Source organism: Salvia splendens, chromosome 1, assembly GCF_004379255.2.
Source record: "Salvia splendens isolate huo1 chromosome 1, SspV2, whole genome shotgun sequence".
NCBI classification, from domain to species: domain Eukaryota; kingdom Viridiplantae; phylum Streptophyta; class Magnoliopsida; order Lamiales; family Lamiaceae; genus Salvia; species Salvia splendens.
Genome location: NC_056032.1, coordinates 19,157,721 through 19,229,809, shown reverse-complemented (window position 1 = coordinate 19,229,809; position 72,089 = coordinate 19,157,721). Strand labels below are relative to the sequence as shown.

The 72,089-nt window shown below is 39.9% G+C and overlaps 2 protein-coding genes and 2 pseudogenes across 2 annotated transcripts; 2 read left to right on the top strand and 2 right to left on the bottom strand.

Moving 5' to 3' along the window:
• Positions 1 to 45,571: 45,571 nt before the first annotated feature.
• Positions 45,572 to 56,274, bottom strand: LOC121743764 (annotated as a pseudogene).
• Positions 56,275 to 57,981: 1,707 nt separating this feature from the next.
• LOC121743687 (glutathione S-transferase T3-like) lies at positions 57,982 to 58,476 on the top strand. The gene has a single exon (XM_042137052.1). The coding sequence runs from the start codon at positions 57,982 to 57,984 to the stop codon at positions 58,474 to 58,476; it is 495 nt and encodes a 164-aa protein (XP_041992986.1).
• Positions 58,477 to 60,155: 1,679 nt separating this feature from the next.
• On the bottom strand, positions 60,156 to 68,891 carry LOC121744914 (annotated as a pseudogene).
• A 1,964-nt stretch (positions 68,892 to 70,855) lies between these two features.
• Positions 70,856 to 71,416, top strand: LOC121743589. Its single transcript, XM_042136953.1, has one exon. It carries the CDS (start codon positions 70,856 to 70,858, stop codon positions 71,414 to 71,416), a length of 561 nt encoding a protein of 186 aa, XP_041992887.1.
• The last annotated feature ends 673 nt before the right edge of the window (positions 71,417 to 72,089 follow it).

Here is a 72,089-nt window from a genome sequence, read left to right as displayed (position 1 = left end):
ACCAAAATCAGAACCAAGGTCAAGGTCAGAACCAATACAACCCCCACCCGAACCAGAATCCCAACCGTGGCCCAGCAAATCCCGACCACCAGGCCAACTGGTCAGGAAGGAACCAACAAACCTATAACCAGAACCCACAGAACCAAAACTCATTATGTACCACCCCACCAGAGAAACTTCCTAAATTACCAGAGTCAGCATAATCAAGGTTCCCAACATCAGCAGAAAGTAAACCAGTTCCAAAGCCAGAACCATTTCCATGGCCAGAACCAGAATCAATATCATCAAGACCAGTACAACCCTCCTGACCAGTATAACCACTACCCATCTAACCAGAACCAGCAAAACTCCCAAATTACTAACCCAACCAAAACCCCCAGTATAACCATCACCAAGGACCAAATCAGTCCCAATATCCTAACAGGTCGAGGAGATCTATGGAGGACATGATGGGAGAATTGCTCGCTTCGCAGCAAAGTATCAAGGGTGAGTTGCAGTCCAATAATGAAGTAGTGCAGGGGATGCAGAATGCCCAGAAGGAGCATAAGGCGAACATAGACACGATGAATAGGCAATTGGCTCAGCTGGCGAGTTCAATGGGTGAAATGAAGGGAAATTCAGGAAAACTCCCATCTACAGTCCATGTTCCTGAAAAGGCGAACGTGAGAAAGGTCACATTGCGGTCCGGTACTGCCTATGAGGGACCCCAACCGAAGAAGTCCAACGGAGAGCCTAGTGGGACGAATATACTGAAGGATGTCGTCTCGGAGGGAGAGTTCAACAGACCTCTACCTCAGATACAGGATCCATTTTTTTTGGATAAAGCACCATTGGAAAAGAATAAAACAAGGGGCGTACTGCCCAGGAGAGACCTTCCTAAGGAAACGGAACCCACGAAGGAGGCTCCAGCCCAGAATGTACCCAAGGAAAACTCCGGGAAGGCTGTTGAAGGACCGACTGAAGAGGCGAAAGAAAAAAAACCATTCCCTTACCGGTTCGTGACCAAGAGGAAGAAAGAAAACCCAGTGGATTACATGTCAATTTTTGGGAAGCTGGATATCACCATACCATCCCTCCAAGCCGTGAAGCTACCCCCGCTTGGAAAATTTATCAAAGAATTCATAGCCGGGAAAGCCCAGAAGGATAGGAAGATAATGGTGGAAGGAATATCGTCAGCAATTGTGCAAGAAAAGCAACCGCCCAAGAGAGCAGACCCAGGTAAGTTCACTTTGCCCATAACTATAGGAGATGTAAAAATCTAGCATGCAATGTGTGATCTGGGAGCTTCTATAAATGTTATGCTATTGTCAGTTTATAATCGGCTGAAGGGAGTAACGTTATCTAACACTAGGGTATTAATCCAACTGGCTGATAGGTCATGTATAAGTCCTGAGGGTGTGTTAGAGAATGTGTTGGTGAGAGTACATGATTTTACTTATCCTGCTAACTTTTACGTGATCAAGATGGGTGGGTCTGAAACTAGGGAGTCTAGCGGTATATTGTTGGGAAGGCCATTTCTTAGGACAACCAAGACGATTGTAGATATGGCTGAGGGAACAATTTGCATTGATTTTCATGGAGAAAAGTTTACCTTCGATATCAATGAGGCCATGAAAAAACCTATCGATTCTGAAAATCTATGCTATGTGGATGTAATTGACCCCCTAGTCCAAGATTTTCTTGAGACTGAATTATTGCAGGAAAAGCTACAAGCATTGGATGTATATGGGCAGGTTGATGTAGAGGCAGCTGCATGGTGTGACCTGATCATTAGCCAAGGGTTAACTGATGAAGAGATAAAAGGAGCTATTAAGGACTTCTGCCAGAAATCAGAATTTATTGGAGCCGCAGGGGCTAAGCTACCAGTCAGTACAAATGAATTTTCAGAGGGAGAATTAGAAAAGGAAGGGGATGCTGCAAGGAACCCTCTACCAGCAGACACACTTCTCCCACAAGTTGAATTGAAGAAGTAACCAGCAACCCTGAAGTATGCCTTTCTCGGGGAGGAAAATTCATATCCGGTGATCATAAGCAGCAGCCTGACAAAGGAGCAAGATGCAAGGCTACTGACCGTCCTAGGCAGGAACAAGAAAGTAATTGGATGGAGCCTTACAGATTTGGTGGGAATAAGCCCTGACATCTGCATGCATCATACTAGGCTAGAAGAAGGGGCGAAGGAACATCGAGATTCGCAGAGAAAGGTGAATCCCAACATGCGGGAGGAAATATTGAAGGAAATCTTAAAGTTGCTGTCATTAGGGATTATCTATTCGGTGCCCGATAGCGAGTGGGTCAGCCCTGTGCACATGGTTCCCAAGAAGTCCGGGATTCAGGTGGTTCAAAATAAGAGGAATGAGCTGATACCGACAAGGCTAGTCACTGGTTGGCGGATGTGCATAGATTACCGCAAGCTGAACGCCGCGACAAGGAAAGACCACTTCCCTCTACCGTTCATCGACCAGATGTTGGAGCGACTGGCTGGGAAGAAGTACTTTTGTGTTTTGGATGGGTACAACGGGTATTTTCAAATCTACGTGAACCCTGAAGACCAGGATAAGACCACCTTCACCTGCCCGTTTGGAACCTATGCGTACTGACGCATGCCATTCGGACTTTGCAACGCTCCGGGAACATTGCAGCGATGCATGATGAGCATATTTTCCGATCTAATTGAGGAGTGTATAGAAATATTCATGGATGACTTCACAGTCTACGGAGACTCTTTCGACTCATGCCTTCATCATTTGGATGTAGTCTTGGAGAGGTGTCGAGCAAAGAGCCTAGTCTTGAATTTGTAGAAGTGTCATTTCATGGTCACAGAGGGCATCATCCTAGGGCACGTGGTGTCAGAGAGAGGTATCCAGGTGGATCAGGCCAAAGTGGACGTCATTTCCAAACTACCGTTCCCTACTGACCAGAAGGAAATAAGGGGTTTTCTGGGGGCACGCGGGGTTTTATCGTTGATTTATTAAAGACTTCGCCAAAATTGCCCAACCCCTTACCAGACTTCTCCAAAACGAGGTGGAATTCAATTTTGATGATCAATGCAAGGCTGCTTTCAACTTGCTCAGGGAGAGGTTGATATCTGCACCCATTATCCGGGCTCCTGACTGGGAGCATCCTTTCAAAGTCATGTGTGATGCCAGCGACTATGCAGTGGGAGCTGTGCTAGGTCAGAAGATCGAGGGAAGAAGGTATGTTATTTTCTATGCGTCTAAAACTTTAAATCAAGCCCAAAGGAATTATGATACCACTGAGAAGGAGATGCTGGCCGTGGTTTATTCATTCAAGAAGTTTCGGCAGTACTTGTTAGGGTCAAAGGTCATCGTTTATACTGACCATGCAGCCATTAAGTACCTGGTTACCAAGAAAGAATCCAAACTCCGCTTAATCCGATGGGTACTCTTGTTACAAGAGTTCGATTGGGAGGTGGAAGACAAGAAGGGGGTTGAGAATAAGGTTGCGGATCATTTGAGCAGGATAGTGCAGGATGGGAATAGCGAGGAGGTGCGAGATCGATTTCCTGAGGAACACTTGTGTGAAGTGATTTTCGCCGCTAGAAAAATTAACTGGGAAGGAGTGATGAAGCTTACTGGCCAGGATGTGACAGAAAAAGGAAAGGAAAAAATAGGGCAGTAGCCATGGTATGCGGACCTAGCCAACTACTTAGTTTCAGGAGTGCTTCCAGAAGTGCCAAACGTCACCAAAGCTCAAAGAATGAAGATCAAGAGTGAAGCGAAATACTACTTTTGGGACGACCCGTACCTTTGGAAAGTAGGAGCCGATCAAGTGATTAGAAGATGCGTTCCTGACTGGGAGCAGAGGGACGTATTGACGCATTGCCACTCTTTGGCATGTGAAAGACACTTCGGTCCCAGGAAAACGGCAAGAAAGATTCTGGATAGCGGATTTTATTGGCCAACCCTCAACAAAAATGCCTACGAATTCTGTAGAGGTTGTGAGCATTGTCAACTGACCGGTGGAATATCAGCACGAGATGAAATGCCACAAGTCCCGATCATTGTTTGTGAGTTATTCGACATATGGGGGATGGATTTCATGGGGCCTTTTCCCTCGTCGTATGGGAACTTGTATATCTTAGTAGCAGTTGATTACGTCTCCAAATGGGTAGAAGCCAAGGCCACAAGTACGTGTGAAGCAAGAGAGGTAGCCAAGTTTCTCAAAAGTAACATTTTCAGTCGGTTCGGAGTACCAAGGGCCATAATATCCGATCAAGGCACCCACTTCTGTAACCGCACCATCGAAGCTTTGATGAAGAAATACAGTGTGCACCACAGATTATCCAGCCCCTACCATCCACAAGCAAACGGTCAAGCCGAGATCTCTAACCGAGAGATAAAGAAGATTCTGGAAAAAAACGTCAATCCTTCTAGGAAAGACTGGAACGTGAGGTTAGAGGATGCTCTATGGGCATATCGAACAGCCTATAAAACTCCCATAGGAATGTACCATACAAAATTGTTTTCGGAAAGATGTGCCACTTACCCGTCGGGATTGAGCACCGAGCATACTGGACAGTACAGCAAGTAAATGTGGATACTACAGCCTGTGAAGAGGAAAGGAAGCTGCAGTTGCAGGAGCTAGAGGAACTTAGATTGGAGTCGTTCGACTCAGCCATGTGGTACAAAGAGAGAACCAAGTTGTGGCACGACAGGAATCTGAGGACCAAGGATCTCCATGTTGGGCAGAAAGTACTACTTTTCCAGTCGAGACTGAAGCTCATGCCTGGGAAGCTCAAGTCGAAGTGGACAAGGCCTTATATCATCACTGCACTCCGTTCTAATGGAGCAGTGGAGATTTCAGGGAGTCTTCCTAACTCTGAACCTTTTATTGTGAATGGGCATAGGCTAAAGGTATTTAGGCACAATAGTGATATGGCTGTGGTGGATGAGATTCCACTGCAACCACATACTCAGGTTTCATACTGACCGGTAGGATAGGGATTAGAATTCCACTGGGCTAGCTCCTTTTAGCGTAATTTACCTATGCTGGCAAAGTAGAATTCCAATTTTCCTAAGGGAGATGTAAATAGTGTAAATACGTAGTAGTTAATTTAATCTTTGCATGTTAGTTAATTTTAAGAAAACCCAAAAATATTTTCGGACCTCAACTATTAATTTGGAGTATATACTGACCATCATAATCCCATTTTGGTGAAACTCCTATTTTATTTAAGTGTCCTTTTTTACTTTGTTTTTAATCTAGGAAAATATAGGGGGAAATCATTAAATGGCCAAATTTGAATTGGGACTTTGTTGCAGCTTTTGCAGGGTGACAGTGGCTGGCAGGGCGCTTGAGCAGAGAAACGAGAGGCAACGTCCAATCAGAGACCGCCTGAAAACCGCCTGCAGACAGTTACAACCCACAACTGCCTATTCCAACTCCATAACCACACCGTCTCTCCCATTTCATTTCAAAACCCTCACCTGCAATTTCTCTCTGCAAAATTTCTCACCATCTCTCCACAAACACCAAACCCCCACATTACACACAGAAAATCACAGATCTAAGCCATGGGAAAGAAAGCATGGGCAAAGAAAATCAAACCCACTTCAACCCGCAGAGACGAAACTCCAGAATCACCACCGTCGCGGGAAGGACGGCCGCCGAGCCCACAACCAGAACCGCAACTACCGGAGCCGACTCCTCAGGTTCCAACAATGGTCTCCTTGGATGCAATGGCAGAATTCCTTCGACAGCAGGACCCTAATAGAGATTGGGCGGCGGCGCTGGCCGGTTTTAGTCAAACCGGGGAAAAAAGGGAGCATGACCGGAGAAACCCCATCTGAACCGATTGTGCAATCCACGGTACAACCACCCAGCTCCATTCCGACTTCCTCCAAAATTCCACCAGGAAGAGAATCTCCCTCAATTATCGCACCGCCTGAGTCTGCGGAACCCTCCCAAACTCCACAACAGAGTGATTCAATGGAAGTTGACCCCATCTCCGCCCATTACGATTCCGACGTAGAAGAACGTGAAGCGAGAAGAAGAGAGGAGGAAAAGGGCCAGAAGGGAGGCGATGAACCAGAGAAAATGCCAACAGCGGAACCCATTCCTCAAGAAGCAGTAAGGGAAGAGATAGATTTGAATGAGACGGCCAAGAAACAAGGCTTAATGACTGATGACGAATTTCAGGCAATTTTGGATGGAGTAAATCAGAGGGAAGATGATACTGCCACGATGGTTGAGGATTTGGACCTCACATCTAGGGCAGTAGGAGAGGAAGAGCCAGAGTTAGGAACTCTCCAGACAGAGGTGGGGGAGAGTGATGAGCATATTGAGGAAGAGTCAGTACCAAGAGCGGAGGTACCAGAACCAGCAGCACCTCCGGTGACGAAACCAAAGGCAGTCAAGAGGAAGTTGGTGTTGAAGCACTATCCGAGGGCAGAGAGGCCGAAGCCAGAGAGGGTATCACAAAGATGTCTCGGAAAGTGGGTATCTAGCAAGGCGAACCCAAACACAGAGGCAGATCCGGTGGAGATCTTGAGTGATGAGGAAATGGCGGAGGAGTTTTTACCTACTACTGACTTAGAGGATACTGCAAGGGAAAACGAAGCGGTCTCTCCAACACTGAGTGGCCAAGGTGAAGAGGCTGGCGGGATGGCTGAGGGTCTGGACCTCGCATCCAGGTCAGTAGGCCACAAGGAGACCAGTCCTACTGCCCAGGATCAATTTTCAACACAAGCTGAGAAGGAACCCGAAGAAGAGAAAGACGAGGATGATGGAGAGGAAGCTAGATATCAGGAAGAAAGGAAGCGAAAAGGGAAAGTCTTATGAAGAAGAAACCCAGTGTCAAGAGGCAGCGCACAACAAATACAGGCGTAGTCATAACTGAAGCCGTTCAGAGAATCCCACCAAGCCGCAGGGAACAGAGTGATAGCGAATACGCTATCGGTGAAGAGTCAGACTCAGATAACGACATATCCTTGGAGAATGAGGAGTGCAGTGAGCAACAACTCCCGCGCGATCATCGGGAGCTAGTGCACCCCCCAGTAGAGAGACTGCGGTACCGGCGCTGGTCAGTAGACCTTACTGATGATCTGGTGGAGGAAATGAAGTTATTCGACTCTAAGAAGCTACAAAAGGTCTTCGATGGCAAGGATGAAGGGAGTAAGCAGGTTAAAAGTGGAAAGGTACTTCATATTCCCTCTTTGGATGAATTGGGAGCCTGCGAGCAGTTTCTCTTTTATTTGCATGCTTTAGGATTCGAATGGTTGTTGGAGAATGGAAATCCGAACATCAGTGTTAGGTTAGCAAATGAGTTCTTTACCACATTCTGATTTAGGGTCACAACAGATTTGGATGAAGTTTCTATAAGTTTCCGGTTGTTTGGAGGGAAAATAAGTATGAATCTAATTGAGTGGACAGTAAGGTTGGGGATGTGCAGTCTGGAGGAGGCGATAGGATCGGAGTGACGGAGCAGGGAACGGGGAATTCCCCGTAGGCACGTAGATTTCGAACCCCAGGAGGCGTGGGAAGAGTTGACTCACCTAGCCTCCGGGGAATTTGCATCCACTCTCTCTCGCTCAATCCATTTCAATAACCCAATCATACGCCTAGTCCAGCTTCGCTTGGACTTCAATTTGTTGGGGCAGTCGAACTCCGCGGTAAGAACATCAATGACAGAGTTATACCTTTTGTGGTGCGCGAAGCGCGGAAGGAAATTACATCTAGGATTCTGGACAGCGTACCAATGCCATCTAATTGTCACCCACCCAGCGAGAAACCTCACTCTCTGCCATATCTTGGGAGTGTTCGTCAGAAACAACATCATCATCACAGAGGCTGAAGGCTTATCTCCCCAGATCATGGTAGACCCCCTGGGTTGTTTGACACCCCATTTTTCGTCCGGACGAATGCTGTGTACATGAGACAAGGAGTACCACGGTTTTACGTGATGGGTGAGGAGGTTATACCGACTGAGAGATCTGCAGCACATCCGGGGACACAAGATCAAGAGCAGAGACAGGAGAGGCTAGAGAAGGCAGTGGAAGAGTTGGCGAAAGAAAATCGACAAGCTAGGGCAGAGTTGGCTCGCCTGACTAACATGATGGAAGGAATCTTGAAGGAGTTGGGAACGGGGAAGCTAGTGAGAGAAGCCAGACTGAGTGGCCACGGAGGCCAAACTAATGAACCATGAGTATCAGAGGAGGTAGTACCTGAGACGGAAGAAGCAGAGCAGAAAGAAGAAGCGGAACAAGATGAATCTGAGGAAGAACCATCCGGAAACAAGGAAGAGGATTTGGAGGAACCACCTGCACCAGTCCCTGCACCGAGGAGGAGCAGGAGAAACGCGTGACCACCACCCCACCTGACAAGTTAGTTTTTCTTAAGTTATAGTTTTTCGTTTTTTGTTTTTATGTGTGTTTTTTTTAGGTAATATAATTTGTGTAGTATGTAAGCAAACCCCTTTCATAACATTTAGCCTATATAATAGTCTAAGTATGAGAAGTAAAGGGTTTGCTATTTTGACGCATGTGTTCGTGTTTTCTTTATTTTGTTTTCGTGTGCATGTAGCTCACACTTAGCCTACTGCGTAGTCTAAGTGTGAGGAGTTTGGTATATATGTGTTGTGTTTGTTGGGTTCTGTTTAGGTTTTAAATTCACCCACTTAGCCTATTATATAGTCTAAGTGTGAGAAGTTTTTAGTAGACGCATGTGTTTTGCTTGTTTGGTGTGTCTGTGTGTCAGCCATACTGGCCATTACCTTTTTTCCACTTCACAGCTCTATCTGAGGGCAGACACTTGTGAAGTGGGAGGGGGGATGCAATGGCCAGTATGACATGTGTACATATGTGTTTTCTGTGTTTAGTGTTTGTGTAGTGTCTAGGTCTAGTTTTTTTTCGTATGCGTGTGATTGGGCTTAAAACTCAACTGTCTCGAGCTGACAGCGAGGGGAATTGACGGAGATAAGACATGCTGAACAATGGAAACCGACCCCCTTAGTATCTCCTAGTCAGTATAGATGACGCGAGTATGAGAGAAAAGCCCATCCTTAGAGCCCAAACAGAAAAGCCCTCTTTAATTGTGAGATAAAAGCCTAAAGTGGAACCACTTTCCACTAATTCAGGAAAGAAAAGAGTGGCTGCCATAAGTTGCCTAGGGTGAAGTGACCGCGTGTAGCAAACACTGAAGGCAGTAGGAAACCCCCTCCCCCCCCCAAAAAAAACCACCCTGTAGAACCCCACTTTCTAGCCATATATACCCAGATATATCCCCTAGCCACTGGGACTGTTGTGTGGAAGGCATGAGGCAAGGAGGCCACTGGCCAGAAGGACATACAAGAAAGAAACCAACTGGAGCAAGAAATTGAGAGGCAAGGAGAAAATCGACCAGGAAATCATTCCAGGTCTTAAAAAAACAAGAAGGAATAAGGGTGGCGAAGCCACGAAATAAAGAAAAAAATGTGAAGAAAATGGTCGAAAATACTTGACCACAAAAAAATAAAAAAATGTGAACGAACAAGGGTGGCAAAGCCCCAAGACGCTACCGACCAGTTGGGAAACAACTTCAGAAAAGGTCCAGCCAAGCAGAAGTGACAGCCAAGAGCCTGAGCGCACACAGTTCCCCCGCATCAGAATAAAGTAATGGTTTTTGAACCTTAGAGCCTTAGGAACAACCACCCAAACACTACAAGCCAACAGCCACGTTACAAGCTTTAAACTTTCGGTAGCCGCACGTGAGATCTAAGTCCAAAGCATCTATGGTTCAGCATTATGAGAGAATACAGTCCTAACATCCCCGTGAGGAATGAGTGACTGAGCGAATCTGATGTTTGGGTGATCTTGACGAGCGGATATACTGACTAGGAAGGAAAAGGAGGGAGGCGGAAGTTCAAGGCTGTCTAAGGCCGGATTGCACCTAATCCCAAAGGGAGGGATGGTTAAAAATATAGCCCGATTGATGCGTTAATGTGTTTAAGTGTTTTTCTTTTGTTTTTTTATGTGTGGTTGTCTTTGTTTTAGTGTTTTTCTTTGCGTCATAGTTTAGGGTCTAGGTCAGGATAGAGTCGGTCAGGGGTGTAACCAGGCTAGAATTCGACTTACTTTTTTTGTTTGTTCTTCATGCTTGAGGACAAGCATGGGATAAGTGTGAGCAGTTTGATAAGTCGTATTCTAGGCCTTGGTTACTGGTCAGTATAATGTCCATAATTGGAATATATCTGCAACACAGTTGCTAAAGTGTGCAGGGAGAGTGTCTAGCCAGTATGGGAATGTTCGGATAATTCAGGTGAAAAGGCGTCAGAAGGGTGCAATACTGACCAGGATGCATGCCAAGAAGGCTCAAGATGGAGAGGAAGGATAGCTGGGAAGATCAGCCGCAAGCAAGGGGCAAAAGGGTCATTTCATGAAGAGAGTCTACCCTAAAAATCAAGGGAGGCCTCCCTATAAAAGGAAGCCACTTGGAGAGAGAAAAAAAGGAGGAAGGGATGAATGAGTTCATTAACTCCTACGCTTAGTTAGCAATCTCTTTTCGGTAGATCAACCCTTCAGCTTTATCCTTCATATTCTCATTCCTCGCCACAACCATGGTCACCTGAAGACCATCAGTTCGCCGGAGTTCCACATCTTTTCGTTCCAGTCAGCGTGATCGTAATGTTAACAGTTTCATCGCCGGAGTGGCAAAACAATCTTTATTTGCTTTCTTAGTTAATCGAACTTGTTTTCTTACGTTGGAATTGTTGCACGTTCAATATTTGCTTACTTTGAAGTCTTAGTTGCGATCCAAATGATTTTATGATACGAAGCTGTTTTTCTGCATCGGTTCTTGTTTGATTTCGTTCTTTTCTGCCTAGATAGCTTAGATCCAGTTGTTACGGTAATTTCCAGTTGTTGCGAGCATGTTTTCATTTCCGAATAGATAGATCTGAGTTTATGAGTTCAGTTTGCTGTTAGATTTTAGATCTGAAATGGTTAAGTGTGAAGGCCTAGTTTACGTAGTTTCTGCCACCTTGCATGTCACCCAGTAAGTTTAGTTGCAGTTTCGGTATTCGATCTTTTGATTTGAAGTTTTAATTGTAGATCTGTGTTCATGAAGTTGTTAATCTGTGTTTCTATGGTGATAAGTCTGGATTTGCTGATCTGAATTGATTCATGTTGAAGAAGAATACATCTCCATCCACTTTGGGACCACTTTTGCTTTTTCACCACTTTTACTTTTGTCCTTTACTTTTCAGCTGTTACTTTTCAGATCTGTAGGCCTAGTCAACTAACTATCTATTTTCCTCTGATATTCCGTTTAACCTTTTATAGTAAACTCGTACTTTCCATATGTTTCTGAAACATATTGTTCCCCACTCTCACGTACACAGCCGCCTGTCAAACATCTCTCACACCTCTTAGTCAGTAGAGTACCATCTTAAATTCCAACCTAGATTAAGTCTCAACCCAAAGCGTGATAGCTAACTAAACCTTCCAGAATATCACCACGATACCAAAACGCCTCATCTGTGTGGGATTCGACCCTTACGTCCACTATACTAGTCAGTAGAAGTGGGTTGACGAATTTTTGATACCAGGTTCAGGCTTAGCTGGGATTTCCATCCTGATCAGTAGGATACATCCTTTACTCAAAACGACACCTGACACAAACCTGCACTTTCAAATGGCGCCGTTGTCGGGGATGAATGGCGTTATTAGCTGTTATTGTGTGTGATACTTTGGCGTATATATTGTTCATAATTTTTTCTCTTTCTTTTTCTTTCAGTTTATGAGAAGCAGTTCGGCTCCTGACCATCGGAGACCGAAGATACTTCAGCGAGGATCTATACTCGTAACCACTCGATCTGGCTTGTCAACAACTCTGTCTGACATAGGCACGAGTAGTGACGAGGAGCAAGACACCATAGAAGGCGGAATGCCAGAACAGGTACTACAGTTGGAGGGTAACCCAAGGAGAATGGCAGACCACCATGATGACGATCCAGAGATCGGGACGCTGAACGCGCATACCGAAGGAGAACCACCGCAAGCTATAGTAGTCACCCCGGGGCAGAAAGCTTGTGATGTGAAGCCCCATGTTATTGCAATCCTGCCCACGTACTGTGGAAAGAGCTATGAAGGCCATTACGAATTCCTTCATGAGTTCTGTAAGATTTGTAGGGCACAGAGAAGACCAGCAGGGGGGGACCGAGGATGACTACAGATTGAAGGCTTTGCCGTTCGTTCTAAAAGGGGAGGCTAACACCTGGTTCATGCCACTGCCCCCAATTCCATTGAGAGTTGGGAAGATTTCAAGTCGGCGTTCCTAGGGGAATTCTTCCCGTCATCGAAGACGAGCACATTGAAGAGAGAGATAACTAGTGTAAAGCAAGGGTATGATGAACCCTTGAGTGATTATTGGGCGAAGTATATGAGTCTTTTGGATGCATGTCCGAATCATCGTATGGCCGATATAGAAATACATCATACCTTTTATGAGGGGATGAACAAGGCAACGAAAGACTTAGCAAACTCTTCGTCAGGAGAAAGTTTCACGCAGTTAAGGGTCAGCGAAGCTAAAAGGGTCCTAGGGAAGTTATTGAGTGCAAAGAAGGAGTACGACAATTCTAGGGATGGCTACAGCAGAGAAAGAATTGCTAGTGCCTTGTCTACTGACCAGGAGCATAAGATAGAGCAGAAGATGGATTTGAAGATGAATGAATTGAAGAAGACACTCCTGAGCGAGATCGAGAAGAACGCACCACCATCTTCCCCAACTGGGAGCTACAAAGGTGCAGGGCAGGGAATTCAAGGGCCGGGCTATGATCAGCCTAATGATTTCGTCAATATGGAGCAAGTTAATGTTGCCGGGTACTACAATTCTAGTGGGCATTGGATCCAGAGAAGGCAGCGGGACGCACCATGGAGGGACCATCCGAACTTTCGATGGGGAGACGGGAACCAAAATCAGAACCAAGGTCAAGGTCAGAACCAATACAACCCCCACCCGAACTGTAGGCCTAGTCACCTAACTACCTCTTTTACTCTGATATTCCGTTTAGTCTTTTATAGTAAACTCGCACTTTCCATATGTTTCTGAAACATCATGTTCCCCACTCTCACGTACACAGCCGCCTGTCAAACATCTCTCCCACCTCTTAGTCACTAGAGTACCATCTTAAATTTCAGCCTAGATTAAGTCTCAACCCAAAGCGTGGTAGCTAACCAAACCTTCCAGAATATCACCATGATACCAAAACGCATCATCTCTGTGGGATTCGACCCTTACGTCCACTATACTAGTCAGTAGAAGTGGGTTGAGGAATTTTTGATACCAGGTTCAGGCTTAGCTGGGATTTCCATCCTTTGCTCGAAATGACACCTGACACAAACCTGCACTTTCATTGCACATGGATGATTATATAAAGATGGTTATATATGAGTCCAAATATACTTAGATAATTTCTATTTATATATATATATATATACATATATATGTATATATATATATATAGGAAAATGATCAATACAAAACTTGATCTCAATACAAAATCCAGACCAAATCCTGACCATGAGATTTGACAATCCAATGGTCAATAATTAAACAAAAACACGGAGGGTCATTGTAAAGCAGTTTTAGGTCATATTATAAACTTTGGATTTGAGGTCATGTTAAGATCATTTCATGTCATCCTTACTATAATGACGTAAAAATAAGCTTACAATGACCTAAATATGACTTTTGTATGCTTGGTTCTGCATTTTTGTATTAAGAATGGTTTTGCATGGATCAAAACCCTATATATATATATATATATATATATATATATATATATATATATATATATATAGGGAGGTGATCAAAATAAAAATGCATTTAAATCCAGAAATGCAGCCCAAATCTTGGCCCTAGGATTAGATGATCTAATGGTTAATAATTAACCAAAAACACGAAAGGTCATAATTAAGCAATGTTAGGTCATATAATAATATTTGGGTTTAATGTCATGCTAAGATCATTTTAGGTCATGCTTTGTTAGCATGACCTAAAAATTAACTAACTATGACCTAAAAGTGCCCTACGTATGATATTGTTCTGCGTTTCTGTATTTAAATCTAGTTTTGCATCCCTATATATATATATATATAGGGTTTTGATCCATGCAAAACCATTCTTAATACAAAAATGCAGAACCAAACATACAAAAGTCATTTTTAGGTCATTGTAAGCTTATTTTTACGTCATTATAGTAAGGATGACATGAAATGATCTTAACATAACCTCAAACCCAAAGTTTATAATATGACCTAAAACTGCTTTACAATGACCCTCCGTGTTTTTGTTTAATTATTGACCATTGGATTATCAAATCTCATGGTCAGGATTTGGTCTGGATTTTGTATTGAGATCAAGTTTTGTATTGATCATTTTCCTATATATATATATATATATATATATATATATATATATGATAGTGTTAATCTCCTTTTCCTCCCTTAGATTTAAGTTCCTTCTTAATATCAACCATTAGATTGATGGAATGGATGGACTAGATGAAGCATCACAAAATCATCCCGTGTTGCATTATTAGACTCATTCTGTGCATTATATGGGTATAATTGTAAAACAACAATGAATTAAAACGGAAGGAGCGAGATTTCAGCGTGATTCTCATAGACCTTCCATCTACCCACTCTCTCTCTCTCACTCCCACCGTCTCACTCCTCAAATCCACGATTCAGCATCGTCTCCCCAAATTCCCCCCCATTTCCAAACCCTAGCAGCCACTCCAATCCACCGGAAATCAACCTTAGTGTCGATTTTCGTTGTTAATTCAACCTTCCGCCGCTGTTTCACTGTCGAAAACTCACTCCCTTCGCGCGCGACTTCTAGTTCGAGTCGACAACAAGGTAAGGTTTTAACGCTTCAAATTTTTGTAATACCCACTGTTTATCGCCGATTATCACCGCTGACACACCACCTAATCGTCGATTCAATGTTTTTCGCAGTTGTTTTGGTCGAGATTTTCGTAAATCGTAAAATCGTGTTCATTTGTGTTAGGGTTCTGTCTATTATTGAAGTTTGTAGTTAATTACTGGTTGACAATTGTGTATTGAGCGATTTTGGAGAGAATATTGTATCCGATTTGATTTTTGGTTTGTGTCACAGATCCAGGATGACGAAACGAGGCAGGCCTTTTAAAAGCCAACCAACCCAGGCTGTAGGTGAGCAATGTCAACAGCTTAATATCCATGTAATTGAGTGAATGTTGTATTTATTCGTGCATTGTTTGATGCAATGTGTACATTATTGTAGGAATTGTTGTGCATTATGTTTTTGTTTGAAGCTACAGAAATCAGTTTAATAAGAAGCCTGTAAATGAGTGAATGTTGTTATCATTTGTGCATTATTTGCTACTATTTGTTCAGTATTGTAGGGAGTTGTTTACCAAATTTGTTATTGTTTTAATATTCGTTTGAGCATTATTTGTTATGTACATTGTATGGATTGATATACATTATGGTTTTGGGTTGACTGTATGTTATATTATGTCGTGCGTTATTCGATGGAGTGTATACATTATTGTAGGAAGTGTTGTGCATTATGTTTTAGGCATTATAGGTCTGTTGTTGTACATGGGTAAATGAGTGAATGCGGTAGTTGTATGTTCATTAGTTGATTGAATCTGTACATTATGTAGCTATTTCTATGCATTATTTATCATGGTTTAGCCATTATGTGACTTGTGTTGTACATGCGTCATAGAGTGAATGCAATATTTGTATGTTCATTACTTGATCGAATCTGTACATTACGTAGCTATTTCTATGCATTATTTTTCCTATTTTATGCATCATTTGACCGTTGTTGTACATGAGTCTAAGAGTGAATGCAATATTTATATGTTCATTACTTGAGTGATTCTGTTCATTATTTGGTTATTTAAATGCATTTTTATTCTATTTTATGCATCATGTGATTGTTGTTGTACATGGGTCAAAGAGTGAATGGAATATTTGTATGTTCATTACTTGACCGGATCTGTACATTATTTAGTTATTTTATTGCATTATTTATCATGGTTTATGCTTTATGTGACTGTAGTTGGACATGGGACAATGGGTGATTGCAATATTCGTGGTGCATTTGTTGATTTATTCTGAACATTATTTGATTATTATAATGCATTATATATCAGTTTTTAGGCATTATTTTGAGGCTTCTGTACAAGGGTGTATAAGTGAATGCAGTATAACTGTCCACATTATTTATTCTGTCTGTACATTATGTAACTAATTGTATGTTATTATTGTGTATGTTGTACACCATCAAAGCAACTAAGATTGGACATCGACAAGGCAGTCGATGATATACTGCCAGTAGGAATTACCCAGAAATTCCGGGAGCAATTATCGGAGGCCGGGACTAGTATAGCTCCGGAAGAGGCGGAGGATAGGAAACCAAGGGGTAGGCACGTCGACCATCTGTATTGTCGACGAACCCCTACAGAGTTTCTGAATTGTATAAAGAGTTTAACTCCACGGTAGAAGAAAGTCGTCACGAAACTCGTACATGAGTCTAAGAGTTAATGCAATATTTGTACATTATTTAGCTATTTGTATGCATTATTTATCCTGTTTTACGCATCATTAGACTGATGTTGTACATGAGTCTAAGAATGAATGAAATATTTGTATGTTAATTACTTGAGTTATTCTGTACATTATTTGGCTATTTGAATGCATTATTTATCCTATTTTATGCATCACGTGGTTGTTGTTGTACATACTACACCCTAGCCCCTAGTCTTGTTAAACCCTTAAGGAAAATAAGAAACGTGCGCCAAACATCGAAACACGGTACAACTTAAATGAAACGGGGCAAGATAAATGTTCATTACATATCACAAATAATGCATTACAGAAGCTAAAACTACGCATTACACTACATAATATGTACATTATGTATATCTGTTTTAAAAAATGCCTACGCGCTATGCATGTGCAACCCCAGATGAATTACTGCAGCTCGTGTATTTGGACAACGTTTTTTAGACTTAGAACATACTACACCCTAGCCCTTAGGCTTGTTAAACCCTTAGGGAAAACAAGAAACGTGCGCCAAACATCGAAACACGGTACAACTTAAATGAAACGGGGCAAGATAAATGTTCATTACATATCACAAATAATGCATTATAGAAGCTAAAACTACGCATTACACTACATAATATGTACATTATGTATATATATCTGTTTTAAAAAATGCCTACGCGCTATGCATATGCAACCCAGACGAATTACTGCAGCTCGTGTATTTGGACAACGTTTTTTAGACTTAGATCATACTACATCTTAGCCTCTAGGCTTGTTAAACCCTTAGGGAAAACAAGAAACGTCGCCAAACATCGAAACACGGCACAACTTAAAGGAAACGGGGCAGGATAAATGTTCATTACATATCACAAATAATGCATTACAGAAACTAAAACTACGCATTACACTACATAATATGTACATTATGTATATCTATTTTAAAAAATGCTTACGCGCTATGCATGTACAACCCCAGACGAATTATTGCAGCTCGTGTATTTAGATAACGTTTTTTAGACTTAGAACATACTACACCCTAGCCCCTAGGCTTGTTAAACCCTTAGTGAAAACAAGAAACGTGCGTAGAACATCGAAACACGACATAACCTAAATTAAACGGGTAAGGATAAATGTTCATTATATATCACAAATAATGTAGTATACAATCTAAACTACGCATTATACTATACAAAATATACATTATGTGCAACCCAAGACAAATTACTGCAACTCGTGTATTTGGACAACGTTTTTTAGACTTAGAACATACTACAACCTAGCCCCTATGCTTGTTAAACCCTTAGGGAAAATAAGAAACGTGCGTAAAACATCGAAACACGACACAACCTAAATTAAACGGGTAAGGATAAATGTTCATTACATACCACAAATAATGCATTACATAAACTAAACTACGCATTATACTACACAATATGTACATTATGTATATCTGTTTTGAAATATACCTACGCATTATGCATGTGCAACCCCATACGAGTTACTCCAGCTCGTGTATTTGGACAACGTTTTTTAGAATTAGAACATACTACACCCTAGCCCCTAGGCTTGTCAAACCCTTAGGGAAAATAAGAAACGTGCGCCAAACAATGACACACGGCATAACTTAAATTAAACGGGTCAGGATAAATGTTCATTACATCTCACAAATAATGCATTATAGAATCTAAACTACGCATTATACTATACAAAATATACATTATGTGCAACCCCAGACGAATTACTGCAGCTCGTGTATTTGGACAACGTTTTTTAGCCTTAGAACATACTACACCCTAGCCCCTAGGCTTGTTAAACCCTTAAGGAAAACAAGAAACGTGCGCCAAACATCTAAACACGACACAACTTAAATTAAACGCGTCAGTATAAATGTTCATTACATATCACAAATAATGCATTACAGAAACTAAACTACGCATTATACTATACAATATGTACATTATGTGTACATTGTGTGGATCAACGACCGAGTTCACGTTCACCAGCACTTCAAAGACCCCGAGTTGAACCATTCAACTCACCAGCGCAACCTCTTCTACAACCTTCTCAAGACACGGAATTTGAAACCTCAAGTCCATCTGCAATGTGAGAAAATGGTTATACCCTCATACGAGAAGCAAACGAGTACGATAGCACAACTGAATTCCTAATTTCGTGGGCTCACATTTCTGAGGCTATTCTTTTGACAGATAGCAGCAAACATTGCACCATGAATGTCAAAGGTTTGCAATTTCGGATGGCTGTTGAAGAAGTCGACAAAATCAATTATCCGAACAATAAGCATTATCGCAAACCGCTGGAAACTACAGAATCGTGCAGTGAGGGAGAAGGAAGATAACGAATCCTAATCAAATTTGTTGAAAAAACTGCACAGATCCTAGAGGGAGGAAATCATGGAATTTTCCATAACAACCCACATTATTGATTCTCTATTTTGCCCTTTTCGAATTAAAAAATGATTAGATTTAATGAATTCAGCAAATTATTTAGACCATAGGATTTGATTAAATGAACGCATGAGATGAAGAAGGAGAAAGGAGAAATTATGCGAAAAGGATATGAACACAACTCTCTCTCTAAATATATATAAATATGGAGATTATCAAAGTACAACTAATATTAAGTGTATAATTAGAGAATAAATCTCAGTCAGTCATTATCTTAAACTAATGACTAAATTAAGTATTTATTTTCTATTAATAAAAATTGCATGGGGGTATTTTGGGAAGACAAACGGAGGAAGAGAAAAGGTAAGGCGTGGAGGAGGTGAATGGAGCTGTCGTAGTGGGCGAAGGCGGCGCGGTTGGGGTTGGTGACGGTGGCGTACTGGGAGAAGGATGAATACATGGGGTTGGGGTCAGGAAAAGGAAAAAAAAGAGGCCGAAGATTTTATCAAGAAAGAGGGCAAACAACAGCATTCCAAGGAGATCAAGAAAAACTAAATCGATTTAGTTTTCGTTGTCAGTTCTTGTTGTTTAAGGGAGCTTCATTAATGATTTAAATAGAATGCTTTGGATTTATGTTTCATTTGTTGTTTTTGGAGTTGAAGCATCCAATAATTAGCTATAAATGTGGTTCATTTACATAAACACAGTTTTATTAGGTGATGCTGTTGAGTTTCTTATGACGACATTTCTACAAACAGTTTGACTGCATTGAGCTGCAGGGATAAAGCCAATAATAAACTGAGGCAAATAAACACAAATATCCAATTTTATTATTTTATTTATCTTTTAAGATAAAGCCAAAAATAAACCGATAATTTTTTATATTTTTTAACTTATTCTCTCAAATATGTACGTATATTTCCTTTTTTTTTAATTCTTACTCATCTTCATAAAAGAAGTTGCAAAATTTTTGCAGCATTCAATAGTATTTATAATTCACTTATTCTAATCGTATATTCAGTTTGCAATATTCATATATATTCAGTTTGCAATATTCAGTAGCATGTGACGTATTTTGTTATCATCAGTGAAGTAAGTACATGCTTAGAGTGATGTGTTGCAATGCTAGGGTGAAGTCTCTATGATATTTTCTTATAGTGATGTATTTTATTAACATCAGTGAAGTAAGTACATGCTTAGAGTTATGTGTTCTAATGCTAGGGTGAATTATTAGGGATATTTTCTTATAGTGATGTATTTTGTTAACATCAGTAAAGTAAGTACATGCTTAGAGTTATGTGTCTTGTAATGGAGGGATTAATCGAGAAGAGAGGAATTGTAGGAGGAAGGTATCATGTTTCTTATTTCAGTGTATAATATGAATAAAGCTTTCACCCTCTTATAGGTAGAGAGATGATGTAAATATGGTAGAGAATAAATCTGTTCCTAGTAGAATCAATTACATGTCAATTAATAGCTAATTGTGCCCCCTTTCTGGAATAGATGATTTTCCACAATCTTTACTTCTTGACACTCTCCCTCAAGTTGAGCAACGACATCTCCGATGTTCAACTTGCCTAGAACTTCCTTGAAGACTTTGGTGTTGATTGCATTGGTCAAGATGTCTGCTAGCTGATGTTATGACTTGATGAAGGGGAGCTCAATAACTCCTTTATCTAGCTTCTCCTTGATGAAGTGACGATCGACCTCTACATGTTTGGTTCGATCATGTTGAACTGGATTTTCGGAGATACTGATCGCCGCCTTGTTGTCGCAGTATAATCGGCTGCTTTGCGTAGGTGGAAAGCTCATTTCTGACAAAAGTCTTCGCAGCCACAAGATTTATGTTATGCCGCTCTTTAGTCCACGAAATTCGGCCTCCGCACTTGACAAAGCTACCACTTTCTGCTTTTTACTTCTCCATGTTACCAAGTTTCCTCCAAGAAAGGTGAAGTACCCTTCTGTGGACCTTCTATCATTTGGGTTGCTTGCCCAATCGGTATCTGTATACCCATCGATCTCCAAATGTTCCTTTTTCTCAAGTAGGATCCCATATCCCGTCGTGCCCTTCAAGTACTGCACGATCCTCAACGCTGCCTCCATGTGACTTTCTTGGGGTTGGTGCATGAACTGGTTTACTACCCCAACAGCATAGGCTATATCTGGCCTAGTATGCGCGAGATAGATCAATTTTCCGACCAGGCGCTGGTACCTTCCCCTATCGGCCAACTTGCCTCCTTCTTCAATCTTCAACCCATGATTTAGTATGATCTGGGTTTCTGCCGGTTTACACTCAAGTAGGCCAGTTTCTGCCAATAGGTCTAGAACGTACCTTTTCTGACGAAGGAATATGCCATACTTTGATCTCAAAACTTCGATCCCCAGGAAGTATTTCATTGCTCCTAGATCTTTCATCTCAAATTCTTGAAACAAGCTTCTCTTCAAATTCTCGATTTCTTCCTCATCGTCTCCAGTGATAATCATATCATCAACATAGATGATCAAACATGTAATTTTGTCACCTCTCTTCTTCAAGAACAATGTGTGGTCAGAGTTGCTCTGTTTGAATCCAGCGGAAGTCATAGCCTGACAGAACCTCCCAAACCATACTCTCGAAGATTGCTTGAGGCCATAGAGAGTTTTCTTTAATTTGCAGACCTCTCCATTCTTGAATTCTCCGGAATAGCCCGGAGGAGCTTCCATGTATACTTCTTCATTCTTTTTCAGTTCTCCATGTAGGAAAGCGTTGGTCACATCAAATTGGTGTAATGGCCAATCCTTGCATGCAGCTAGGGAAAGCAGCACTCTTACAGTACTCATCTTAGCGACCGGGGAGAAGGTCTCATCATAGTCTATCCCATAAGCTTGAGTGTATCCCTTGGCTACCAATCTGGCTTTGTATCTTTCGATTGATCCATCTACCCTACGCATAATTGTGAACACCCATCGACATCCTACCGACTTCTTCCCTTTAGGCAACACGTGTTTCTCCCATGTCTGATTTTTCATTAATGCTTCCATTTCTTTCTCCATTGCTGCTCTCCAGTGTTTGTGTTTCATAGCTTCTTCGACAGAGCGCGGTATGTCTTCATCTTCATATAGGGCTGCTTCGAAGGCCCTAGCCATCTCAGTCAGTTGTCCAATCACAGTATAGGCTGCAAGATATCTGGACTTTCGACCCTTCCATTCTGGGGAGTACCGTTTGGGTGGGACTCCCCTCGTCTGTCTATAGGGCAGCTTGTACAATCCTGTATCCGCATCCACCCCTTGATCCTCATCTGTAGTTCCCTCACTGGCCTCCCCCTGACTTCTAGCTTCATCATCACCCTGTCTCACATTGTTAGTCTTGTCAACTTGAGAATTACTGTTGGGACTTACCTCAGGAGTATAAGACGGAGATGATAGATTGGGGTGCTGACTATGAGACGTCGTGGATGGCTCGATGATATTGCTATCCTCCTCTGTGGGACCGTCTCCAGGGTCTTGGCCTGTCATTGGGTTGGTTAGGGGATCAAGAAAGGGTGAGGGTGGTTTTGGGGTTGTAATGGGATAGAGGCAACTTGGAGAGTCGCTAGTACTTGTCTCCCCCTGACTCCCAAGGTGGTGATAAAAGTACTCTGTTTCAACAAAGTCACAGTTCATGGTGGTATAGAGATGGCGGTGTTTTGGGTCATAGCACCGGTAGCCCTTCTGGTTAATCCCATACCCGACGAACACACATTTGACTGCACATGGTGAGAATTTTGAATGGTCGTGTTTGGGAATGTGGACGTAGACTGTGCATCCAAAAATTTTGGGTTCGAGGGACAAGGATGATGGTATTTCTGTGATGGTGGATAGGGTATCGAGAGGAGTTTTGAAGTTTAGGATGTACGTGGGGAGTCGGTTTTGTAGATAGACTGAGGTGGCTATCTCCTCGGGCCAAAATGATTTTGGTGTGCGTGACTCAATAAGGAGGGCCCTAGTCATTTCAAGGAGGGTCCTATTTTTCCGTTCTGCTACCCCATTTTGCTCGGGAGTGTAGACACATGTGGTTTGGTGAACAAGACTGTTATCAGAAAAGAAGGTTTGCATTTTTGTGTTAATGTACTCACCCCCATTGTCGGGACCTATGGATTTGGATACGTTGCTTATATTGTGTTTGGACAAGGTTGTAGAAAATCACAAATTTCTCGAAAACTTCGGATTTGTTTCTCAAGAAATATACCCAAGACATTCTAATGCAGTCATCCACAAATAATAAGAAGTATCTAAATCCATTCCCACCAGTAATGGGTGCGGGGCCCCAAATATCAGAGTGTATCAAAGAAAAGGGTGTTTTCACACGATTATTGTTCAACTTAAATGAGTGTCGGTGGCTTTTGGCCAAAAAACAAGTCTCACAATTTAAACTATCTGAAGCAGAAATGTTTGGAAAAAGTAGTCGTAAATATCCTAGGGATGGGTGTCCTAACCGACGATGCCACATCTAAGTTTGTTTGTCTATCAGCCTGTGAGTCAGCATTGCAGCCCCCGGTTGAGCCATCATGTCTACATAGTATAGTCCTTTGTGTTCAGTGCCACGCCCAATTATCCTCCGCGTCTTCGTATCCTGTAAAATGAAGAATTGTGGTTGCATTAGTAAGTTGCAGTTAAGTTCTCTTGTTACTTGACTGTCGAATATCAATTTGTGAGACAACGAAGGAACATATAGACAATTAGACAGCTTTAAATCTGGTGAAACAGTAATCGAGCCAGCCCCTTGAACGTGGGCTAAATCTCCACTTGCGGTCTGTATATAGGATTTTTATGTGGGGGAGATATTGGCAAAATCAGAGGCATCATAGGACATAGTATCAGTGGCTCCACAATCAAATATCCAATGGTCGATTTTTCCTTGTTTTTCGGGAATATTTGGGATAGTAGGTAGGTCGGCTAACACTTGGAAGGCATTTCTACACTCGATATTGGGCTCGGTATAGGAAATTTCATCACTGGGGGCTTTAAAACACGGTTTTAATTGTTCATGGGATTCTTTTTGCAATTTTTTAGGAATTTGGGGACAGATCGACACATAAATGACATATGGGGTCGGAAACTTAATTTTGGACAAGGTTTGGGGCAGTTTTCATATAAAAGAAAGATGTGGGGAGTATGAGAGGTATTAAGGGTTTTTGAGGGATTTGGGTACCAAAAATCCCCTTTACCTCCTGGAGCCCTAGCCGCCATCAATCCCGATCCAATTTCTGCCCGCTGCACTCCGTTTCCGATTGTCACTGCCGACGGGGTCGTCGGCGTGGTACTGCTGTCCGCCGGTACTCCGCTGGGTGTGGTTCGGTGGTGGTAGCATCCGGCCGCCTCCTCCTGCCACCGCCACCGCTACTCTTCTGCCACCGCTTCGGTTCTAGTTTCGGTTGGCCGCCCTTGCTGCTCTGGTTTTCTTCATCTCGTCCCACCATTCAGGGTATCCGATTAGGAGAAAACACCCCTCCTTTGTGTGTTTTTTTCCTCCACAGTGGGAACAAACGAGGTGGCTTTTGTCCTCGTCTCCTGTTCGGTTTCGGTTTGAGGGGTAGCCTGGCGGTGGTCGGTTTATGACGGCTAATCCAGTGCCGATGCCTCCCGTCGGTGGCTCCTTTGATTCAGGTTTGAGGACTCCCGAATTGATTGTTTCCCTTCTAATTATTCCATATGCTTGCTTTACTGTGGGGAGAGGGTCTTTGTTGATGATCTCCTTTTTGACTGCATCGTATTTGTGATCAAGGGCTCGCAAGAATTGGTATATGATAAGTCGTATTCTAAGCCTTGGTTACTGGTCAGTATGATGTGCATAATTGATTATATCTGCAAAACAGTTGCTCAAAGTGTGTAGGTTGAGTGTTCTAGCCAGTAGGCAAAGCTTCAGATACTTCAGGTGAAAAGGGCGTCAGAACGATTACATACTGACCAGTATGCATGCAAAAATGGCTCGAGATGGAGAAGAAGGATAGCTGAGACTGATCAACCACAACTAAGGGCAAAGAAGTCATCTCGCCACGAGGATTTACCCTAAAATCAAGGGTAAGCCTCCCTATAAAAGGAAGCCACTTGGAGAGAGAGAGGGAGCACTCATTCACCATCATCACTCTTAGGTAGAATTCTCTCGTTAGTTTAGTCCTTCAGCCCAGTCCAGAGTCTCGTTCCTCGCCACAGCCATGGTCACTTGAAGATCATCAGTTCGCCGGAGTTCCATTCTCTCGATCCAGTCAGCACGATCGTAGTTAGCAGTTCCATCACCCAGAGTGGCAAAAACAATCTTTATTTGCTTTCTAGTTAATCTTGTTTGTTTTCTCTACGTTGGATCTTTCGCATTTCCTGTATTTTGCTTATTTTGAAGCCTTGGTTGTGATCCAAACGTTTTCTAAATGCTATGAAGTTGTTTTCCAGCATCGGTTCATGTTTGTTTTCGCTTCTTTCTGCCTAGATAGCTTAGATCTAGATGTTACGGTAATTTCCAGGGTGGAATCGCATGTTTTAACTTCTGTAGTTGATCTATCTGAGTTTGCAAGTCTAGATAGCTGTTAGATTTTAGATCTGAATTAGTTAAGTGTGAAAACCCAGTTTACGTGATTTCTGACACCCTGCATGTTGACCAGTAAGCATAATTGCAGTTTCAGTGTTCGATCTTTTGATTCGAAGTTTTAATTCTAGATCTGAGCTATGAAGTTTGTTAATCTGTGTTTCTCGTTCATGAAATCTGAGATTGTTGATCTGAGTTTATTCATGTTGAAGAAGATAACATCCACATCTAAGTTTGGGACCTCTTTTACTTTTTAGTTACTTTTGCTTTTGTCCTTTACTTTTTCTACCTTTTCAGCTGGTACCCTACAGATCTGTCAGCCTAGTCACCTAACTACCTTTTTTTTCCTCTGATATTCTGTTTAACCTTTTATAGTAAACTAGTATTTTCCATATACTTCCTGAAAACTATGTTCCCCACTTTCCACGTACACAGCCGTCTGTCCAACACCTTTCCCACCTCCTAGTCAGTAGAGTACCACCTTAAATTCCAGGCTAGATAAGTCTCAACCCAAAGCGTGGTAGCTAACCAAACCTTTCCAGAATATCACCGCAATCACTCCAACCGTCACCATCTCTGTGGGATTCGACCCCTACCTCCACTATACTACCCAGTAGAAGAGGGTTGAGGAATTATTGATACCAGGTTTTAGGCTTAGCAGGGGATATTTTCATCCTGATCAGTAGGATACATCCTTGTTTGAACGACACCTACGCAAACCTGCTCTTTCAAATGGCGCCGTTGCCGGGGATGGATGGCGTTATTAGTAGCTATTGTGCGTGATACTTTGGCGTATATATTGTGGATAACTTTGTCTCTTTCTTTTCATTTCAGTTTATGAGAAGCAGCTCGGCTCCTGACCAGTGGAAGCCGAAGATACTTCAGCGAGGATCTATACTCGTAACCACTAGATCCGGCTTTTCGACGGCTTTGTCTGACTTAGGTTCGAGTAGTGACGAGGAGCAATACACCATAGAATGACCAATACCGGAAGAGATACCAAGGATAGAGGGAAACCCGAGAAGGATGGCCGCTCAAGGAGAAGAAGATCCTGAGATCGGGACGCTGAACGCACATACCGAGGGAGAACCACCTCAAGCCATAGTTGTGACCCCATGGCAAACTGCCTGTGATGTGAAGCCTCATGTGATCGCAATTCTGCCTACATACTGCGAGAAGAGTTACGAAGGGCCTTACGAGTTCCTTCATGAGTTTTATAAGATTTGTAGGGCGCAGAGGAGGCCAACAGGGGCGACCGAGGATGATTACAGATTGAAGGCTTTGCCGTTCATTTTGAAAGGGGAGGGGAGGAAAACACCTGGTTCATGCGCCTGCCCCCCGACTCCATTGAGAGTTGGTCCGATTTCAAGTCAATGTTCCTAGGCGAGTTTTTCCCGTCATCCAAGACAAGCGCGCTGAAGAGGGAGATAACTAGTGTGAAGCAAGGGTACGATGAACCCTTGAGCGATTATTGGGCGAGGTATATGGGCCTTTTAGATGCATGTCCCAATCATCGCATGGCGGACATTGAGATACATCATACCTTCAATGAGGGGATGAACATAACAACCAAGGACCTGGCCAATTCGTCGTCGGGAGGAAGCTTCACGCAGCTACGGGTCAGCGAAGCAAAGAGGGTCCTAAGGAAGCTACTGAGTTCGAAGAAGGAGTATGACCATTCAAGGGATGGATACAACCGAGAAAGGGTTGCAAGTGCCTCGTCTACTGACCAGGAGCAGAAGCTTGAACAGAAGATGGATTTGAAGATGGATGAGCTGAAGAAGTCACTCCTGAGCGCAATCGAGAAGAATACACCGCCGACTTCCCCAGTTGGGAACTACAAGGGTGCAGAACAGGGAAACCAAGGACCGAGCCATGATCAGCCAAACGACGTGGTCAGTATGGAGCAGGCTAATGCTGCCGGGTATTTTAACTCAAATGGGAATTAGATCCAGGGGAGACAACGGGACGCACCATGGAGGGATCACCCAAATTTTCTATGGGGAGATGGGAACCAAAATCAAAACCAAGGTCAAGGTCAGAACCAATATAACCCCCACCCAAACCAAAACCCCAACCGTGGACCAGCAAACCCGGACCACCAGTTCAACTGGTCAGGAAGGAACCAACAATCCCAAAACCAACACCCACAAAACCAGAACCAAAACCCTGTTTATGTACCACCCCACCAGAGAAACTTCCAAAATTACCAAAATCAGCCGAATCAAGCACCCCAACACCATCAGAACCAAAATCAGTTCCAAAACCAAAATCAGAATCAATATCACCAAGACCAGTATAACCCTTCTGGCTAGTATAACCAATTCCCACCTAACCAGAACCAGCAAAACTTCCAAAATTTCCAACCCAACCAAAATTCCCAGTATAACCAGCACCAAGGCACAAATCAGTCACAATACCATAACAGGTCGAGGAGGTCCATGGAGGACATGATGGGAGAATTGCTCGCGTCGCAACAAGGTATCAAGGGCGAGTTGCAATCCCACAACGAAGTAGTGCAGGGGATGCAAAATGCCCAGAAGGAACATAAAGCAAACATGGATATGATGAATAGGCAGTTGGCCCAACTGGCCAGCTCGATGGGTGAAATAAGAGGAAATGCAGGGAAACTCCCGTCTACAGTCCAAATACCCGAAAAGATGAATGTGAGTAAGGTTACATTGAGGTCAGGAACTACTTATGATGGACCTCGACCGAAACAACCAAGTGGAGAGCCAAGTGGAACGAAGATAGGGCGACACCATCTCAGTGGAAGGGCTTAAGAGATCCATGCCTCGGATGCAGGACCCATTTTTCTTGGGGGAGACGCCATGTGGAGGAGGTGAACCCGAGAATGTACTGGTCAGGAAGGAACCCCATCAAGAGGTAGAATCCAGAACGGAGGCTCAGACCCAGAATTTGCCCAAGGAAGATTCCAAGAAGGTTGCTGAGGGACCGGTAGAGGAGAAAAAGGGGAAGAAACCATTCCCTTTCCGCTTTGTTACAAAAAGAAAAAAGGAGAACCCGGTAGACTACTTGTCGATTTTTGGGAAATTGGATGTCACCATACCATTCCTCCAAGCCGTGAAGCTACCCCCACTTGGGAAATTCATTAAGGAATTCATAGCCGGGAAAGTCCAGGAGGATGGGAAGATTATGGTAGAAGGGATCGCGTCAGCAATTGTGCAGGAGAAGCTACCGCCCAAGAGGGCCAATCCAGGTATGTTCACTTTGCCTATAACTATAGGAGATGTGAAAGTCGAGCATGCAATGTGTGATCTTGGAGCTTCTATTAATGCCATGCCTTTGTCAATCTATAACTGATTGAAGGGAGTTAGATTGTCGAGTACTAGGGTGTTGATCCAACTGGCTGATAGTCATACATAAGTCCTGAGGGTGTTTTAGAAAATGTGTTGGTTAGAGTGCATGATTTTACCTACCCTGCTGACTTTTATGTGATCAAAATGAGTGAGTCCGAGGCTAGGGAATCTAGTGGCATATTGTTAGGAAGGCCATTTTTTAGGACGGCCAAGACAATAGTAGACATGGCTGAGGAACAATTTGCATTGATTTTCATGGGGAGAAGTTTACTTTTGATATCAATGAGGCCATGAAGAAGCCTATTGATTCTGAAAATGTATGCTATGTTGATGTGATTGGCCCCTTAGTCCAAGATTTTCTTGAGACCGAACTATTGCAGGAGAAACTCCAAGCTTTGGATGTGTATGAGCAAGCTGACGTAGAAGCCGCTGCATGGTGTGATCTGATCAGTAGCCAAGGGGTGACGGATGAAGAGATAGAGGGAGCAATTAAGGACTTCAGCTAGAAATCAGAATTCATTGGAGCCGCAGGGGCCAAGCTACCAGTCAGTATAGAGGAACCCCCAGGGGGAGAATTAGAAAAAGAAAGAGAAGCTGAAGAAAACCCTCTACCCGAAGACACACTTCCACCCCAAGTTGAGCTGAAGAAATTGCCATCGAATTTGAAGTATGCTTTCCTCGGATAGGAGAACTTATATCCAGTGATCATCAGCAGCAGCCTTACAAAGGAATAAGAGGCGAGGCTACTGACTGTGCTGAGCAAGAACAAGAAGGCAATTGGATGGAGCCTTACAGATTTAGAGGGAATAAGCCCCGACGTCTGCATGCACCACATTAGGCTGGAAGAGGGAGCAAAGGCACATCGAGATGCCCAAAGAAAGGTAAACCCCAACATGCGAGAAGAAATATTGAAGGAGATCTTGAAATTGTTGTCGCTAGGGATTATCTATTCAGTGCCGGACAGCGAGTGGGTTAGCCCGATCCACATGGTCCCAAAGAAGTCGAGAATCCAAGTCGTTCAAAATGAGAGGAATGAGCTGATCCCAACGAGGCTAGTCACGGGTTGGCGAATGTGCATCGATTACCGAAAGCTGAACAATGCAACGAGGAAGGACCATTTCCCTTTGCCTTTCATCGACCAAATGTTGGTGAGATTGGCTGGGAAGAAGTACTTTTGCTTTCTAGATGGGTACAGCGGATACTTCCAAATTTACGTGGATCCTGAAGACCAGGATAAGACCACTTTCACTTGCCCATTCGGAACATATGCATACAGGCGCATGCCTTTCGGCCTATGTAAAGCTCCAGGTACGTTTCAACGATGTATGATGAGCATATTCTCCGATTTGATTGAGGACTGCATAGAGATATTCATGGATGACTTCACAGTCTATGGAGACTCTTTCGACTCTTGCCTTCATCATTTGGACATAGTTCTAGAAATGTGTCAAACAAAAAGTCTGGTTTTGAATTTTGAGAAGTGTCATTTTATGGTCACTGAGGGGATTGTTCTAGGACACGTGGTTTCAGAGAGAGGAATCCAGGTGGATCAAGCCAAGGTGGATGTTATATCCAAATTACCGTTCCCTACTGATAAGAAGGGGATAAGGGGTTTTTTAGGGCACGCCAGGTTTTATCGAAGATTTATCAAGGATTTCTCCAAGATTGCCCAACCCCTTACCCGACTTCTTCAGAATGAAGTAGAGTTCGTCTTTGATGAGCAATGCAAGGCCGCTTTCAACCTTCTCAAGGAAAAGCTGATATCCGCACCTATCATACGGGCTCCTGACTGGGACTACCCTTTCGAAGTGATGTGCGACGCCAGCGACTATGCAGTGGGAGCCGTACTGGGTCAGAAGATCGATGGGAAGAGGTACGTAATTTTTTATGCATCTAAGACACTGAATCAAGCCCAGCGGAATTACGATACCACTGAAAAAGAGATGCTGGAAGTGGTGTATTCTTTCGAAAAGTTCCGGCCATATTTGTTGGGATCCAAGGTCATCGTTTATACTGACCATGCAGAGATTAAGTATCTGATTGCCAAGAAGGAATCCAAACCCCGCTTGATCTGATGGGTCCTCTTGTTACAAGAATTTGATTGGGCAGTGGAAGATGAGAGAGGAGTCGAGAATAAGGTGGCGGACCATTTAAGTAGAGTAGTGCAAGATGGAAACAGTGAAGAGGTGCACGACAAGTTTCCAGAAGAGCATTTATGTGAGGTAATTTTTGAGGTCAGGAAGATTGACTGGGAAGAAGTGATGAAGCTTACTGGCCAGTACGATGCAGGAAAAGGGAAAGAAAAAGTAGGGCAAGAACCATGGTATGCAAACCTAGCCAACTACCTAGTGACTGGAGAGCTTCCAGAAGTACCGAGTATTACCAAGGCCCAAAGAATAAAGATCAAGAGTGAAGCAAAATACTACTTTTGGGACGACCCATATCTGTGGAGAGTGGGATCCGATCAAGTGATAAGGAGGTGCGTTCCTGACTGGGAGCAAAGGGACGTTCTGATCCATTGCCACTCGTTAGCGTGTGGAGGACATTTCGGATCCAAGAAAATGGCAAGGAAGATTCTGGATAGCGGCTTTTATTGGCCAACCCTCAACAAGGATGCGTACGAGTTCTATAGAAGTTGTGAACGCTGTCAACTGACCGGTGGGATATCTGCAAAAGATGAGATGCCCCAAGTTCCGGTAATTGTTTGTGAGTTATTCGACATATGGGGAATGGACTTCATGGGTCATTTTCCTTCGTCCTATGGCAATTTGTATATCCTAGTTGCAGTGGATTACGTCTCCAAGTGGGTCGAAGCCAAGGCCACAACCACGTGTGAAGCAAGGGAGGTGGCCAAGTTCCTCAAAAGTAACATTTTCAGTCGATTCGGAGTTCCGAGGGCGATCATATCGGATCAAGGTACACACTTCTGTAATCGCACAATTAAAGCCTTAATGAAAAAATACGGTGTGCACCACAGACTATCAAGCCCCTACCATCCACAAGCAAACGGTCAAGCGGAGATTTCTAACCGCGAGATAAAGAAGATTTTAGAGAAGACTGTCAATCCTTCTAGGAAGGACTGGAGTGTATGGTTAGAAGATGCTTTATGGGCATATCGGACAGCCTACAAGACCCCCATAGGGATGTCCCCGTACCGGATTGTTTTTGGAAAGATGTGCCACTTACCGGTGGGAATTGAACACCGGGCATACTGGGCAGTACAACAAGTGAACATGGATGCTACAGCCGGTGAAGAGGAAAGGAAGCTGCAGTTGCAGGAGCTTGAGGAACTTAGATTGGAGTCGTTTGACTCAGCCATGTGGTACAAGGAGCGAACCAAACTATGGCACGACAGGAATCTGAGGACCAAGGATCTCCTTATTGGGCAGAAAGTACTACTCTTCCAGTTGAGACAGAAGCTCATGCCTGGGAAACTCAAATCGAAATGGACAGGGCCTTATGTCATCACCTAACTCCGTTCCAATGGAGCAGTAGAAATTTCAGGGAGTCTTCCTAACTCTGAACCTTTTATTGTGAATGGGCATAGGCTAAAAGTGTTTAGGGACAACAGTGACGTGGCTGTGGTGGATGAGATTCCACTGCGACCACACACTCAGGGTTCATACTGACCGGTAGGATAGGGAATGGAATTTCACTGGGCTAGCTCTTTTCAGCGTAACTTGCATATGCTGGCTAAGTAGAATTTCAATTCTCCTAAGGAAGATGTAAATATGGTACATATTTGGTAGTTAATTATTTTGAACCTTTGCATGCTAGTTAGTTTTAAGAAAAACCAAAAATATTTTTCGGACCTCAAATATTAATTGGGAGTATGTACTGACCATCATAATACCATTTTGGTGAAACTCCTATTTTATTTAAGTGGCATTTTTACTTTATTTCTAATCTAGGAAATATAGGGGGAAATCATTAAGGGACGAATTTGAATTTGTGGACTTTCTGCAGCGTTTGCAGGGTGGCAGCGGCTGGAAGGGGCGCGTGAGCAGAGAGAGTGGACACGCCGACCAATCAGGAGTCAGTATTCTCAACCGCCTCTCCCTCGAAATGACGCGGTTTGGAACCGCCTATAACCGGTTGCAAACCCACAACTACCCTATTCCAACCCATAACCAGCCGTCTCCCCCATTTTCACTTCATAATTTCACTCTGCAACTTTTCTCTCTGCAAAATTTCCACCATCACCCCACAAACACCAACCCCCACTTCATACCCAGAATTTCAAGATTAGGAGCAGAGACAGGAAAGGCTAAAAAGGCAGTGGAAGAGTTGGCGGAAGAGAATCGAAGAGCAAGAGCGGAGTTAAGCCGTTTGGCAACTGTGATGGAAGGAATCTTAGAGAATTGGGAACCGGGAAGTTGGTCCGTGAATCTGGACCGAGTGGCCATGGAGGCCGAACTAATGAACCACACGTATCAGAGAAGGTATTAACCGAGACGAAAGAAGCAGAGCAGAAAGAAGAGGCGGAACAAGAGGAAGGAGATGCCGAAGAGTCGGCAGAATCTGGGAACAAGCAGTCCGAGAATGAGGAGGAGCAACCGGAAGAACCAACTGCACCACAACCTGCCCCGCGAAGGAGCAGGAGGAACAAGTGACCACCACCCCACCTGACCAGTTAGTTTTCTTTTTATTTTCAGTTTTTAGTTTTTCGTATTTTAATTGTGTTTTGTTTTTTTTAGGTAGTATAATCTGTGTAGTACGTGCGCAAACCCCTTTCATAACACTTAGCCTACGCAATAGTCTAAGTGTGAGAAGTAAAAGGTTTGCTATTTTTGGCGCATGTGTTTGTGTTTTTTTCTGTTTTCCTTTCTTGTATGCAGGCCAACTCACACTTAGCCTATTTATAGTCTAAGTGTGAGGAGTTTGTTGTATATACATGTTTCGTTTTGTTGGTTTATGTTTAGATTTTTACACTCTCCCACTTAGCCTATTATATGTCTAAGTGTGAGAAGCTTTTAGTATAAGTATGTTTTGTTGAGTTTTGGTATTTCTGTGCGTCAACCATACTGTCCATTACCTTTTTCCACTTCACAGCCCCATCTGAGGACAGACATTGTGAAGTGGGAGGGGGAATGCACTGGCCAGTATGACATTTGTACATATGTGTTATCTGTGTTTAAGTGTTTGCGTAGTGTCTAGGTCTAGTTTTTATGATTGGGCTTAAAACTCAACTGTCTTGAGCTGACGGTGAGGGGAATTGAGGGAGATAAGACATGCTGGAAAATGGAAACCACCCCCCTTAGTATCTCCTAGTCAGTGTGGATGATGCGAGTACGAGAGAAAAGCCCACACTTAGAGCGAAAACACAATAGCCCTCTTTAAATGTGAGTTAAAAGCCTAAAGTGGAACCACTTTCCACTAATTCAGAAAAGAAAAGAGTGGTTGCCACAAGGTGCCTAGGGTGAAGTGACTGCGTGTAGCAACACTGAAGGCAGTAGGAAACCTCCCCCCCCCCCCAAAAAAAATTTATTTTCCAACCCTTAGAACCCCACTTTCTAGCCATACACATACCCAGATATAACCCCTAGCCCCTGGAATTGTGTGTGCAAGGCATAAGGCAAGAAAGCAACTGGCCAGAAGGTGTACAAGAAAGCAGAATCCAACTGGGCAAGAGTGATTGAAGGCCCAAGGAAGAAAATCGACCAGGGAGTCATCCCAGGTCCCAAAAAAAGAAGGAATAAGGGTGGCGAAGCCACAAAGAAAAAAAAGAGAGAAGAATATGAAGAAAAATGGTCAGAAAAACTTGACCACAAAAAAAGAAAGAGAATGAATAAGGGTGGCGAAGCCACAAGAAGCTACTGACCAGTTGGAGATCAAAGCCAGAAGCGCCAGCCAAGAGAAGCAACAACCAAGAGCCCAAATGCACACAGTTCCCCCACATCAAATAAAATAGAAGTTTTTGAACCTTAGAGCCTTAGGAACATCCACCCAAAACACTATAAACCAATAGCCCCGTTTCAAGCCTTTAAGCCCTTCAGTAGCTGCACGTGAAATCTAAGTCCGAAGCAATTGTGGTCGAGCAATATGAGAGAATGCAGTCCTAACATTCTCGGTGAAGGTATGAGTGACTGAGTGAACCTAGTGTTTGGCCGAGAGTTTGGGCGATCTTGACGAGCGGATATACTGACTGAGAGAGAAAAGGGGGGCGGCGGAAGTTCAAGACTGTCTAAGGCCGGATTGCACCTGATCCCGAGGGGAGGGATGGTTGAAAATATAGCCCAATTACTGTGTTAATGTGTCTTAGTGTTTTAGTTTTCTTTTATGTGTTTGTCTTTGTTATGTGTTTTTCTTTGCGTCATAGTTAGAGTCTGGGGTAGGATAGAGTCGGTCAGGGGAGTAACCAGGCTAGAATTCGATTTACTTCTTTTTGTTTGTTCTTCACGCTTGAGGACAAGCATGTGGTAAGTGTGAGTAGTTTGATAAGTCGTATTCTAAGCCTTGGTTACTGGTCAGTATGATGTGCATAATTGATTATATCTGCAAAACAGTTGCTCAAAGTGTGCAGGTTGAGTGTTCTAGCCAGTAGGCAAAGCTTCAATACTTCAGGTGAAAAGGGCGTCAGATTAATTACATACTGACTAGTATGCATGCAAAAATGGCTCGAGATGGAGAAGAAGGATAGCTGGGACTGATCAACCACAACTAAGGGCAAAGAAGTCATCTCGCCACGAGGTTTTACCCTAAAATCAAGGGTAAGCCTTCCTATAAAAGGAAGCCACTTGGAGAGAGAGGGGGAGCACTCATTCATCATCATCACTCTTAGGTAGAATTCTCTCGGTAGTTCAGTCCTTCAGCCCAGTCTAGAGTCTCGTTCCTCGCCACAGCCATGGTCACTTGAAGATCATCAGTTCGCCGGAGTTCCATTCTCTCGTTCCAGTCATCACGATCGTAGTTAGCAGTTCCATCGCCCGGAGTGGGAAAAATAATCTTTATTTACTTTCTAGTTAATCTTGTTTGTTTTCTCTACGTTGGATCTTTCGCATTTCCAGTATTTTACTTATTTTGAAGCCTTGGTTGTGATCTAAACGTTTTCTAAATGCTATGAAGTTGTTTTCCAGCATCGGTTCATGTTTGTTTTCGCTTCTTTCTGCCTAGATAGCTTAGATCTAGCTGTTACGGTAATTTCCAGGGTGGAATCGCATATTTTAACTTCTGTAGTTGATCTCTCTGAGTTTACAAGTCTAGATAGCTGTTAGATTTTAGATCTGAATTAGTTAAGTGTGAACACCCAGTCTACGTGATTTCTGACACCCTGCATGTTGACCAGTAAGCATAATTGCAGTTTCAGCGTTCGATCTTTTGATTCGAAGTTTTAATTCTAGATCTGAGCTGTGAAGTTTGTTAATCTGTGTTTCTCGTTCATGAAATCGGAGATTGTTGATCTGAGTTTATTCATGTTGAAGAAGGTAACATCCACATCCAAGTTTGGGACCACTTTTACTTTTTAGTTACTTTTGCTTTTGTCCTTTACTTTTTCTACCTTTTCAGCTGGTACCCTACAGATCTGTCAGCCTAGTCACCTAACTACCTTTTTTTTTCCTCTGATATTCTGTTTAACCTTTTATAGTAAACTAGTATTTTTCATATACTTCCTGAAAACCATGTTCCCCACTTTCCACGTACACAGCCGCCTGTCCAACACCTTTCCCACCTCCTAGTCAGTAGAGTACCACCTTAAATTCCAGTCTAGATAAGTCTCAACCCAAAGCATGGTAGCTAACCAAACCTTTCCAGAATATCACCGCAATCACTCCAACCGTCACCATCTCTGTGGGATTCGACCCCTACCTTCACTATACTACCCAGTAGAAGAGGGTTGAGGAATTATTGATACCAGGTTTTAGGCTTAGCAGGGGATTGTTTCATCCTAATCAGTAGGATACATCCTTGTTTGAACGACACCTACACAAACCTGCTCTTTCAGTATACCCGAAATCTTTGTTCCCTCCGGTTGTATTTTTCGATCTCTGTCGGATAACTCATTGGATTTGAATCTCGGGTGTCAATCATGATCCACAAATCTTGGAATTTGTTCCATAATTCGTCCAAAGTCATCGTGCCTTGTCTCATGTCGTATGCTTGTTGGTGCAGATCCCATATCTGGACAGGGTCTGAGCCACTCCCGTATGTGGTAGCGAGTCCGTCCCATAAGTTTCTTGCCGTCTCATATCGGGACACCTCATTGACCAGGCTCGTCTCGAGGTTGTTGATGATCCAATTGAACACCGTATCATCCCGTTGTTGCCATTTTGCGTAACTGGGATCATCGATCGGGGGGAGGGGTTTGAAACTCCAATTACGTGAGAGGCCAATCCTTTTCCCCCGATCCCTTGCTTCATGAGGGTCACCCATAGGGGATAGTTATCTCCGTTCAGTTTGGTTTTCACAGAGACTTCCCCGAAATTCTCGGGTGGTCTGGTTGAACTGGCTGGGTCATTTTCGTTGGTTTGGTTTCTGGAGGCATGTTGAAATTTTGTTTCATGAATGCCGCAAGTTGTGCAGCGAATTCGGGTGGAAAGGCAGCAGATTGGATGCCCTTGGTTTGGGGTTGTTTTGGGGTGTTTGGTTCTGAGTCTGACATGGTTTGGGTTGCTGATTTGCAGGTTTTGGTTTGGAGGAGATTAGGCTAAAGGCCGAGAATGGTTAGGGGCGATGATGACTTTATTTCTGAGTCCCATGGAGTATGGAACCCGCTCTGATGCCATCTTGCAATGGAGGGATTAATCGAGAAGAGAGGAATTGTAGGAGGAAGGTATCATGTTTCTTATTTCAGTGTATAATATGAACAAAGCTTTCACCCTCTTATAGGTAGAGAGATGATGTAAATATGGTAGAGAATAAATCTATTCCTAGTAGAATCAATTACATATCAATTAATCGCTAATTGTGCCCCCTTTCTGGAATAGATGATTCTCCGCAATCTTTTCTTCTTGATAATGTGTTCCAATGCTAGAGTGAAGTCTCTGTGATATTTTTGTATAGTAATGTATTTTGTTAACATTAGTGAAGTAAGTCCATGCTTAGAGTAATGTGTTTCAAGGCTAGAGTGAAGTCTCTGTAATATTTTCGTATAGTGATGTATTTTGTTAACATCAGTGAAGTAAGTATATGCTTAGAGTGAAGTTTCTGTGATATTTTCATATAGTGATCTATTTTGTTACCATCAGTGAAATAAGTAAATGCTTAGAGTGATGTGTTCCAATGAAGCTGAAAGCGGAAATTAATACACCAAAACTAAATTCATAATTGAGAATACAAACCAATTATAAATACAGAACTCTAGTCTTTTGAAGCTTTGTGACACCCCGCCTCCACAGCAAAAATCGCTATAACTGAATTAGGACAAGACAAAATTATGCTCGTCTCCCATGGAACGCTTAACATCATCATCATCATATCCTAACTCGTTGGTTCGCACCTCTGGATCTGTCAAGCTTAGCGCTCTTTGTTTTCAATCTTTTGTTTGCAACTTCTTCGAACAAATTTGGTCCATCGTAGCTATCAATGGGGACCCTTACCTTCTTTCGCTTTCCTTTGTCGTACTCCTCGTCCCAGTAAACAACCATCACAATGTACTTCAGAATTGAATAAACTTCGTCTTCCATGGAAGATGCTAGAGTGAAGTACATGCGTAGACGTAATTTGGCTGCAATCACAATTATACCTCCGCTTTGTTATTGTGGAGTACATTTGTGACTGAAGGAACTAATTTCTTCTTAAATTCGAAAATTACATGTATTCATACTAGCCCTTGATTTTCTTGATATTGTGGCTGTGATTTGTTCTCTAGTTATATAGTTAATGAGCACTTGCCCTAGATTACTACTATATATATATATAGAAGTGATCAAGGTATAACTAATTTTAAGTGTATAACTAGAGAACAAATCTCCGCCATCCAAATAAAATGGAACAAATATTATTTATTTTAATAATGTAAAATAAATGTTGCCCTCGTTTTCTTCCTCGCGATCATTACTTCCCGATTCGAGGAGCGCGATTTCAAGCAAGAGCTGCCGAGGAAGTTGCTGATGGGGATGAGCTGTCTGTTCTCGGGCATAGCGGCGATGCTGCTGTGGTTCTGCCGAGGCATACTTTCATACTGAGGGAGAAGCTGAGGATAGCGGCGGTGCCTATATACGCAGTGGCGATGTTACCGGTCGTACTCTTTGCCATCGGGTAGTTGCCTTTATACTTTGATATTCTCTGGGCTGCCTATGTCAAAGTGTCGCTACGCAGCTACAATATCTTCCATCACTAGAGATCTATTATCTATACATCTGCTTTTATCCTTTATTAATTTGTTTTTGTGTAACAGATTTGAAAGTTGAAATTTTTATATACAACTTTATTACTAGTTTTCATTATAGTATATGTTTAATGTGTTATGAAATGCTACTACTCATTTCCCAATGCAATTTGCAATAATCTTCTATACATTAATTTTGTAAATTGTATTACTTGGTACAGTCGAGTCGATTGCTTGATTGAAGGTTATAAGTACTCCATATTTTATTATGGTATTATGGTGAATATTTTAACTATACTGATCGTATTTTATTAACAATAGTGAAGTAAAAACATAGTTATAGTAATTTAATTCAGGGTTAGAGTGATGTTTCTTTGATTTTTGACTATAGTGATGTATTTTGTTAACAACAGTGAAGTAAAAACATGGATATAGTGATGTATTTTGTTAACATCAATTAAGTAAAAACGCGGTTATAGTGATGTGTTTCAGGGTTAGAGTGATGTTTCTGTGATATTTTGGTATAGTGATGTATTTTGTTAACATCAGTGAACTAAAAACATTGTTATAGTTATGTGTTCCACGGTTAAGTGATGTTTCTTTGATTTTTGGCTATAGTGATGTATTTTATTAACAACAGTGAAGTAAAAACATAGTTATAGTGATGTAATCCAGAGTTAGAGTGACGTTTCTTTGATTTTTGGCTATAGTGATATATTTTGTTAATAACAGTAGAGTAAAAACATGGTTATAGTGATTTATTTTGTTAACATCAGTGAAGTAAAAACATGGTTATAGTGATGTGTTCCAGGGTTAGAGTGATGTTTCTGTGATATTTTGCTATAGTGATGTATTTTGTTAACATCAGTGAAGTAAAAACATGATTATAGTGATGTGTTCCAGGGTTAGAGTGATGTTTCTTTGATATTTTGCTATAGTGATGTATTTTGTTAAAATCAGTGAAGTAAAAACATTGTTATAGTGATATGTTCCACGGTTAAGTGATGTTTCTTTGATTTTTGGCTATAGTGATGTATTTTATTAACAACATTGAAGTAAAAATATAGTTATAGTGATGTGTGATGTAATTCAGGGTTAGAGTGATGTTTCTTTGATTTTTGGCTATAGTGATGTATTTTGTTAACAATAGTGAAGTAAAAACATGGTTATAGTAATGTGTTCCACGGTTAAGTGATGTTTTTTTTTATTTTTGGCTATAGTGATGGGTATGGCATGCTTATTGTGTTGAAGCCACCCGATTAGTGCTTGCTTAACGCAGTCGCAAGCTTAGCACGTAGTTGCAATTATGGGTGAGCATTTAATTTCTGATTTAGTTTTTTTATTCAAATCAAACCAAAAATTCAAAATCTTGCGAAAATTAAAAATGAATGTAATCGAATAATCTGAAAAAGTAATATAAAAAAAACCACAATCTGAACAAGAAAAAATCTGAAATAATATTAATATAACCAAATAATTGTAAATTAAAAAATCTCCCAATAATTAATATTATATCGTATCCAAATTCAAACATAACATTAATATATTTCGTTTATTGCACCTGGCAACGAGTTGAATTGAAATCAACCAAGAGGCAATTTGTCAATTAAAATATTACTGTACATTTGTCGCGAGGAAGAAACAAGGCTTAGACGTGGCAGTGAAATTATTGAATAGTGGTCGGAAATTAAGCTAAGCCATAAGATTAATTTAGAGTATTAAGATGTGTGGCTAAGATTTGTTCTCTAGTTATGTAGTTAACGGACACTTGCCCTAGATCACTACTATATATACCTATTAAGCAATTTACCATAAATAGTGATTTTCTAATTGGAAGTGGATTTTTCCATTTGTCAAAGAGTTATTAGTTGGGTACACCAACTCATAGTATCACTTTGGTATGGACGGTCATAGTGTCACTTTGATATGGACGGACTAGTGAATATTTTCTCGATGATATTAACACCATAGAAAGGAGTCAAAGGACCCTAAATCCTAGCACATAGATGATGTAATAATTAAGACAAATCATGTAGACAAACCTAGATCTAGATCTTTAGTATCCCATAATCTATAAATTAAGGGCCAACTACGCTCAAATACCTCAACTTTCACACTTAACACACGGCGCCAATTTATAAAGAACACAAGATATTATATGGTTAGAATAGAATTGATCTACATCCACAGACAAACAATAAATCTTTTATTCATCACAACAATCAAGATTACAATGTACATTCATTCAGTCACTCTCGACATCAACACTCATACTTGGAATGAAATTTAAAACCTCAAGAAGAATAGTCAACTCACAGTGTTCTTGGTAAAATGTATATGTGTGAAGCTTACTAAAATGAAAGGAAAAAAAATACAATTACATGAGATATTTATATGGAATGTCTCAAGAGCATAGGTAAGCACACGGTTCAGAAATTTCTTGAATCTGAACCGGCCAGGATAGATTTTTGGCGGTTCCGGCGGCGGTTCAGAATTGTCGGTTTTGGCCAAAACCGGCGGTTCTTTTTTTTTTTGTCTTTTTAGTCTTTATTTATCTATGAAATTTACGTAAATAAAATTCAAACAATTAAGATGAAAATTATAATTTTATTGATATAAAAATTTAAACGAGACTACAAGTTACAACAATTACAATTTACAAAATACTTGAAGTTTTAAACAATAAATTTAAATATATGTAAATTTCAACGAGACTACAACGAAGCTATTTACAAATTATACAAAATAGACTTGAAGTTTTGAACAATAAATGTATAAGTATATACTCTTAGTCGGCGAAGGAAATGTTTCTACATAACTAAATTGCGGATACCTTTAGCAAATCAACCTTAAATGTTGAGTTTAGTCTAACAATCAACAATCAGGTAGAATTGTCATAAGTTTTCCAGATTTAGTCTTATAAAGAAGTCTCCTTCACCGACTAGAGTACATACAAATACAATTATTTAATTGTATTTGCATATTTTTAAAGTTGAAACAAATAAAAAAAATAAAGGAAAAATGACTTGAGCTCAACTTAAATTTAGAATTTAAGTTGAGGTGCCTACGTATCCTCAATGCTCAATTGCATTGGGAATCAACGTCCACATAGTTCTTTTACCTGACTTACCTAGTTGGGGATAGGGGCATGCTCATATTCGATCGGGTGAATTGTCTTCATATGACAGAGGAGAGTACGATATCTCATCCCATCATTAAATTTGTAGACTTTGTTGTAGTAGTTACAACATGCATTAAATTCTGATGTCATCTCTTGAGATAGCGGATCAGCACTACTAGACACTATTGGGATCTTTTTGTAATGTTTATCAAATATAGACATAGTTGATGATAACTTAGACTTTTTATTGTTTTGTGGTACGGGTGGTGGAGGGGGATGCATGTCCTCATCATAAGAAGAAGACATATTCAAATTGAAGTATGAGAATGAGAGTAGAAAATATAGACTGAGAAGAGAAATCATTGTCAACACAAGAATGTGGTGAGTAGAAATGATGGGGAATGGGGTATTTATAGGAGCAAAATTGGGAAAAATCAGATTTTAAAAAAAAATTAAAACCGGTTGAATCTGCAGTTCAGTCCACCGTTTCTGACCAAAACCGCTGGTTTCTGACCATTTTTCTGCAACACTACACTTGAAAAGCCTAGGACCTAGTCGGAAAACCTACTTGAACCGTTGAACCGGCGAACCAACGGTTCTAGTTTCTCAAATTCTTAAACTTGGACCGCCGAACTGTCCGGCGGTTCGAACCGCCGCGCCAGTTCCGGGTTACGAACCGTCGGTTCGGTTCGGTTCGGTTTGTGCATGTCTACAAGAGCAATAACCTCCCCTCCGACTTCAAATGAACAATGAGGCCACTGCACTTGCATCCAACTCGACTTGAATATGTGAAGAGGACTCACTAGTAATCCTCAAAGCTCAACGCTGTCGTAAGAGGGTTCAGAAGGCCCTCAAAAGAGAACCAACTAAACTAAGAACCTTTTATACACCACCAGTCTATCTTGCCGAGGTAGAATCATAAGGAGATGTTTGATAAAAAAATGGGGTCACCCCAATATTCCAAATCATGTGAAGGCCAAAATCGTCATCCCTAGTCTGGCTTCGTCGCATCTTATCCTAACTGCCCACTTCAATCAGTGTGGCTCGAATGAGATATAGAACATGGACATGCACACCATACAAAGTAAGCAAATGATGCAACCTATCCACATTCTCACTATGATCATGCCACATCATGTAAACGCAGAAGGGGCGAGGATCACTCCTTGGATGATAATAGGATCGAGGATGAAGGTCCCCGTGACACACGTCACCCCAGAAGTGATCTTCCTCTCACCAAGAGCCCATCTAATAAACCCATGCACACAACCCCTAGTATCATGCAAACGACGCTAAATAGGACTATCATGCACAGACAAGCCACGAAAAGGTAGGATACAATTGTTCTGCATAGCAAATTGCACCCACGATGAATATTGTCTCCAAAATCTCCGCCAAAATTTAATGCTGAAAGCAGTGACGAACTCACGGAAACTACGGATGCCAAGGCCGCTTTCATATACCGGAAAGCAAATCTTTTTTCCAAATGATCCAATGAATCTTTTTGTTCACCTCAATCGTACCACAAAAAAAACCTAGCCATGATCTACTCCAACGCTGTCATAAGGTAAACCAATGGCTATAACTTGGAGGATGTGAAGGGGAACCGTCACCACTGTGCTCTTGATCAGAGCAAGCCAACCTAAGAAAGAAAGGTGTTTGTGTTGTGGATATGGTCAGAATATGTGTAATTAACTTGAGGTAATTACTACAAAAAGATCATTGAAAATTAAGTGCGTTAATTGTTTTCACAAACATTCATCTCGACGAGCTAGCCCCGAATGGATCGTGGTTGAAATATATTAGCCCAAAATTTAAGTATCCCAAAAATAAATTAGCCAACCCAAAATAGTAGATTGGTCTAATTGACATCTTTAATGAACAAAATATATAGAATAATTAGAATTAAAGAATATATTGATTCATACCATTTTTCGTGGTTAACACTCGGTTTTGGGTGTGACGGTAAGCTCTTAAGTTAACGACACCATAAACATTTCTCTTTGTATTTCTTCCTTTAGTGAAAACTAATAACTCAAAAAAAATCTGAAATGAAACTATTCTGCTATTCGAACATACAAACGAATAAAACAACTATACCTTTATTTGTACAGTTTAAATAGCTTCAAATAAATATCCCACTCAGTAACATATAGAGGTGAGCCCAGATGAGCTTGGGTTGGCCACAATCTGCCCACTCCCTTTCTTCTATAAGTTTATCGTCGGCTATATAATCAATGGTGCGTCTCCTCCTCCGCATCTCAGGGAAGCAACTCGAGTTTATTAGCATTGCAAAACGTTGTTGCCTCGATGCAGGGACGGAACCAGAACTTGAAATAAGCCGGTGCTGAAATGTAACGATAAATACGGTAGGACGCGCGATGCTCCTAGAATCTCCAATAGCGGCTCGGTTGCCTTTTCTAGTGGTCTTTAGTGGTGTATCTAGGATTTTTTATTTGCAAATTCTAAGAAAATATTAGTATACACAAGTATACTAATATCTTCATATATTATACTCCCTCCGTTCCATAGTAGTAGAGTCATTTTGCCATTTTGGTACGTTCCATAGTAGTAGAGTCATTTCCCTTTTTAGTAAAAGTTAACACATTTCTTCTCACTTACTTTATTCTCTCTTCATCTCTCTACTTTCTTAATCTCCGTGCCGAAAAGAAATGCCCCCACTACTATGGAACGGAGGGAGTAGTATATCTTGATATCCTAAGAGTTCGCAAATTGAGTTGTTAAAATATTAATTTGACCTAAATATGGCACTCCAACCATCTGCGATTACTTATCCTACTTTGACTCGTTTCAAATATTAAAAATGTAAATTCATAATGGTACTTCCTTCGTCCGTCATTAGAAGTCTCGGTTTACTATTTTAGTTCGGCCGTTATTAGGAGTCTTAGTTCACTTTTAATATAAATAAGTAACGGAAGGAATAGAAAAAAGTAGTAGATAATGCATCGTTTTATATATTAATTTTATAATAAAGTATGAGTGTATTATAGGTTTATTGGTTTATCAGTAAATCAATATGTATGGGCATAAAAATCGAAAATAAACATGAGACAAATAATTATTTTTATTAGTAGTAATTGATTCTTTAAACAATTTTAGAGATAGGAGTAGTAATATATTCTTAAATTAATAATCACCCTAATAAAGAAATGAAATTACCTACTACTCTTAATCACATAAATCAATAAAGGGAAATAAAAGTTGGCTCTCTCCCCTATGCATCGAGTAATTACAAATTTACAAGTCATTTCTATTCCTCTCTCCTCTGCCCCTGCCTCTCTTTCCCATCTTCTTCCTTCATACACGTCTCTGTAAAAAACCCAAATACACTGTAGGTGACTCTGGGAGGAAAGCAACGGCCAAGCGGGGACTCTGGGAGGAAAACAACGGCCAAGCCCCCGCTGGAGCGGTGGCTTGGCCTATGCTATCTCCGTCCCTGCCTCGATGGGGATTGAGACGCCTTAAATTCATCATGGTTAGAAAATATTAGGCACATATCGCTCAACTCTCATCAAGCACGATATCAGCAGGATCACCGATCCAAGGCCTCCCTTCACGCCACCTAAACTTGATCCGTAGTTTCCCAGTCACATCGCCTCCTACTACCTCACCTTTGCTTGCATGAGTCTCTATACCTGATAAGGCCTATTTCATGCATTGGTTTAGGGGTAAAATGTATGCTACTTGATCAGTTTATCGCGCAAAGTAAGTGTTAAAAGTGCAGGAATGCCGCTTAACCAAGGCAACAAGGCCAAGCTGATCAAGCTGGTACAAAGGGCGAAAAAGACCAAAAATCGGGTGAACTGATCAAAGGGGGTGATCAAGCAGTTAGGCGGGGACCACTGGTTTCTAGAAGAAGGACGCGTGAGCTAATGAGTTAGAGGGGAATCATCATTCTGTTATCAAGGACGACGTTCTAGAAAGGGACACGTGCTGATACATAAGACGCAAGGACGGAGCTGGGTCATCATTCTGTTATTGAGGAGCGACGTCATTTTAGAAGGAAGGCACGTATCAATCGATGAGACGCTCGATCACAGTGTGAGCGAATATTCCCTTCCAAGATCGTTATCCAGCTGGAGATCGTCACAGCGAGCTTATAAATAGAGGATGTATCACCATAATCGAGAGGGTCCTTTTAGAGTTCCTTTTCAGCATCTTCCTTTTAGCTTTTTTAGTTTAGTTTTCCAGTTCAGAGGTAGCTTAGTTAAAGAAACAGTTAGAGAGAGAGCGACCAAAGGGAGCGCGACAGAATACTCAATATCTGTTCGGCGCCGTCCCAAGTTTCCAACCGAGAACTCATCGTCCTTACTCACTTTCTTATCCAGAGTTGATAGCTTAGTTTAATTCCGTAGTTAAAGAATCTATATTTTTGTATTCCGAATGTTCACCGCACTGTTCTGAGCTATAAAAGTCGAAGTTGTTTTGTTTTCGTCATCTTGTTTACTATTCCAGTTCAGTTTCACTTTTAAGTCTTCGATTCATTGTCTGAAATTTTCATCATGTTGAATGGCAAAGTGTTTGTGCTTTTCGTAGCATGCCTAGGTAGTTAAGATCTTATTTCCGCCTGTTGCTTACTTGATCCATTAATTGTGTCAGCATGATGAGTAACTTGATCAAGTAGATAGTTTACATTTTGCCTAGCGTAAATCCAGTAGCTTAGAAACTCCCGAACTAAAGCGTGGCAGCAGCCGAACCCTGTTCACTACTCACACACTCGATACACTGGTTTCTCTGTGGGATCGACCCCGTACTTGTCGCTTTACTGTTAATGTAGTGCGAGTTTGAGAGTTATAAATTACATTGGTAGCGAGCGAGAGCGAGAACGCCTTGATCAAGTGGCAACGACATTTGCTAACTGATCCATCCGGTCGGTTATCTTCTATATAACTTGATCAATCCAAATCCGCCTTCCCACGTCCGACCAATACCCCATCCCCACCTGGGTGTTACCAGCCCATCTTTGATCCTCACCTTATCCCCGACTCTGAATGGCCTTAATCTTTCCAGCTCGTGTGTTTTGCAGAGCCATAGCCTGTCCATAAAGCAGAACGCCACCCAAACATCTTTATCTTCTATACGGTGCACAACTCCAATGCTTGAATGGCTCGCGTCCCCCAATGGTGAGTAAGGACAACAATTGGCTTGATCCTTACCCAGTCTCGGATGTAAAGTTCCCTTTCCTTGATAATTTCTATCTCTAAAGGATCCAGACATCCAGCACCCACGATTTGGAGCCAGCGGGTGTGTATATTCTGAGTTTTCCATCAGCATCTATTGCTGATATAGTCCCTATACTTGCATGGTTATGTCCCGACCAACCAAATCTCGGTTGTTTGAACGAGTTCTTAACCTTAACTCGTTGCCCTACCACTAGTTTGTCGACTTTTGCAAGATCACTTGTAATGTCTATCTATAACTCTTGCTCTCCATAGAAAGCAACCAAAACATTTCCATCGCATTCATTTTTGTCGCATTGAATCCCTTGTACAATACCAACACTGTTGGGGCCAACCGATTTCCAACTAGCAGTAGTATCTCCATATCTAACCCACTCCCCCACCTCATACATTTTCTCGACTTCAAAATCTGCCGGATCTGCCCTCCGTAAACCTGGTACGCCATAGAGCACTACTCTCACCTCACCATCCCCACTAACACTAACAATAACACCCTGAGAATCATCCTGAGCACATCTCCAACCCCATCTTGGCTCAACAAGACCATATATGAATTTTATATGTTTTCCAACTTTAAATCCCGAAACCTTTTCAACATCGGAATAATGAGTACTCGACTTTCCCTTGCGGAAACAGCAAGCCAGCTCTAGATAACCAGTATCCTGTACACTATGAACAATTGTTAAACCTTCTTTACCTATGTTGTTCCAATCATAACTTGGTCTGGTGCCCAGACTTGGCTTTGATCACACCCAGTCACCTACTTCAATACCTGGAAGTCTTTCGGCATCACCAGGAGAAACTTTCTAGGGACTATTTCTTCCAGTAACTTTCACCTAGAAATAGATAATTAGGAAGATGTATAAGTGCCAGAACTCATGAAATAGACAAGACAAAAGATGATCTCTCAGTGACTACAAATAATCACTATAGAAGAAATAAAACCAAGGAATTCAGTCTTTCCAATACCACAACGTTTATTCATGGATATTTAGTTTATAAGCGAGAGAGGATAATCCAATCCATCAACACAAAACTATTTATTGAATCGGTAACCAACTTATTCCACCAAAAGAGTTTGGGCACAATCTTTCCATACTCTTAGAGAGAGCAGAATGAAGCTTACATTCAAGGCACCATCCATATTGATCCTCGCTACTTTTCCAATAGTAGCAGGTGTCTCATTTGACCATCCAAGATGAGGCTGCGTAACAGATGGAATCACATGAATCTCCTGATCTAATTCGAAAGGAAGTAGTCTGTAAGAACATCGGAAAAGCTTGCTCCGGAAGCAAAATGCAACTCCCATTTCACCATCCTCCTCCAAATTATGGTCCTACACTGCTCCTTGTGACATCTTCCCATCCATATATAGAGAAGTGAACAGAAGCTTTTACTCTAACTCATTCTCCTACCTGTGCAAGTTGCAGAAATGGATAGTGAATAGAAAGAGACATTTACACATTCAGACCGGCCAATAACTAAGGTAGGTTTACCTTAAAATCTTCCACCTTCTCCATGTCAGAAGGATCAGCCTGCCATGGAATAGGACTATTGGGGATTTCAATTATCAGAAGACCATCATTTTCTATCTCACTAATTCTTCCAACACTATGATGTGTCTCACCACCCCATGCATATCTAGGCTCAGCAATAGAACGTTGAACACAAACCCGATCACCAATTTGGTGAAAATAAGACATTACTGTAACCAAGATAAAAAGAGAGCTTGAGGGAAAAGGAAATTATGGCATATATTCCAATAAACTCCACTTACCCTAAATGGTTCCATATGCTCAACTTCTTCAGGTTCACAATGCCAGGGAGCAGGAATATAGCTTAGTTCCAATAACATACTATTATCAGGTCTAAGTTCTAACACAATAAATTACACCTATGCTTCCTGGAGTCACAGCTCCCATTCCATGTTTATTTGTAGTTAATGTGGGTCGTATACAAACCCAGTCTCCAACCTTGAATTCTTCAACTCTTTTCATTTCTGCAGGGCCTGCCTTCCATCCTAATGCACTTTATATTAGCACTATAAATACCTTCAAGTATACAGAGTAGATCTAGTATATCTAAAGGTCAGTACCGGGATATCGAACACGGGGAATATAATTACAACTGGTTATCATATACTAAGTGTCAAATACTATCTAGAGAAACAGAGAAGTTTTGGGTTTAAATAAATAAAGCAAGTAATTTAGGCAAATAAACAACTGATTGCAATTAAATCACAAAGATAAAGTATGAGAGATAAGAGAATTTCAGGGATGTGCGTTCACAATTATGGTTATACAAATTCCAACTACAATACCCTAGCACAATTTATACTTCGATAGAACGAGTCACATAAGTTTTGCCCATGCGGCACAAGCGTAGATTACCAACACTAGGGGCATCAATCCTAGATCTGTAACTCCTAAAAGCTCCTAAAACCTTTATAAAGTCCCCACTCTCAATTAACAGTGTCGTTTTAAGGGAATCTAATTATAGTGTCTACTAAGTGGACCTAACTCGCCAACCTCTTCTCACGATTATGTAGCAAGTTATATTAATTCGTCACAGAATGTGTCACTCAAACGTGAAGCATTATCCAACAACTTAGGGAAGTAAAAACAAACGGATATTAAATAGAAAAATGGAATTGTATAAACCAATAAAAGTTACTAACACATCCAAATAATCCTATGAATTTAGTTACACATAATTGAATAAGCTAAAAACATAGATTGAAGTGAAGACAAAATGAACATAAGTGCTAAAGCAAATAAAACTCAAATGTTGAATCCTTGTAGCTCTTTGATGATCTCTTGCTTCTTTCTCCAACCCCTTGCACAATGAAGAACTCTCAAATTTATGCTATGGAATTAATTGGCAAAAAGATGATCTAGATGACGGATTAGGGTTGGAGGAGGAGCCATGAAGGCTCCCCTTTTGGGGCTATGGAAGGGTTAATATTATGAATTAGGTTATGCGGTATATATAGGCTTGAAAAGGAATTAAATTTGGTAAAAAGTTTCCTCCAAGCAATAGTATAGATGGAATATTTAGCTTCACAAGGTAATGTTTTCTTTCATTCTTTAAAATTCCGCCTAAACTGCATTTGACAGCTTTGCGCGACCTTCGTAAATTAGCCATAACTTTCTTCACAAAACTCCGATTGAGATGATCTTGATACCAACACGAAGATCTTTCAAAGACGAAGAGAATGACATATAGAACGCCCTGATCAGACTTCGAAATCGTCAGAAAAAATGAGTTTGAACAAAGGCTGTCGTGCGTCGCATTTTTGTGGCGGACCGCTGCACCTTGGCCAATGGTCACCATGCATTGATCTGAAGTTTCTGTCTCTTGGGTGGCAGTAGCCACGCATTGCCCAGCTGTCGTTGGGCGTGTCTTCATTCCATGCACAAATTTCACTAACAGTTTATTTATAGCAAAACACATGACACTTCATGACAGCTGCATGTTCAGATTTTAGGGTTGGATGGCATAAGATTTTCTGAACTTCTTAGAGGTTGTTAACCACTCTCTTTTGAGAATATCAAACGACACATTGATTGGAATATCAAAGGGCTATTAATTAGCTTCTCTTTAGAATATCAAAGTACACATTAATTAGAGATGTAAATAACAATAAATATAGACGTTTCCCCTAAACTTTCCCTGCATCCCAGCCGTACCGCTAGTGCCCCTGGAACGTCACTCACCCCAGCAACCTTAGGGCGATTCCAGTCGCGCGCTCTAGGCACTCTTTTGACAACACCGCCACCAGCTATTGAAGAAATACAATAAAACTAGAGTAACATTTATATTAAAGGTCAATGAAAGCGTGAAAGAAAACAAAATTGATAAAAAATAATACTCCCCCAGTTCCATAACAGCGTAGTCATTTTGTCATTTTGGTACGTTCCATAGTAGTGGAGTCATTTCTCTTTTTAGTAAAAGTCAACACATTTCTTCTCACTTACTACTTTACTTTCTCTTACTTTATTCTCTCTTCATCTCTCTACATTTTTTTCTTTCCTACTCCATCCTTCATTTATTTAACTCACTTAATATAATTTTTCTTAATCTCTGTGCCGAAAAGAAATATCTCCATTACTATAGAACGGATGGAGTAGTGTTTAGTTTCTCAAAATTTGGCATATTCAACAAAATGTGCTTGGTTTTTTGCGTATTTCAGTAAATGTCCCAACTTAACGTATTCTAGAAAATGTTCCTAAACCTTGAAGAAAAAAGAAAAAGTTTATATACATGATGAGGCTTGTTTCACGCATGTGTTCTGTCATAAAACTACATCAAATTCTATGAACTAACGTCTAATTTTGAGCCAGATGTATATGAAAGTTCGTCATGTTCAGAAAACGAGTTGATCAACTGGGCGGACGAATAGATCAGGAGAAGGAGTCAAATTTTCTGCGCAAACGGATCAAGTTGGATCAAATGACATGTAGTAGGAGCACCCAATTAGAAGACTGATGCGTCACACAAGAAAGATCCCCAAGGGTAATGTGTAAAGCAGAATTTTCAGAGAACAAATGTCCTAAGGATCAAAACCTCACGCCTTCCTATAAATGGAAATGGAGATGGAGGAAGGAGGCAGCTTCCAACCCGTTAAACTCATTAGTTTTTCAGCTCTCTTCCAGAGCTGAAATGGGAGTTCCCAACAGTTCATCTTCTTGAATTCCTTCACACACACACTCGGTTCCTGTTCTAGTTCAGTTTAATGGTGTTTTGGTGCTGGTTTTATCACTAAAATCGTTTTGGTTATGTATTTCCGCCTCGAGAAGGAGCGATGAAACAATCTCTGTTTTCGTTTGTCTATTTTCAGTTTACATTTGATGTTGCAAACTATGGATGTTTTTTATTTACTAAATTTAGTATCATGATTTCGATATTTGTTGAAATGTTTGTATACCATGCATGAATGCTGTGATCTATTTTCGATTTCGGTTTTATGATGCTTATCTTAGCTCAAGTGTTTCGTTATGTTTTGATTTGGTTGGATCTGAGTTTTAGAACTATGTTTTGTCTAATTAAGAAGAAAATTATGGATAAGTTGTTTTAGGATGTTTAGATCTGATGGTTGGTTTGTGATTTCTGCATGGTTATGGCTCGGTTTCTTAATTACGTATGCGTAGTTTAGATCTTAGGAGTAGATTTAAGTTTACAAGTTGTTATGATATTTCGTTGTTCGTAATTGTTCAGATCTGCTTTTACTCTGCTTTTCATGTTGATTCCGTGAAGAAGATGAAGTTGTTAGAAAACTTTTACTTTCTCGTACGTTTTGCAGGAGACTGACAGTCGTCCACTTTATTCTGTTTGTCCATTTCAGGAAAGTTTCAATATGAGTTGATCAAGTAGATTTTAGTTAAGCTTTAGCAAGTTGATCAATTCAGTTAGTTTAGTCTCTCAAGTCAAGTATTTTAACTTAACCCACCCCTAGAAAGCGTTGCAGCAGCCATTCCCATTCGTATCCACAACAAATGTAAAACACATCATCTCTATGGTATCGATCCTTACTTCCCTAGACTAGTTAATAGTACTTTGTGTTAAGGTTTTGAAAACGCTCTCGAGTCCTTCCATTCACCTCACTCGAGTCGGATCTAAGTCAAGTTAACCAGCCTGAGTCTCCACCGGATCCACTCACCGGCATTTTGCAGGTAGAAGGTACACATAGGCCAGCTGGATCAGTTTGATGATTCAACTTGAGCAGTTCACAACGATAAAAAGAGGAGAAAGAAAGACAAGAGGAGAGACCTTTTCAATACAAAACACTATTAACTCCTCTTAAATTTTGCTAAACAGACATAGTGTCATGTGTTGTTGTAAAATTTTTGTATGGTAGGATAATTTGGAATACGCTAAGGCCATGTTTGGTTGTCAGGATTCTGTCTGGGAAAGTAATCTGATTCCTTAAATTTTAAATTCTTGTGTTTGTTTCGATTTTTAATCAAACTAGGAAAGTAATCAGAATCCAAGAACATGGAAAGTTAGTACAATTTTCCAAGATTCTGAATCCTAACTTTTCTTAGGTATTCTTTTTCCATGTTTTCGGATTCTTACATATTTAATGCAATATAAGTATAGTTTTATTATTACAATTGTTTATTATTATTATTATTATTATTATTACTACAATGTATTAAAAATGACATAAAATTATAAATCATACTTAATTTCGGTATAATAAATAACTATAATTAATATTATCCTAATCATAACTATATTATTATAATATTTATATATTTGTAATTATCATAATAATAATTAATAATTTAATAAATAATTAAAATATAACTATAAAATAGTACAAATTATATGATAATAATTAATAATTATTATTTTATAAATTAATAATTAATCAATAAAGTCGTAGTGAAATTTTAAATTATAAAATTTATTCAATTATATCATCCGTAAATATTATAATTATAATTATAATAATCATATTTATTATTATAATCATTTATTATTATAATACTCCACGTAACTATAATTACAATTATATTATTATATATTAAGATGAATAGTGCATATTTAAACTAATAATAAATATAACAATATAATTATTATCATTTGTAATTAATAATTTATTAAAAATTTATGTTATTATTCTTTTTATAAATAAAAATAGTAATAAGTAGGAGTATATTTTTAGTTTGGTGTTTAAATCAAATAGTATAAAATTTAAAATCTTGATATTTTCCAAACATAGGAAAGTAAAGTTATTAGGAATCATATTTCTAAGATTCATTTTCCCAGAAATCATTTTCCTTGTCAACTTTACTTTCCTGTCAACTAAACATGGCCTAAACGTTTAGCACATAATGCACATTTCACATAATTTTACGGAAAAACAAAAGTTGACGACATTTAAAAGAAAACAGAATTTAAGAATGTAAAACACTATTAACTTGCAAGTATACATCCACATTATAAATTTTAACAAATGTTAATATTTCAGTGAAGTGATAAAAAAAATACGAAGTGTTTATTTAAAATGTGTGAATGCGAATGAGGCATTCGGTAAATGATATGAATAATTGTTATGACATACTCTCTCTTCCCTATTAAAGAATGACTTGTCATCTAATTATTCTTTGATTTTCGTGATCATATGGGATGACATTGGATTTCACCATCTCTTATGATAAAGAATGACTTGTCATCTAGTCATTCTTTGATTTTCGTAATTGCATGGGATAATATTGAATTTCACCACCACTTGTGAGCACCTTTCATCTATTCATGCTTCGATTGAAGAGCTTATTACACATTGCATACTAAGCAATGCAATTAAAGGTTACATACTAAGCAACGAAAATTAATGGTTATATGGAGTACTAAGCAGCAAAAGTTGAAAGTTGCATACTAAGAAAAATACATTGAAAATAGATAAACTACGACACATTCCAAACAATTCTTCCATTAGATCGTGTTTCAGAGCTTCTTCTTCTGGAGATAAGTCTCTCCTAGCCATCAACAGAGTAAGGATAGTTGCCTTGATATTCAGTTCCTGAATATCATATTCCCTTACACGTGTGCCCTCATTTAACGCAGTGCTGCAGTAAAATCACTAGGAATTGTATATGATGGTGTTGCAACTTCTTTGCCTTTTCTTTTAGCCTTAGCCTTAGCCTTAGCTTTATCTCTTCCAATAGGACGTTGTAATGTTGAAGAAACAGTTCCAGGGTCCTCCCTCCTCACTAGTCCTCGACCTTTTTGAGTTTCCACGACTTTCTTCAATACTATTTTCATCAGGCTGGAATCGCGTTGAACCGATGCTATTCAATTTCAATTCCCACTTGGGATTGTGTCTCATCACACTCTCAAACACCATATGGTGAGTAAACTTACTCTTACCATATATTTGTTGAGCGATTTCTCAATGTCCTCATTAGATTAGCCGCTCGTAGCTCGATCGTGCGCATGTTTGTATGCACCAATCAATTTGGAGTCATTTGTATTGAGTCGTTTGCAGCGTTGTCTCAATGATTCCAAACTCCTTTGTTCGCCCATATCTAGATTTTCTACTCTTGTTTGTTCATATAAATCCAGAATATTTTGCCATCAATTAACATTAGTTCAGAAGGTGCCAACAATTGCGTTCATGCTGACAAAACACCAAGTAGACATTAGTGCAATGTCTTCTTGCTCACTCCAACCATGTCGAGTGTTTGAAGCATTCATGTTAATTTTAGATTGATCAGAATTTGAAAAATCATCAAAGCTAGGGATATAATCTTGGGAATGATTGAAATTTTGGGTTGAATAAAATTTTGAGAAGCGGAGAATATATTATTCTCATCATCATTCATAATGAACAACAAAGGAGACTACAAAATAAGAAATTTCACCAAAGAATAGGGCTGTCAAATTGGATATCGGGTATTGGATACCCGATACCCGAACCCAAAAAAATCGGGTAATTGGATACCCGATACCCAAAAAATCGGGTTTCGGGTCGGGATCGGGTATTGGGTTATTGGGATTTTCGGGTATCGGGTAATTGGATACCCGAATACCCGAAATACCCGAAATTAATAATGTTTAATTTAATTTATCAATTAATTCAATTAGGGTACACATACACATTAGTTACACAACTTACACTCCCGTCTCCCTGACCCTGTGACCCGCCGCTCCCTGTCTCACTTGTCTCCCCTCGACTGCGCCTCTCACCCTCACCCACGAGTCCACGACCCACCGACGACGAGCACCACCGCCTGAGCACCACCGAGCTTGTAGTCTTCTCCTCGGCTCCTCCCTCTCCCACACGCAGACGCAGTCCGCTAAACCCTCTCTGGCTCTCCCTCTCGGCCCAAGCAGTGGCCTCCCCGCCACCGCCGCCCTCCGCCACCTCCGCCATCTGAAGATTGAAGAAGGTACGAATGTTGCTTCAATTTACAGTTTAATATTATGCATTCTTCTTTCAATTATACTATGAATGAAATTTATTATAACTATATAAATAAATATTTTAACACCATTGTTCCAAAGAATTTGATGTTATAAGAAGGTGGGTTGGAAGAGATAAGAATTTGGTGTTGTAAGTATGATAATTGATGATGAATTTGATGTTATAAGAATTTGGCAAAGAAGAAGGATTATATAAGGAGAAAGATGAAATTTTTTGTGTGCGCGGAACTCTAGCAAATCTAATCTCTATATAAATAGGATGAAATTTATGAATTTTGGTTTTTTCATAAATTTAAAAAAATGTTAAGATTTGAAAAACCATGTCAGTGAATGTATCATAAAATGAGTTTATAGACCATGCGAGTCATTGCATACGACCGACCACGATCGCAGAGAGACACCACTTATTTCATTTTTTAACTAGCCAATGATGTCCAGGTCGGCCATTCCATAATCGTAGTCTTAGGGTGTCCACTATAAGGCGGACACCCCAATAGCCCCACCCCAGTTTTTATCCATAGCCTCAATTTTTTTGTCCATAGCCCCAAAATTTTGTTTCCGCCATTATGGTGGACACTTCCAATAGCCCCCAAATTTTATAATCATTTTTTATTTTAAAATGTTTTTAGTTTCAATCAAGTATAATTAAAATTATCGCAATGTAAATAATTAGAAGAAGAGGTAATTGGAGCCGAATATTCGTTGTATTGGGGCCATAGCCCGATTCCTGCGAGCCGAGTGATTCGTCGTCTTCACTGTGCATTTTACAGAGAGTGAAAGTGTAGATAGTGAATGGAGGGATTTTGTGAAAATGGTGAAAAAATAGGTGGTGGAGAGTGGTATTTATAGAGGTAAGTAATAAAAAAATTAAAAATTCGAGGTGACCGTCGGCGCGCCGATCGCCGGCCACTATGGCCGGCGCGCCTATAGGCGCGGCGAAAGGACGCCCGGCGCGTCCTCGCCCTCCCGTCGCCTATCCGTCGTCCGCCGCATACCGTCCTAAATTCGTCGTCCGCCCCGGGGGCGGACATCTCCCACACTATAAACCGCCCCGGGACCGCCCCCGCCGGAGCTATAGGCGCGGCGGTCCCATAGTGGATGCTCTTAGACCACGTTTATTGGTGTTACGTGGTCGACCGCCACGTCAATGGCAATTAAAAAAAGAAACTATTTCAATTGGTCTCTCTCTCCTTGAACGCATTTCATGCGACCACAGACCGTCGGTTGCCCTCTTTATCAGCCAATGAGATTGTGCTAAATGGCACAATCTTATTGGTTGATATATTTTTTTTAATTTGTATATAAATTATAAAAATTATACCAAAATACATAGTTTTTCTTCCTCTATAAATAGAGACCACATTTGCTATAGTTTTGCATACAAAAAAATATCATCTTTTCTCCTCCTATAAATCCTTCTTGTTTGATAAATTTCATGGTATTTTTTAGTTTCCTTTGTTGCTAACTATGGAGGACGATGAGAATAATATATTCCCTGATTCCCCAAATTTTTATCATTCCCAAAACTTCAACCCCTTCCCAAAATTTTAATCATTCTCATGATTATTTCCCTAGCTTTAATGATTTTCCGAATTCTAATCAATTTCAAAGTTCATTTCAAAACTAACATTCAAGCCAAAACATATCACAAACCAACATGAGTGCTTCAAACACTCCACATGGTTGGAGTGAGCAAGAAGACATGGCATTAATGTCTGCTTGGTGTTTAGTGAGCACGAATGCAATTGTTGGCGCCAACCAAACTAGTGCCCATCTATGGCAAAATGTTCTCGATCAATATAAGCAAACAAGAAAAGAAAATCCAGGAATGGGCCAACAAAAAAGTTCGGAGTCATTGAGACAGCGCTACAAACGACTCAACACAAATGTCACAAAGTGGGTTGGTGCATACAAACATGCGCATGATCGAGCTACGAGTGGCCAGTCTAAAGAGGACATTGAGAAAACCGCTCAACAACTGTATGGTAAGAGTAAGTTTACTCACCATAAGGTGTTTGAGGAGGTGATGAGACACAATACCAAGTGGAAATTGAAATTGAATAGCACCGGTTCAACGCATTTCCAACCAGATGAAGATAGTCTTGAAGAAAGTTGTGGGAGCTTAAAAAGGTCGAGGACTAGTGAGGAATGAGGACCTCAAATCGACTCCACTCCTGAGAGTCGTTCTTCAACATTGCAACGTCCTATTCAAGCTAAGGCTAAGGCTAAATTAAAAGGCAAAGAAGTTGCAACACCATCATATACAATTCCTAATAATTTCACTGCAGCGCTGCGTGAAATGAGAGTCACACGTGTAAGGAAATATGTTATTCAGGAAAGGAAGATCAAGGCAGCTAGTGATATTCATTAACGGAACATCAAGATAGCTATCCTTACTCCGCTGATGGCTAGGAGGGACTTAACTCCAGAAGAAGAAGATCTGAAACGCAATCTAATAGCATAATTGTTTGGGAAGCGATCGTAGTTTATCTGTTTTCAATGTATGTTTCTTAGTATGTAACTTTCTACTTCTGTTGCTTTGTACGTAATCTTCAATTTCTGTTGCTTAGTATGTAACCTTTAATTTCTATTGCTTATGTAACTTCCGGTTTATGTGAAAGCCCTTCAATCAAAGCATGAATAGATGAATTGTGCTCACAAGTGGTGGAAGAATCGAATGACATCCCATGTGATCACAAAAATCAAAGAATGACTAAATGACAAGTCATTATCTATCACAAGTGGTGGTGAAATCCAATGACAACCCCATGTGATAACGAAAACCAAAGTATGACTACATGACAAGTCATTTCTATCACAAGTGGTGGTAGAATACAATTATCACCCATGTGATCACGAAAATCAAAGTATGACTACATGACAATTCATTTTCTATCACAAGTGGTCCAATATGACAACCCATATGATTACGAAAATCAAAGTATGACTACATGACATGTCATTTTCTATCACAAGTGTTGGTGGAATCCAATGACATCCTATGTGATCACGGAAATCAAAGAATGACTACATGATAAGTTATTTTTTTCACAGTTCGGCAATCGCAACTGAATGTCTAATTTTTATCTTATGTTTTAAGCATCAATTATGTATTTTCAATTTCGTATTTCAGTTATTGTAATTTATGATTTTTATTTGTTTGTTTTTATTATTTTTAGTTTGTCATTTATTATGTTTTTTTAAAATTTTACTGCACAATAATAAATATTTTATATAATAATATTATTATTATTAAAAAATAATATAAAATAAATATATAATGGAGTGGTTGGATGGTCATTGATAAACCCTCAAAAATGATGTGGTTGAGTTAGATGAATATTGATGATGTGTAAGATAATGTGGAAGAAATAGAAATTAATTAAATATTAAAAAGTGGGTGGTTGCCGATAAACATGGTCTTAGTGACTACGCCACCATTAGCCTATAATACAAAAGACTTCCCACTTACTCCCCCCGTTCCATAAAAAGTCATATTTTGTCATTTCAGTTTGTCTCATAATAAAAGCCCTATTTCACTTTTACCATAAATGTTAAGAAGAACCCACATTCCACCAACTTATTTCACTCACATTTTAATATAAAATTAATATATATAAATAGAACATATATTCCACTAATTTATACAACTCACTTTTCTTTACATTTCTTAAAACACGTGTCATAACTAAAAAGGACTTCTATTGCAGGATGGAGGGAGTATTTGTTTATTTAAAACTTCAAAATCAAGCATTTTCTTTTCATTAAAACTTGGGAAACAAAATTTATACAAAGAACTCGAAACCATGCTTTTCAGTTAGCACTTGCAAGTTTGACTAATTTGGCAGTTCATCGAAATGGAAATGTCTAATGTGTATAATACAAATATCATAGTTCCTCAACACATCTATACAACACAAGGCATTTAAGAAAAAAATTAGGAAAGAAAAATACACACAAGATCAACTCTGGACTGTGAATCAATTTGATGTACAAGACATGAGATAAAATGATCTAGGGCTACATTCGGTAGGACACATTAGCTTCGCGTCGCGTGTATATGCATATCTCCGGTCAATTGGACAAGGATACACACGACGCGATATAGTGAGAGTTAATTTATACAGAATGGAGCATCGACAAAAATCTACAACGACCTCAAACTCTGTCAAATGAAAAAACAAACGGGTGCCAAGAAAAACGAAGCCTCTCAAGCATCGCCTTTTCACCTCTTCCCTTCTGCATCACTCGGTAAGAGGATTTTCCATACCTTGAAGATGCGGATCAAAGGCTAGGAGACGATGGATTGCCAACGAGTCTGCACTGTTCTGGAAGTAGCGAGCAGAGCACCTGCCCTTTGACTGGGAACAGCTCGCCATCAATGCCACATCCATTGTGTGTGTGCTTCCCAGGTTTGATTTTAACGGATTTAACCTGCATATAGCAGAAGAATCCAAGTCAATTCAATCATAGCAAATCAGTAACTGCTGCACTCGTTCGAGTAAGTTTCACTAACCATTTTGTTAAATGGTTATTGTAAAATTAGAGCCCGAACATCGACCTTATGGCAACTTATTAGAGTGAACTTAAAAATATTACAAATATAGCCTGTCAAAATTTCTGGACAACATAAGCACATATGTTTTCAAGATAGATATCAAAACCAATGATATACCTATGAACATGTTGCCCGAAAATTGTAAGTGGACCGTTAAGTGAACAAAGAAGATAAATTCATGTCATATTTGTAAATTTTTAAGTTTGAGCTAAAAAGTCTCAATGCGATCAAAGTTAAAGCCATAATTAAACAATGATCCTTATTCTAAGAACCCCCTAGCACGCAAGAGAGACATCTACTCAATAATCTTTCTTGTTTTTAGCATGTAAATTCTTTTTTTTTTCAGTTTGAATTCATTGCATCTATCGTGTGGGGATACGTGGCTGTGCAAATATTGAGATCCTTCTTTACCTTAATATATTCGACATATGGCAAGGAAAGGCGACTGCCCATCTGCAGACGCAAAAAGAATCTCAACAGCTTAAATCGTCCACCTCCACGAACCAGTAAAAGGTCCAAGGTATTGTCATCGTGCTCGGCCTTGGGCGCCACAACCTGCGAACTCTGGACGGATTTACACGAATGATTGCAAACAAGGACAGCGAGATATTGACCTTTAGCAACCACCCAATTCTCTTCCGGTCTAGGGGTGATTTCCTTTTTCTCCACAGCTTCGCTGCCCTCAGGCGGCCCGCAATTCAATAAGTCGCATTGCCCCGGGAACTTCTAGTGGAATTACTTATGCTAATTGTACCAGCCCAGCCTTTATCCGTCCTCAACTTGGATCTCGTCCTCGGCCAGTTAGGAGTAACAGAATGTGGCGGCTGAGGGTGAATGACTTCTGGCTCGGCTGTTGCATTGCTTCAACCAGCTGAGAGTCGTTTCGACTTTGGATCTATTGCTCGCACATAGTCTGACAGCTCAGTGGTACTGCAGGTCATATCAAAATCATTTCCAGACATTCGGCTTGGGGTCATTATTGAATCGATACTTGATAAGCTGGAGGCCCGAGGAAGACCTTCCTTTCCTGATTTACGCATGATATCAGTGCAGAGCTCTGACATGTCAACGATTTCATGACCATCCGAATCTTTTCCATCTCCAGAGACAATTCGCGCTGGAAGATGTTCCACTTCATAATTGTACTTGGGCAAGCAGAAAAATTTGAGAAAAGCAGCAACAAAATAGCGCAAAGGGCCAAACCGCTTCTGGAATTTCTCGGAGAGCTCCAATACTACAGCAAGTACAGAAAAGACGGGACTCAAAATTAAGGTGGATCAATTAAAGAACTGGGATAAAGGAAACTAAATGCGTTTTAAGATCATCAGAAAGTCATTCCAATTTTTAGAAAAGAAGGAAAGGACAAATAAATAATAAGAGTAAAAACGAAACATAGGTAATCACAAATTTAGCAACTTTACTGGGGGGGGGGACTTGGATTTCATGCACTTCGGAATTTCTGATTAAAAATATAAACAGAAAACAAGGCTTCTAGGACTAACATGAAAGCAAAAACTTTCTCAGGAATGGATGAGAGGGATACAATATAATTGAATCAAATATGGTAAGGGAGGAAAGCCCAACAAAAGGCAGACAAAGGCTCCTTTCATCAGTTCTCAATTAGATATATTGATCGTAATTCTAGAAGACTTTGAAAAATTTAATAACAGTTCTATCTTCAGTAGCAGAGAGTCTAACAACACCGAAGAGGAAATGCAACGAAACAATGTGAATCTGATATAGAACAGCCTCTCCCACCCCCTCGACTTTCTCCTTTTCACTCGTCTATTATTTCCTCTCCATATTCTCTAATTAAAACCACACGGATCAAATATACAATTTTCAGTTCAATCACAATTCTCTTGCATTAATATCCAATCACTCAAGCATCAGATACAGAGTCATTTGGCTTACCTACAACAATATCAAACTATATTCAATTTAAGGAGACCTAAAATGATACCGCAGGCGAAACATGGTAGCTGACTGAATAAGTTGTCAATACAACTAAAAAAAAGAAGCAACGACCAGGGATTAGATTTGTGTATGAAATAAACCTGCAACATCATAAGCCCAATATAATACTCCCTCCATCCCATTCAAGATGACCACCTTTCCTTTATAGTTTGTCCCACTCAAGATGTCAACATTCTATATTCGGAAATAAATATCGGTCTCCTCTCTCTTTATTAAAATAATTCAATCACTTTTTCCACTTTACTTTATCACACTCAACTACTCCACCTAAATACCCGTGCCATCTCGAATGGGACGGAGGGAGTATATTTCAAGAAATTTTCTGGAGACTGGAATATCATGCTTGGGACACAAAGGGGGGACATTGTTCTAGAAAGTTTCCGTTTAGACTTCTATATATCCAGGATCAAGCACTGAAAACTACGTAAGAGAACAATCAGACTCAACTAATGTAAAGTAGGTAAGAAAGCATCAAACACTCTATAGAATTATAGACAACGACAACCTTGAATCATTGGCTTTAAAAATGGATATTACTGTTGTTAAATGTTGCAAATAAAATAGAAAAGGAGGGGAAAAAACATTCATGTTAGAGAAATCATGGCAATTCTTAAAATGAGGATGAATTAAGTAGAACTGCTAAATTACTGTCACTAATAAAACCAAAGTATGTAACAGTCATCCCAAAGTGAATAGCTCCAGTATGGATCCACTCCACAGCAAAAACATCAGTTGCAGTAAGACTGCCCTGAAATCCACCAGAAAAAAAAAGACACCGAGATATGAACCTTGCTGACTCTAGAAATGCTACAGAATGATACAAAGACATCCGCATGAACTCAGCATTAAAAATTGTCAACATTTTACATATAAAAATAGTGATTTGGATCTCGCTTAGAACACAAAAGAAAAATCGTTCAGTAATTCAAGTTTTGAGGACTAGAAAGAAGGGATTACAGCGAATTATATTTCTATGCGATAGACATTCTTTCTAATAAAGATGCAATCATGCATCATATTGTACTTTTATTGGTGGAGTCGACCACACAATAGTTTTAAATTAGGACATTTTGTCTAGTAACCAACATATATATATTCCCTCCGTCCCACTAAAATATGAAACATTTGCTTTTCGACCCAGGATTTTATGTAGTGTTGTTCTGTGACTTAAGTGGAGAGAGAATAAAGTAAGAGAGAAAAGGTAGAGACGATGCTGTTTCCATTTTAGGAAATGTGTCCTTTTTCATTTTTCATGTGCAGAGAGAGTATGAAATAACACTTCTATAAAAATGGAAATAATGAAATGAATACTCTCCCTACTTCAGTACTTCAGAAAAGAGCAAAATAATGCAAGGGGTCCAAAAAAATAACAACCTTAACAATTGTAATTGCTGCAGGTATGGGATCTCTGGCTCCAAGTATCGTCCAAACTAAAGAATTATCAGACCCCGCAGGTATGATTCCAATTGGGATTGAAATTGCTTCTCTCTGGTTCTCTCTACTAAGTAATCCATTCAAAACCTGCACATGGGGATGCCCATCAGTCACATATACTAAGAAAGAACATGCAAAACAAAATATACACCCAAACTCCAGAACATGTAGGAAAGGAGAATTAACCAGTATCACATTGGACCACATGACCTAAAATCCCTGACACCATACGAGTAAACCAACAGTAAAACACAAAGCTAATGAATTTGCAAAAAAAAAAGTACAAGAAAAATGTAACAGTAACGAACATGTCTAGAAAATTGCATGAAAACCTACAACCATTAATACATGACCGAATTATGGCTGTTCCGCAAACTATCGTTTCTTAAATATCACCAGACATGTCTAGAAAATTGCATGCTCCAACTTGTGTGTCAACTTAAAAATTGTTTTAGAACTTTTTTTGTATTTACATCAAGGAAGAAAGTGTTTGTTTCATAAGTGCACCAATGACATCAAACCAAATTTCAAAGAAATCCAATAAAAAATACTTTGAAGCAATGACACAACATGATCGCTTCATAAGAGAGTTATCCTTGTCCGAGGAGTACAAACGGACGAGAAGAAAGAGGTTGTGTAAACCTCATTTATGATTCCGTCTCCTCCTACGCATATAATACCTACAGGGAGTAAAAGTTAAGATGACAATAGTAAAGACGAGTATAATTGCAGTACGTAACTGTTACATAAAACAAAAGCAAGATGTACCATCAGGACATGTAGTGAAATCAACACTGGCTGCAAGCTTTCTAGCATGACCTGCCGATGTTGTTTTGACAACCTATAACTCAAATCCCGCAAGCTGCATTTTAGCCCATCAAAAGAAAAAGGCAGTTATATGAGATACGGCAACAATGAAGATATGGCAGCTAGCCAGGTGAGGTGGCTAAGAGAAAAGTAAACAGGTATCAGCAGTTGACCACACAACATATTTAACCATAAAACTCATCGCGACGCAGCTTTTTAAAACAGTGTTTCCTGGAACCTCTAATCCACCTCGGTTAAAATGCTGGAGATGATAAAATGGACTTGAGCACTGTGGTATTCAAACCAGTTTTACAGGATGCATGTCGGAGTACCCTGGTATAGACTACTGCATGGGTGGAAAGTGGAAACAGCTTTCCAGGCAAGAAAACTTCCTTATGCTCTGCTAAATTCACTCAATTAAACTACCAAATTGCTATCTATTTCTTTTCCAAGAAGAACCGATCATCATATTCAAAAAAAACTTCTCAAGATTATCAGAAAGGAGATCTCCATGTATGAAGCATGAAAAAGAGGAAAGTTAAGAAACTAAATAGGAAATCAGGGGAGAAGAAATGGTCCATGAGCTGAATTTATGTTATTTAGGTGCGTGAGCCTTGACTGTTTAAAAAATGTGCCATGAGCTAATTGTATCCTGTTGGACAACTCAGCAACCTGCTGCTAGATGCCCCTTCAACAACTATGTCTATGAATCTATGACCAAAAATACGGTGTTGTAGAGCACAACCAAGCTGAATATGGCAACGTTTCTTTTGGTTCCTTTATTATCAAGCCATGTGAGCTTATCCGACCTTAATCGAGCTTAAACAAGCTTTTAATATATATATATTGTATACAGTAGTAGATTATTTACAAAGCAGGATAAATATTCAAAAGAATCTATGGCTTTCTTCTAATAAACATGTTTAGTTATATATTGGTCATAAGTGCAAGTATACAAAATACCTTTAAGTATCCAATTAGTATATCTATAGTTACGAAATTCACGAGCCAACAAACCAAATATTCCCAAACTTGTGATTGGTTAGTTTGTTTGACCAAATCTCACTGGAATCAAATCTCAGGTGAGCTTTCAATGAATCGACACCTGAATTGCTCACAAGTAACTTGGCTGATTTTGTACGCTACCAAAAGCTATGTTCAAAGCACAACAAAAACAAAATAAAATAAGAAGCGGAAAGCACCATAAACAAACTTACTTTAAATATAGGTTCTACCAATGCATTGAAAACTTTGCTTGAACGGCCACGACCAGAACGAGGGTTTAAAATGACAAGCATTTTGGGTGGACTTTTACATCTAATATATGACTCGGGTGGAAACTCATCGAAAATTGAATCCAAATTCTGCTTCTTAGAAGCCATAGGGTGAGGCAAGCAATTCACAGAGCATTTCTGATCTGCAAAGGCATTGACCCACTGGATTGCATCCTCAGGGGTGGAAGCAAAAATTTGGAAGTCCTTCCGACTTCTCCCACTTTTCATCAAAAAGCATGAACCCTTTCTAAATGGATATGAATGGGCAGTAAAATGTCTGAGCCCAACACAGTAGGACAACTGCCAATTTTTAGAAGAAATCAGGAACAAGAAACTGAATTTGAATTTAATCAGGAAAGAATTAGCAAAGATACAAAGGAATTACCGAAATCACATCATCCAGATGCAACATCTTAGAACCCCAAATCAGTGCCTTGCTTGTCAGTTAAGCATTAACCGCGTCTGAGTTGGAATTCTCCAAAGTTTGTAGCTCAGAGTTCTTACTGGATTTCGTTTTGTCGAGGGAAAGTTTTCCACTGAACAGTTCATATCCAAGTAAATCAGATTTCTCATCTCCAACATCAATCCTGTGTTCTGTCCTCTTAGCCCCATTTGGATCATCATTGCCGACACTGAGTTCTCCACATTTTGTGGTCTTCCCTCTACTATTACGTTTTTCTGGAAAGACAATAGGTGATGTTTGTCGTGCCGTTGAAACTTGAGAACAAAGACCGAGACGATGAAGTGACTGTTGAGTCGTCAGTCGCAAAGAACTATGCTTGGACAGACTCCCACTATTCTGCATATCGGCTCTCAAGCACAAACAGATTGACAATAAAGAAAAAGGACATCTACTAATACAGAAGCTCCATGGTCACATATAATCTACAGTCCAATTAGGGATTGGATGTAAAACAGCCTGCATTATTCGGCAGAAAATTTTCATTACCATCCAAACAAAATGAAAACTTTACTAGAAACCCATCTTAATTCAACAATTCCAAATTAAAAAATTAACAGTGGCAGTGGATAAACATTTCTTGGTTATTCTAGCATAGCTGAATTACCTAGTCATACAATCTAGTGATCTAGTTGCGTAATTGTTTGTATATGCAACAAATTAGCAACCACAAAACAATGTAAACATTTAAGACTGTGAAAATGATAAGTTATTAAGGATTAAAAGTCAAAAACTGCCTTGATTCTATCATCATACTAAGATACGGTTATAAAGCATGACAAATTATTAGATTCATTACAGAAGAAACAACAGGATTTCAGTATAAATGAAGATGGGGATATCTCTATAAAAACAGTATAGTAGAGCCATAATATGATACTTCAGACCGAACAAGATATTAGAAATATAACAGCAAGGTAATTTAATGTTTTAAGGTCCCTTCAGATTCTTCCATTATCTTTGACTAAGGTAAAAGATATACATAATCCACAAGCACAAATCTTACCACATAAGTTGAAGTATCAGAATAGATTCATTCAAAAATATAAACTTCAGAAACGGAAGTCTTTGAGGAAAAGCTTCTGAAAGAAATTAATAATGGGTGCAACAAAATAACACCACTTGAAACATATGAATTTAATCTGAAAATGTGTTGATGATTTAATAAAAACAGTACTAAAAAGAATTATCATCATCAAAGATTTATCCGAAACAAAAGTATCGCTTTTATACAGCAACTCAACAACCAAAGCTCCAATCAAGGTAAAACTAGGTCATGACTAGGTAGTACAGACAATGGAACACAGCTCTCTTGTAACTACTTGAAGAGATGCAAACAGTGAAATATATAATAGAGCTACATGTATAATGTGTGTTAGCTCAATCAAACATGTCCCTCGGTGCACCAAAATCACCATAGAGCTACACAATTTAATCAACACTATAACCTCATAGAGCAATTGCAAATTCTGGGTTAACAAAAATACCACTGTCTAGCCATGTAGAGAAATTGCAAATTTTGACTTATCAAACAATTTCTGAAAACCAGAAGAAAATACACTGAACCCTATTGACTACAGAGAGCAACCGGAGCTAAAATAGGAGCTGCTGTAAATAAATGTAGCTTTTTTTCCTAGCTGAATACAGCATTGATCATTCCAATTTCCAGTCTCCAAAGGTAAATCCTCAATTGGATCACCGAAAAAACAGAAGCTAGTCAACCATTAAAAAAAATACCCAAACGCAATTGAAATTGAACTTGTTTACATAACTGGACGATTAAATAAATCCGCGTTTAAAAAATCAAAACGAATTTAGCCCAATCCACCCCCAAAATTATTCGATCAAGCCTATAAGCGCAAAATAATAATAAATTCCAGTTGAAACCTTCCTGCGTTGAGGAAAAAAAAAAGACTTGCCTTTTGTTTTTAGAGAAAGGTCACGGATTTCCCCCGGCGGCAGGCGGCGGAGATAGGTGGTGGTTTGGAATAAAAAGATGGAGATACGAGCAGAACCCAGAGACTGGTTTTCTTGTCTTATTTCAATTCTCCTGGATATTTTGCTGCAGCTTAATTAATTCTTTTTGCTTATAATTTCAGATATTTATTTGTTTTACAAATTTCTTTTTATCGAATATTCAATCTAATCAAATGTTGAAAATCCGAAGTAGTCAAACCAGAAAGGGTAAATGGCAAAATAAAATAAATTAAAGTTTTGTCAAACTCTTGTCTATCTAATTTTTAAAAATATCAATTATATCATAATTTTAACCATTTTTTATTGTGCCATAGTTTATAATTTAAAGAAATTCTGTTATATTTTTTGTAAACAAAAAATATCATAAGAATAAAACATTCGACTATTTAAACGACGTCATTAATACATTTAGTCAATTATATCTTTAATTTTTATATATGCATGAACTACGGGGATAAGCAGAAACGTGCCATAATGAAATTTTTGCTACGAGACAATTGAGAAAATTGTCAAAGCTATAATATAATTGGTCATTTTTAAAATTGAATAAAAGTGCAAAATTTAGTCATGGTAAAATTCTGGCTAGCTGGAAAAGAACAAAATAAAGTCACATTTTTATGGTCAAGCATGATTTCTCCATTATATGAGTTAGGTTGTAAAAATGAGATTACAAATTACTAGGATTTTTGTAACATTCGTCTCTACATTTCTACATTCTTGTATTATAAATTATGTTAGTACTACTTTTTTATACTAATAGATTCAGTAATTGGGTAGGTGAACAAATTTGCCCAATTTATAAAGTTGGTGTTGAAAATTGAAATATAAATGTTTAAAAATTAGGATGTTAGTCGAGTCAATATGCTCGGGTTCGGGTCAACGTGCTCGGTTGTCGGACTATTTCAGTGCAGTCTATTTGAATAGAAAATTTTCAGTGTTATAAATTTTCAACACTAACTCTTCAGGTTTCGGGTTAATTGGGCTCGAAAATTTTTAGAGTAAAGACTAAAACTGGTCCTCAACATATGTCTATTTTATGATTTTAGTCCTATACTTTATCTTTTGAATTTTTGCATCTTGAACATTTCAACTCGGATCACAATTGGTCCTACACTAACAATTCTGTCAATTTTTAAACGGTTTTAACCCGATTTTGACCTATTTAAAACCATCAAAATCGGTCAAAATCGGGTTAAAACCGTTTAAAAATTGACGGAATTATTAGGGTATGACCAATTGGGATCCGAGTTGAAATATTCAGGATGCAAAAAATCAAAAGATAAAGTATATGACCAAAATCTTAAAATAGGCATATGTTGAGGACTAGTTTTGGCCTTTACTCAAGTTTTTATAATAATTTTAACAAATAGTACTTATATCTTTATTGATGTTTATATTCCATCTGTCCCATGAAAATATGGGCAATTGATATGACACATGAATTAAAATATGGGCAAGTTTTTATGGGACGCTGACGGAAATGGAAAGTGCACATAATTTTTTGAGACGGAGGGAGTAGTATCTATAATAAATTGAGACACATATTTTAATTCAAAACAAATACTCCATGTGATCAAAATATAAATTTATTTCTTAAATAATGATTAATTTGTTAATATATACTAGTTTATAACATCATATTAATAATTATTCTTTTATTATGATGATAAGTTGGACAAATTATAAACTAACTAACGGTGTTTAAAATATTTAACCGAATGTATTATTTTGGAACACTAAGTAAATTTTTTGTATGAAATAGGTAAACTTAATATTTTTTGTACTAAATTGAAATAAATGTAAAATATTTTGTATGGAAACATGTAATTAGCCCACCCAAGTATCCATAAGCCACAAAATTAATTTGGACTCCAACATGGAATACCACTTGATTAATTCTAATTTGAAAATAGTAAAAAAAAATCTAATTTGGAAATAAATTCTAAATTAAATAAGTAAATATGTTAAAGAAAGAAAAAGCACATGTTTAACCTTAAATTGGCCTCTGTTTCTCTGAATCACGTACACATACATTCTCTTCTCAATGGCGACCTTAACCCTCTCGCTCCTCCTCTCCTTCCTGGTCGCCACCGCCTCCGCCCGCCCCTGCAAAACTCTCTTCTATTTCTCCGCCACAACCACCTATTACCCTTCTAATTCCCTCAATTCAAACCCTAACGATCCCAATTACGCCCTAATTGAAAATCCCCAATACATTACCCTAATCTTCTCCACCTCCACCGTCTCTCCCCAATTCCCCAACCGCCAATTCAACGATGCCGCCCAATCGTCGCCGTCCGAATTCCCGCTGGATTTCTACTCCTCCGTCTCCAGCTCCGTCCGCGATCGAACCATGGACATCCTGAGCGTCGTCGGAGCGCTGCTCTTCGGCGTCGGATGCGGGGCCGTCGCCGCCGCGGTCATGTTCTCCCTGTGGTCGCTATTCAATCCCCGCAGCGTTGACTTCGACGACCTCTCCTCGTCCGATGACGATGATGACGATGATGATGATGTCACCATCGCGAAGAAGATCGGTTACGTTGCGATCCCGGCGCAGCGTAAGGTGATTGATTGTGACCTCGAGAAGGCCGCGGAGGGGGTTTGAATGCTTCAATTTGGGAAAACTTGATTACCTTCTTACAGTCTGTGAATTGAATTTGTGAGTTTGTTGTTGCTAATTGCAATTTCTTGTTTTTAAATTATACTTCTACTAAAATGGCTGTGTTTGAATTGTGCTTACTTTGGAGATGAATGTATGCATAGCTTCTCGAGTTCATACATTTTGTTGGAAGGGGCATAAAAATGACTGAGTTATGCTTGTTTGGTTTATGAAAAAAAATTTAAGACTCTCTCGGTCCCATTTGAAATGATACGTGAATTAATGCATAATTAATAAAGTATGGAAGGGAAGGAAAAATAGTTGAAGTAGTGTTAGAGCATCCACAATAGGGGCAGACATCCCGGTGGACAAGCACAAGGACATTCCAAAAACACCTCATGTCACGTGATAAGGACATTCCACTGCACTGTCATGTCACTAAGACATCTCACTGCACAATAGCATAAAAAATGCAAACATTTTATTTAAAAAAAAAATACATATTTAAATAAATAAAAATATATTTCACGAAAAAAAACATCCTAAACCAAAAAACAATTCAAATAAAGTACATGTTGTGCCTTGAATCTGTATAGTTTGTCGATAGCCGAACGAATATTTTTGTTTTAGGCAGTGGCGGACACAGTAAGAGGTGGGGAAGGGCTTAAGCCCCTCCCAA

Bases quoted from the DNA above. Each gene is read 5' to 3' on its own strand.
- LOC121743687 (XM_042137052.1), top strand. From the start codon at position 57,982: ATGAGTGCTTCAAACACTCCACATGGTTGGAGTGAGCAAGAAGACATG.
- LOC121743589 (XM_042136953.1), top strand. From the start codon at position 70,856: ATGGCGACCTTAACCCTCTCGCTCCTCCTCTCCTTCCTGGTCGCCACC.